The following is a 71,724-nucleotide window of genomic DNA, read 5'->3' on the forward strand; positions in this document are numbered from 1 at the left end:
GTGCATCGATGCATGGATATTTCGAAGCTATTTTGTGTACCGATGTACCCATAGTGCATCGATACACCCCTAAAAGAAAAATGGAATTTTTGTTTATTAAATTAGCCTAAGTTATTAATACCAAGTTATAAGGTTTAGGCTTTTGATAATTGTCTCAAAAATTATGTTTATATAGGTATTGAGCCTAAACAAGTTCCGGAACAATCAAAGAATTAGGATCGAATCAAAGCAAGGCTAAGGTGAGTGCAATTTAATTTGTGCTTATAGAACAAACATTGGCTTGCGATGAGCCAGTGACGAAGTTACTATGATAAGAAGTAACTTCTAAAATGTTATGTGATTATGATTTGTGCATTAGTACATAGAAATAGGTATATGATATTATATGTGATCATAAGAGCAATAAAATGAATATATGCACATGTCTATAGAGTAAGTGCATTTCTGCATGTGAGTTATGTGACATATGTATATGCAATACATGATGCATGTGATATGATATGAAATATATGGTTACATATACATGTGGTATGTGACAGAAAAGAAAGAACAAGTGATATGAAATGTATAAATGATAATGCCCATGTTATATGATATGAGAGCTAGTGGTATAGTTGGCATGCCAAGAGTTGAGGGTTCTACGTGGTCATGTATCCTTTGGAACATTTACAGGGTCTATTGAGACAGATTTGATCCACTGGAATATGTATATGGTTCTTAAGGAGTGGTTCTTCGGGACAAATACAATACATAGATCCTTCGGGATAAAATTTCATAGCCCCTAGTGGGACCCCATACAAGTTGTGGTTACAACAATAGTGCACAACCTTAATGTACTTGAATACCTTGAGTTCTCAGTAATGTAATGGGCTTACAAAAAGGTATAAAAGTGTTTGCATTATTACATGTTATCATGCTATTAATATTTGCATGGAATCATATATGACATGATTGAATGAGTAGATGATATGTTCAAATGGATATGAAATGTATTATTTTTATTATATGATTTATATGCCTCACCAAGTCATAGACTTAGCGTGTGATTGTTTCACGCATAGGTTTCGAGAAAAGAAAGATTGGTAAAAGTTATGTAAGACATGTCAGTTTCTCCTTTCCAAGGATCAGATCAGAAAAGAAATGTATAGTATGTATTTTGTAATAAGGATAATGGTTGGCATGTAAATAAAGATTTGGATACGATATGCCCTAATTGGTTTTGTAAAATAATATGATTGAGTTTTGTAATGTTTTAAATGTGTATATGTAAATGGTAATTTTATACGGATGAAAGTTTAAGTTTTATGAATTTATACGTATTTTTACGAAAGTTACTGTTGCAGTGCATCGATGCACTGTAGCAGTGCATCGATACACAATTTATATTCAAAATATTTCACTGTTCATGGTATTGTTCATTACTGTTCACAATACTTTTAATACCGTATATTACTATTCATAAATACGTATGTTTGCCCAAAATTTGTTATAAAGAGCATAATTCAACAGTATATTATTATATTTTATTAAAATAAGTCCAAATGTTATGTATTTTGTTAAGAATTTTGTTTTAAAAGGTCAATGTGACATCTCGAACTCGTATCTGGGTCGAGTACGGGTTGGGGTGTTATAGGGTTTGTAACCAGAAACCAAACTTTAAACATTTCAACATATTCTCTGTCGACACAAAATGGGTAAATTCGGGTTCAAGTCCCTGAATTTTCCTGCACTTCCTAAAATGATCTGTCAACTTTGCGATTTTCACTTTAATCCTCAATTTCTTCCAAAATACTTCTTTAATTCAATACTTTAAATTTTCTAAAATTTAGCCGCTAAATTGGGGTGTGACATTTTCCTAGTGAATATATTCTCATTTCTACTTTTAATCTCAATCATCTATTTTCAAGATGATTCTTCCACATTCGACGAGCGGCAATGAGCACCACTAATGATGAACAATGATAAATTAATTTATAAAACGTTAAAATTCTAAAAGACTCAACGTATAATTATAAATTAGTTGAAAATTTAAAGGTAAATTATTTAAAATAAATGGTAAACTATATCAGTGACCACCTAACTATTTGCCCCTTTTTATTTTGTCCATCAAATTTTAAAATTTTGTCAATCAAGTCACTCAAGTACTATTTAAATGCAATCAATAAAACCATTTATCATTAATATTTAACAAAGAAGTTGACGTGACAGTTAAAATATTTGGTATAATTACACATTTAATCACTATTACTTATATATTCTATAAAATTGGTCCTAATTTTAATAAATTAAAATAAATTTAACTCTTAAATATGCCAAAGTAGTTAATTAGAGAGGAATCCAATTTAATGTCAGATAGTACAAATTTTCTTTTCTCTTTATCGACTTTTATTATTTCTAATAATAAATTAAAATAAGTATGTCAATGTTCTTTGATGGGACATGCCAACATTTCTTCATGTTATTCTTTTCTAGCTTAAAATACTATATTTTACATTGATACACGCAAAACAGTTAGTGTGACAAATTCATATTTAAATTATATCTTTCATGATTTTAGGAGTTTAAATTAGATGTTTTATTTTATTTTGTAATTACTTTGAGACCATTTGTTTAAAAATATTTTTTATTACTCAACTATCCAAGTATTATAAATTTATTTTTACCTAATTCTTCGCATTATAAGTAAAATCTAATTGTTTTGTATTAATTTTTAAGAGTTTGAAATTTTATTTTACTTAATATAGATGCATTTTTGAAATCAAAGCATTTGATATTTTTTTAATTTCTCAAAAATGAAATCAGTTTTTTGTAAGTTTTCTTTTATTTTCTTTCTTATTTGTTTTCCTACAAATTGAAAGAATAAGATGAATAAAGACTGCTTTGGCATCATTTGATTTGAGGATTAAATTTATTTTAATTTATTAAATTAGGACCAAATTGATAGAATATATAAGTAACATGGACCAAATGTGTAATAATATCAAATATTTTAACGGTCACATCAGTTTTTCTGTTAAATATTAACGACAAGTGACTTAATTGAATGAATTTAAATAGTTGAGTGACCTAATTGACAATATTTCAAAAACGGTGGTTAAAATAAAAAGTGGGCAATAGTTAGATGGTCATTGGTATAGTTTGCCTTTTATTTTAAATAATTTACCTTTAAATTTTCAACTAATTTATAATTATATGTTGAGTCCTTTAGAATTTTAAATTTTTATAAATTAAATTAATGATACTCATCTTTAGTAGTCCTCATTGATATTCATCGAGCGTTGTAGATTTTTCCATATTTTCATTCTTCAAACGATCATAAATTAATGTATTTTTTTTATTTTATATTGTGTAACCATATCATATCTATATATGAGCTAGGATTTGATTACACAATGTAAAATTAAAAAGTTTTACATTAATTTAAGATCGTTAGGTGAATAAAAATAAATAATTGAGACTAATAATAAAATAAGAATATATTCACTGACAAAATATATATAAAAAAATTAATCTCAATTATTTATTTTTTATCCAACAAACATAAATCAATGTAATTTTTTTTGGCGTTATGTAAGTATATATATATATATATAGGGTAAACTATACCATAGACCACCCAATTATAGTCCCTTTTCATTTCGACCACCATTTTTGAATTCTTGTCAATCAGATCACACAATATTTAAATGCATTCAATCAGGAAACAAGTCAGTTAACGGAAGTACTGACATGACAGTTAAAAATTAGTACAATTTACATTTAGTCCTCATTACTTACACAACCTATCAAAGTGGTCAAAGTTTTAAATTAATTCAATATATTTAATCATTTAATTATATGATGACACATGTCACAATAACATTGGAGAGCTTTTATTTATTTAATTTACATTTAATTTAAATATTTTTCTCTCCAATCTGTTGTGCTACGTGGCACCATATGATGGAAAGAAAGAAAATTAAAAAACCAATATTTGTTCGTTCTGGGGGGAAGAATCGAAGCATTATCCCTTTAGATGATAAGGAACCACCTCAACCACTATCCCAATACTATTTTCTAATATAATGTTTAAGTCAACTAATATTTATCTTATAATATAATGAAGGTTAGAACAATAAAAATAGAAGTAAAACTAAAACGACTCTAGTGAGGGCGGGTCGAATATAAATAATATATTTTAAAATATTATTTTTAGGTGGTTCAAATATAATAAATATATTACTTTAACCATTTAAATTATAATAAAATAGAAACACACTAAAATAATTTGATTCGAATAAATTAATTTATTCGAATCAAGTCGAGACGAATCTAATATATATATATATATATATACACGTGCGCGAATGTTGCGTGTAGCTTATCTTCTTCGATATTGGTTATTTGATCAAAACTTGTACAATAATACAATAATCAATACAAACTTTTACACTTAATTTAGATTTTTCAATTTCATTGATTTATCTTTTATAAATTATAAATAGGGTAAAGTATAGTAATGGTCACTGAACTTTTTTAAAGATTTCATTCAGGTCCCCCAACATTTAGTCCATTTGCAATATGGTCCCCAACAGTTACGGCAGTGACCATATTGCAAACGGACTAAATGTTGAGGGACCATATTGAAATAGACTAAATTTTGAGGGATTATATTGCAAGTTTTAAAAGTTAGGACCTAAATGAAAGCTTTAGAAAAATTCAATGACCATTACTATACTTTACCCTTTAATTTATATCTATTGATTTAATATAAGAATGGGATAGTAGTGTATTAAAATATGAATAAAATAGCACTCTCACCGAACTAACAATAAAGATTTTCATCAAGCTAAAAATGCAACCTCAAGTCAGATTTCTTTTAATAAATTTTGTTCATATCACATCCAAAATTGCAATATCAATATCATCACAATTATACATAAAGATGAAGGGACAATTTTAACCATGGGACCCAAATGTCCTAACAAACTACTACTTAAATGATGCATTTAAGCAACCTCTCCACTCTTCATATATTCACACTTCGAATCCAAGTCCGAACAGTGGTAGAGGAAAACCTACTATCGGCAACCCAATCAAATCAAAGTTCCATTCGAAGGTATATCTGCAAGCAAGTTTAAAGATAAGTCAAAGTGAAGCTCGAAATAAATATATAATACTGGTCAATCATTTCAGAGAGGGAACAAGGTGTAGCTTCCTACCATTGCTGGTTCTTCTTGAATTCTGTGAGGACTGGATATATATTCTCAAAGGTCGTGTATGTCTCATCTCTCACCTAATTCACTAGAACAAAGAGAATTAGTAATTTAGTCGGACATAGAATACAGAATGGATGAACGGAGGCCCAAATGCAATCACCTTAGCTCCAGTGATCACAATCTTCACTGACACAAAAATGAGTAGCACAATCTTTGTTGTTTCATTCGATAGATCAGACCTGGAAAGAGTTGTGGTTCATACTGTATTAAAACAACAACAAAGATGAGTCATAATCCTTGTACCAAACAAAAGGAATCAGAAATTGAATAAGCAAACAAACATAAGTAACTATCTAGAACTCATCCAGACCAGAAACCAAATCTATGTTTTAAAATCTTTGTACCGAGAATTTTTAACCTCCATCCCTTCGGCTTAACACCCATAAGGGCCCTCATGTGAAACTCAAGGAGCTCACAAAGAAAAGGCAAACTTTGTATGGGCATAATACACACGCAAAAAAGAGCACATACAACCAGGCAGTCATACCTGGAAAGGAAACATGCATATCCATATTATTATATAACATGTAAACAAATATCGAATGCCACTTGAAAATGCACCGTGAGAGTATGCAAGACCTTCAAGTCTGATAGGAAATTTGACATCACATACCAGACAATGTTCTGAATTTTGAAGTCATGCCGATCACAGCAAAAAAGGTTAAAAAGGAGCAGGCAAAACACCATCAAAGGAAGAGATGTTAGTCTGTAGTCTATACATGCAATTTGAGGAGCACCGTTTGCACAAGAGAAAAGGAATTGTCTAAGAACCTTAAACTTAGCAGGAAACCCAAGCTTTTGGATGATTTGGCGTACTGAAAGCACAAAAATAATGTCACTATAGGACTTCATTTTGCGTCCTTCTATCCTAATGATAAGCATGTGTGTGTGTAAATATTATATCAAACAGCTAACTTCACATTTAACATAGTTCACAAACACAATAAAAGGCATAAGAATCTCAAAGAAGAATACCTTCCTTGCTGCCAGTTTAGATTGTTGTTCACTTTTAGCACCAGTGCAGACCTGAAGAAGCAAGGGAAACTGTTTTTTTTTATAAGGACAAGGGAAACTGTTTTAGTAATTCAATAAGTGAACAATGATAACACGCCTACGTTCAAGCAACTGATGCAAACACTAGTTGTTTACTAAAGGATTTTGATACTGAAAACAACAACCAAATGAATGTATATGATGTTAATTTCCAATGGAAGTACCATCTTTCCAGAGGCAAAAATCAAAGCCATGGTTTTTGGCTCCCTGATTCTCATAATGACAGCAGCAAAACGCTTGTAGGGTTATTTTACAAACAAAAGGGTTAGTAACCAAATATTAGCAGTGGAAAGAGAAACTGCACGAATTAACAAAAACAAAACTAGAATTTAACCATCCCATGCATACCTTGGGATTATACTCAGCATTTCATGCTTGCAAAGCAACTTGCTTAAGATCCAACTTGCAATCTAAGTTCACAGTTGATACAATGTTCCTTGAAACACAGTAAAACTAGTTCTAAGATTTCCATATATAACTGGTCAATCCCAAAACCATATAGGATTCAGGCACAGTCCAATCGAAGAGACTTGATAAAGGACTTCCCATCTTTTGGTGTTTTTCATCAGATCAATACAGATGCAGACTTTGTTACTGGTTGAATCGTTAAAAACCTTAAAAGCATAGAAAAGATACAAGATCGGATGCAGAATTTCAGTCAATCACTTAATCTGAATTGTTAATAAAGAGATTTTACTGAATGCAACAATTTTCAACTTCAGTTATACGGATAACTGGTTCCACTAAGAACAGACTCAAGCGTAATATATGGTTAAACTAGAGGAGCTTAATTACACTGGCAGGCCAGTAGGCTAAGCTAGTTTAATCATATTTAATTCAATTTATTTATCATCCATAACAAAACTAATCCAAAGATATCCAAGAAACTATATTTTTTTATCATATCAAGCACATCAATCGATACATAAAACGATATTACTCCAAAGATATCAAATTAAAGCTTTTCCACTATTACATTACAAAATCAAAATTCATTATCATTAAAATTTTCAAGAGAAACCTACTTTGAGACAGATTCAAAAAGAAACCACTTTAGATTCTTTTTAACATATAAAGAAACAAGAAACTCACACACCATACCCCATAAACTCCCCATCTTGGCACAATAGAATCAAAACCCAGCTCAAAATTGCCTTACACAAGCCTACTCAAGAAATGCCTATCTACAAACTTCTCATCATTTCAAAGCATATTTTCTATGAGTTAAATGACTACACGTCTCCATAATAAGATATTTTCACAAGCTCTGGTCAACCAAATAACATCCCATTCACCAAAATCTCAAACACACATATCCCAAAGTTCTTCCAATCGAAAAACTCTGTTCAACCAAATCTTAAGCATTTGTATAACTTCATTGCAAAAACAAGAGTAAATTAAAAGGAGACTTACTGAAGAGTGGGAACAATGCCAGATGGGTGCTTGGAGAGATCCACTGGTTGGCTCCCATCCAAGACACCTTGTTCTGCCATAGTCTTTTCTGTTCCTCACCCAAAAAAAATCTCCGAAAGCACCAGAAAAGAAAACAGATCGAGTTTCACAAAAATCTAACAAAACTCAACCCGTTTACAAAGAATTAAGAGTTTTCAGAGGGTAAACACAAAACAAAAAACAGATCAGTGCTCCATACGAATCTAACAGATTCAAAACATTTTTCAAAAAATTATGAATTTATAAACGACGGAGAGACAAAATGGAGGGTAAAGGGGGGGACATTTTTTGAAACAAGGGTTTTTATATAGGTATTTGTTCGAATTTATTTATGGGTAAAGTATAGTAATAGTCACTAAACTTTTGTTAAACTTTATTTAGGTCCCTTAACTTTTAATACTTACAATATAATCCCCAAATATTTAGTCTTTTACAATATGTCCCTCAACATTTAGTTCATTTGCAATATGGTCCCCAACAACTATTGGGGGACCATATTGCAAATGGACTAAATGTTGGGGGACTGTATTGCAAGTTTTAAAAGTTGGGGGACCTAAATGAAAGCTTTAGAAAAGTTTAGTGACCATTACTATACTTTACCCTTATAAATATTATACGTTTAAACGATTTAAAATATTTTTTAATTTGTATTTTGTAAATATTAATAATTAAATTAAGGCTGAATCGATAATTATCTAAAAAAATAAAACGTTAATATTAAAAATGAAAAAAAAAACTATAAACATGTGCCATCACACACCCTACCAAACCATATGTCCACGTGTTGCTTTGTAATCGACTACTTTATTTTTTTTAAAAATAAAGTAATTACATTTAAAGTTGTTGATTTTTGTTTGTTTTATGTGGGAGCTTTTATTATTGTGGGGTCCAATGTAAATTAAATAGCGGCCCACCTCCGTTTCGGCCGCTTCTGCGTTAGGTCAACAGAACTAGGAGGATATTCAATTCCCTCCATATAATTCATTTATTTTTATTCATTAATAATTATTATTTAGAGTAGATAAATTAAAATATATTAAAAGTATTAATAATGTATAATTTGGTGTATCATTGTTATATTTTTAGAGAGAACGTCAAGTACTGTCCCTAAAGATTTTATGATAATTTCATCTATTTATCTAAGTTTTCAAAGAAATTATATTCTTCAATATAAATATATTACAACTTCCGAGTTTATTATAATACATAACAAAATTCTGACACACCCACCTCTTTTAAAGTTAAATTTTGCAATTTGATTATAAGATATATTTCATTTATTAGTCTATAAATAATAATAGTTATATTATTCTAACACAATCAACCATAGTTACTATAAATATATCTCAATTATGATTAGAGAAAGGTCATGATATCTATAGTCTCCGCATAATATCTTATTCTTTTACGATAAATTCTTTCTCACAAAAAAAAAAAAAGATCAACAATCGTTCTATTATCGATTTAAAAGGATGAACTATCAAAGATCAGTTAAACCAATTTATTTTAATCGAAAAATATAATAAATATATTGTAATTTTTTAATTTATTATTATTTAATTCATTAATAAATAATACATAAAACTATTCGCCAAATGCTCATTCACTGAAGGGCAGCCTCAACGCTGTCAAACATTGAAATTATCTAAAAGCTTCACCAAAAATTATTACGATATGTTTATTAAAAAGTAATAAATAGCATGTGCTCGCATGACCAGTGCCACTTATTCTGCAATCAAAACCAACTCATCTTTCTTCACATTTTAACCCCCTCCCTTTTCTATATCACAATTAAAATAATATAATTGTTTTTTGACTGATTTTAATTATTATTTTATAATAATTTAAAAATTATGATTTTTAAAACGGTTTCAATATTTTTTTTCCATTTTAATTAATTAGAAATTTAGAAATCCAAGATACATGTTTTTTTTATAAATAATTAACGAATAATAATATATGTGCTTTGCAAGGGCAAAATGGATAGTGTTGGAGCTTTGCAAGCATAGAAAATAAAGAAATGAACGGTGTTTGGAAAAGTAGAGAAGTAGAGTTGGAGGTTGGCAGGTTGCGTACCAAACTTGATATACTTGAAAATATGTTTAAAGCATTTTGATGATGATAATGTATAAAATATTGTAGGTTGAAACATTTATAAACCATGATTAAAATATCTCTAAAAAAGTGCATTACCTAACACTCTCGATGTGTATTTATTTACGTGTCGGCTTATGGTTCTCTTCTTCAGTGTTCATCACCTTTGACCAAAGTTTTTATTTTATTTAATCGGATAAATGAAGGGCTAATTTTAAATCAAGTTGATTGGTGGTTAGGATGTAATATACCCACTGATTTAGTGTTATATTAGAATTTACTTAGAAGTGGGTTGAAAGAATTCAGTATGTGGAACGCTGATATGTGTGAAAAGACAACTTGTTTTGGTAAGCAGCGGTGGGTGTCCAGTAGAGGGTTTAATGGTTTCATAAAGTCAAATAAATAAAAAGCATGTGTGTTTTGATTAAAAAAACTGATTTTTTCAATTCCACTCAAATTGAATTCGAGTTGTAATTTTATAAATTCGAGTTAAAAATTTTTTAAATTTAAATCGAGTTATAAAATACAACTCGAATAATTCAATTTTTTTAGTAATTAGTGGGTTGATTTTCAAGTTTGAGTTGAGTCCCTCGACTTTACATGGTATATGTAAATTATATATGAAAAAAATAGGAATATATATATATTGTATACGGTTATAAAATATCATTTAAATTGAAATTAAATAATGTCATAATATTATAAATATTTATAATTAAATTAAATAGAAACTCGAAAATTTGACTCGACTCGAAAAAAATTTCAAATTAACTCCGAATTATAAAATATGACTCATCAACTTAAATAACTCGAAATTTTTTGACTTGACTAGCCTATGAACGCTCACCCCAAGTTTTGATTGCCTATCGGCTCATGTAATTCTGAAATTAGATGATAAGAGCGAATCTATTGGTATTTCTTTTCCTTTTTCCATCTACAAACAACATATTAGGGCAAAATTACTTTAATACTATATTGAGAGAAAAGTTGTTCACGTAGGATGTAAGAAAATTATTTTTTTCAAGTTGGTTATTTGTTGAAAGCCATATGGAACCGACTTTCAAAATACGTCTAAATCATTCGACGATTTCTGAAGCATCATTAACTATTTCTCTTATCGTGTATGTATGAAATTTGAAGATATCTGAATCATTCGACAACTTCTGGAGCGTCATCAACTATTTTTGTTATCGTGCATGCATAATGTTTGAAGAAGACGGCCTGTATTCCAAACAACTTGCAGTTGTATTCTAGGCGACTTCTAATAGGAACTATAGTAAACACCATACTTCTACAACTTGCAGGTGTGTCCTGTATACCAACCCTTTGACGAAACTAATAAAACTATATGCATGTATCTTACAATCACCGTTCAAAACTAGTGCTTCTACACTTGCAGGTTGTCATCGTTGTCGTCATCGTCTTCTTCTACATGTTCTACTGCCAACATGAATATTAATGCATAATGTATGGAAGTGGTTCAACTTCTTGAAATTCAATTTAGCAAAGAATCAATCTTTGCTCAGAAACACGAAAGCTGTGGATGCGGATCATGGCTTTCGTAGATTACGGTTATTATCAAGTTCTGACTTCATTCATATATATGCAAGGGAGTTCCGATCCACCTCAGGTTGAGGTCGACCTCTAGTTGGTGTTGGTGGTCTTTGAATATTCAACTCCTGTAGTGCAATATAATCATATTAAATGTATTAATGTACATTCTGTTCGAAGGCACAGTATAAGCGCCTAAGTTCATAAAGATTACCTGCATCCATGCATCGTCTCCAACAGGTTCTGGCGATGCCTCTGGGGAGTGAATGGGAGGGGGCAAAGGATGGATTAACTTGGGGACTACAACCAATTCTCTACCAACTACTAATATGGCTCCAGCATTGTTTGCAGTACCTGAATGCATAAACCAGATTAGGAAACCGAAAATACCCATCAAGATATGGCTTGATGTGGTTTACTCACCGCAATAGTTTGTTGCAGAAAAAAGAGTAATCAATTGACCATGAGCAAATCGCTCGAACCCATCCATTACGCATTCATGGGCCCTTATAATAAGCTGCAGCTTGTTTTTCTTACAGAAGTCCATCACACGATCAGGCTGCATATGCCAACTGAGATCATTGAAGGTTCATGTGCATGTATAATAACAGTTCAACCATACATGTTTAGAGGGTTACAAGCATTGTGTGAAAATAAGATATTGAAACACAACAAATTTCAAACAAGGACAAGCAAACTATAAAAGCAAACGAACTCGAAATAGGTGGTCCAGTATTCCATAGTTTTGTTGCAACTTGAACAAAACGGTTCATGGAATAGGTTTCTCTGAATCCCTTGAATAGTTTTGGTCTTCAATAAAAGATTCATAACATGATACAAAATGACATGATAGATCTAATAGAATGTGTACCCCGAAAGTGACGAGACCGGGGCCTCGGGCATTAGGTCTCAAACCTTCTATGCTATCATTCTCTGTTGGATCTGACCTGAATAGGCAAAGAGAACGGAAATTAGTCTCCAGAAATATTTATATTTGACCTGATAAATTCAGAAAATGAATACCATAGCAGGTCCATCAAAACAATGGATCCGACATCCATTGTTATTGGCCTCTCGAGTTTCTCTATCTGTTCAACTGAATGTATTGATCTTCCTATACCACCATGCATGCAGATAATTTTCTTTTCAATAAGAGCAGCAAGTGGAAGACAATTGAATAGTTGATTGAACCGTGTCCAAGCCCATATACCATCATTCTCCCCCTAAATGTAGACAAATCAGCACATTTTCTATGAAAAAGAAACTAAGCCACATATGAACACTTATTCAGACCATTCTCTCAATGCATTCAATACGGAAACCGAAGAGTGCATTTATGTCAGAAGCCTCATGGTTTCCACGAATCAAGTGAACATTGTCAGGATTTTCAATCTGCATAATGTAAGAAACAAGAAACTCGAATCGATTAAGAAATATCATAAGATTTACATCTATAGTCAAACTAAGGCTCATTGATCCAGAAGCTTACCTTAAGAGCAAGAAGCAATGTAATTGTCTCCATGCTGTGTTGTCCTCTATCAACATAGTCTCCTAAAAACAGATAATCAATGTACCTAAAATATAAAACAGAAGGATTAAGCAATTATTGGGAAAAAACTGCAGAAGCAGTGATAACATTGCAAGTAATAGTTATAGGCCTAAAGTTTCAGATACGACGAGGAGTTATCTAACTTTAATAAGCAGGAAAAATTATAAAAATTACGTAATATCTCCTCCAGTTGAAGGGAATCCATATTCATCAAATAGCCGCATCAAATCACCAAATTGTCCGTGAAGGTCACCGAAGACCTTTATAGGAGCTTTCAACTGAAGAACTGAGGGTTCTTGCATAAAAATCTGTTCAGCAGCATAACAAAGCTCACCCACTTCATAAGAATCCAAGAAGAACCTCCTATTAGCTGGAGCTCTCCAATTACGAGGCCTAAGCAGTGTATAAATAACCTGAAAGAGAAATATAAAATTAATCTACGTTTAAGAAAGCTAAAATGAAAAGAAAATAAATTCGGATGTACTTGCCTTTTTATGCAAGCCTTGAGGAGATTTCTGTCTACAAAACTTTTTCCCAGAATAGGAAAGATCATTAGGAATTATCCGTCTACTCTCATTTTCAAATTGATCCAAAGATAGCTGTCGAATCATCCCACCCAGGTTCCCCACAGCCTCTTTAGCAACCACGACCTGTGGAAGAAAACCATTAGAATACTGTGGTTGGACACCTACAGAACCATTCAAGACATATGACTTGCAATATACATACAGCTCTATAATGAAGGCGAACATCAGCTTCATTATCACTATCTGTTTCAGCAGAAGGTGAGTTTTCATCAGATAGAGATGTTTCCTCTGCAGGAAAAGAAGATGCAATCTGTGAAGCCCGCCAGACAGCATTTGCTACCTCAGCTTCAGCAGCAGAAGCCTCCTTCAACTTCTCCATCGAATATTCGTCCATACTATAAGAGAAAGATTGTCTTTATTAGCATGCACACATACACGAGAGAAACTGAAAGATATATTAAATCATACATCATGCCCCCAGCTGAAGGGAAATCTGGAACATCATCTGAAGTTGTTTCAAATGAACTTAAATTAGGTTGGTTGTATCTGGGGTTGGAAAAGCTTAAGGGTCTGTCGGGGTTAACATAGGATTAATGTCGGGCTGGAATGGTGAATTTTCAGCAACTAGGAAATCATCTAACAGCACATCTGCAGAAAACTAAAATGTTAATTACATAATCATCCAAAAAAAAAGGAAATTAATAGAGTTATCACTCCACAACCCCTTCCCCACAAAAAAGAAGGAAAAAGAAATGAACACATAAGATTGGATAAAAAAATTCAGTTTAATAACTGTCAGTCTGCTTATGATATCAAAAGCAAGGTAGGGTATTGTCACTCACTAAAAAGAGTTGAAATGTCATATAGCTGTGAGACAAATGTGTGGATTCAAATATTTCTTTTAAGTATTCGGACAAGCATACATATCCCTGGTCCAAGAATCAATCTACAATGAAGTTCTCAAAACCCATGAGCCAAAGGAAGACAGACCAATGTCTTCCTGTGTTCCATTTCCCATACTGCCCATAGCAGTCCCCTCTGCAGCAAACCAACAAAAGCTAATTGCTCCAGTAATGGAACTGAGAAAACACAAGGAAACTATTCTTTAAGGATTCCAAGCAAAAACATAATTTTTCAAACCCGATTATTGCAACAACCTGATGAAAACAAAGGGCACGAAAAAATAATTAAATTCACAACGATATCACTAACTTACAAAGTGATTCTTTGTATTCATACATGTTAAGGTAATGTATTCCAATCAAAAGCAACAAATATCAGTAGCCTCTTAGGTTCTTTGTTGTATGGCAATCCAAAAATTAACTAGAGGAACAGAGCCTATACATGAAGCCTTCTCCATATGCATTTCTTCTACTTTTTCTAACTACAACAGCATTGATAATTGCAGTAAAACGTCCAAAAATTAAACCTTACTAGCACCTTAATTAGAAAAAACAAAACCAGTTTAATGAGACAAGTCCATGTATAGTACTGTTCAGATAGTTTTTACTATCTTTACCTCCTCTAAGACCACCATGAATGTATATTCGAACACCAATAGATGCAGCTGCATGGCGACAACGACGCATAAGTTCCAAGGAAGTATCATTTTCAGATTGTCCCTTACTGTTCCGTGAATTAGTCACAAGTCCATTCCTGTCCAACCACTCACCAGCAGCAGTATCCAGCACTACAAAGTAGAGTGAATATAAATAAAATAGAGATACATACAACTCAAAATATGGGCAGTAATTTCAAGATGACAAGAAAAGGCTTACCTGCAATAGCTGCCTCACCTTCTACTGCACGTCCTCCCTTAAGAACACCCCCGGTAACATGCAATCGCACACCAACAAAAACCTAGTAGCATGCAAATATGGTGTTGGCTATTTATAATGTAAAAAGAAGGTTGGAAGGTGTAATGGACCTTCGGAGAACCACACCCCAAAAACCAGCTATTGAGGTGAGAGCCTAGGTCCATATAAATCCCACAAGGAACGCCATATTGTTCCTATCTGGGATTCAGGTCCATACCTCACAATTGGCACGTATCACAAGGCCCATAAAACTTGTGTTTTATGTTCATAACCGCTATGTCCAATAGCCGTGGCATCTACTTACCGCAGCATGTTGATACCTTGGTGAAGGACACACTCCAGGTGCAAGAGTCCACTCCCACTGACCATTCCTATGCATAAGCAGTCCATATGCATCTGCCATAGGCTGTAGAGGTACATAAATAGTCTATAAAGTCAAAAACAGCTCCCAGACTGAAAGCCCACTCACCCCGTAGAAAAACTATTTAGTGCCTATCTATAGTTTTGTATAGAAAGATAGTATTAGAGCTCAAAATAGACCATTCAATTAACGGTGACATGGGTATATATAATTCAAAGTAAGAAAACTAAAACATCACAGCTTATGCTAAACATTTAGCACACATTAATGAAGTATGCTCAATTCAGAAATCAGAATAACATTTAACTTCGACAGTTCATGCAAACTGCACGATGAGTAGGCATAAAGCATGATATTACATGAGGGCAAAACGTACCGCCCCAGAAGAGTCTCTTCCACCACAAAGCAAAAACAAACCATCTGAGCGAGCACTAGCGGTTGCATACCTACAAAGAGAGTATAAATAATTGTACAACAGATTGCAGGAATATACGGGCACTAATAACGTGTGTACGTTGTTAACAATAAAGGAACTGACATTCTAGCAGAAGGTCTATCTCCTTCAGGATTAAGCTTCTGCCATACATATGGTTTCTGGCCAGTATCCAAAGCCCAGGCATCGGAAAGAACTCTTTTCCCTGATCAAAGAAACAATGTTGCTCAAATTTCAATGCAACCAAACAAACTAGACCAAGAGAAAATCGCCAGAAAAACATGAAAGTGCACAGAATTGACCATGCTTCAATCACAATTGCCAAATAACTAAACAATCAATATATGTAACTCTTCTTGATACTAAACCGCAATCTTACTGAATACTGATATAACTGAATATATCAAAACAACCATGTGTCATCCAGCATTTGCAAATGGTTTAGGAGATTGAAGATGTTGCCTATAAAACTAAAGAGTGATCAACAAATTGAATAAGTATCAAGACATATAGCTTCATTTCTGTTTCTTCGTACCTAATTTTCCAAGTAAAATACATTCTAGTCTCTTCTACAAAATTGAAATACACAGCATGATAGATGGGATAAAGCTGGAAATGAAATGTTCATACCATCATTTCCGCTTACAGTGACAAGATATCTCTGGGAAACCAAATCCATAACATGACCATAGCGCGGTCCGGGACCCTGCCCTTGCACAACCACTCTAAACAAAGAAAACCATCAAAGGGAAATAAAAAAAAGAAATAGATTATCATGAAACAACAACAAATTACAGTGAGAAATAGACAAAACTCGCTGAACTTAAACTCACCTATGCCACTTAAACTTATTATGAGTCAGATCAAGCACATAAAGATCGTCCGTAGAATGCCCAGCAGGACCTATCCCACCCTACACAACATATACAAATAACAATATAAAGAAGAAGAAAAATAAATAAAAAAGAATATACAGAAGCAGTATTCTTTAGAGTTCAATCTGCATTGTACACACCTGAAACACGACCATGGTGCCAACAACAGCTGCCGCATGTGCAGCCCTAGGCGAAGGCGGATCACCAGCTGGTCTTATTCTGCATGATTCAATTAAAACCGTTGAAAATATCATCTAAAATATCCAGATCAAGTTAAAAAGCTTAAAAAAAAAGAAGGAAAAGAATCAGGGAGATCACTTTGTCCACTTTCTGGTAAGAACATCAAAAGAATGCACTGAATTGGTAACACCAGCCAATCCTAAACACACAAATTAAAAAAAAGAGGAATAATGTATTGAACAAAAAAACTCATATCCAAAGTAAATAACAGGGTTCCAGAGAGAGATGCTAACTGATTCCGGAAGCGCCACCCTCAATGGCGGTGGCACCGCCGAAGAGAATAAGCCTAGGACCCTGGGTCTTAGTGGCAGCGACGGCGGTGAGAGTGTGGCCACATCTGGGACCAGGCGCATCCTCATCGGTGTCCCAACAAGTCTCCAACGTCATATAAGTAGGAGCCGGGGATAGCCATGGTTTGGACCCCATCCCTCGCAAGCAAATATCACACCTCAATCCTTGGCAATAACATTGACGAAAGAATCCATAATCCAGACATGGGAGCTCAATGGTGGGCCCTCATTTCTTGCTGGGGTACCCTCTTTTTTTTTTTTTTGAGGAATTCAATCTAATAAATGGTTGTTTGCGTGGGAAAGAACCAAAGCAAAGGAATTTCCTTTCGTGGTGGTACGATGTTTTCCTTTCTTTTGTTCTGTTTTTTTTTTTCAGGTAAGAAATTAAATTTGAACGTAAATGTTATTATTATAAATTTTCTAATAAGTGGGTGGTGGTTACTGCCTTCATACAAGAATGGTGGTGAGTTCTGAAAATTCAGGTCCTCTGCGGCTCGTTGATATATATAGTATAATACTCTGTTTCGTTTTGTTTAGGATAAATAATAAAAAAGTTATTTTTATAGATAATTATTTCATATATATTTTTTAATTAATCTTTGGTAAATTCAATATAAATATAGTATTTATTTAAGGGTAATAACAATTCATTTCCTACTGATGTCATTCCGTTCATACAATTATATCATATATTGATTGTGGTAATATAACAATCCGTTTTGTAAAAATAGATTTTTATATTGACAATATAGATAATAATAGAGTAAATTATGTCGATAATTCCTTTTGTTATAATATATATATCAGTTTAATTTTATATATTATCGCTTTATTTATTATTTTACTTGTTAGAAATTTAACGTGACCATAAACCATTATGTATAATAAAATATTTAGAAAAAAATCACAAAAAAATATTATAAGAAATTTAAAATATAAAAAAATAAAATTAGAGTTTTGAATTTATATTTTTCATTTATTTTCTAAAAGTTCAAGAACACGAATTAGACTAAATCTGCCAAAAAAAACGTCAACCCCTCCTCCCCTCCCTTCCGCCACAAAAAAAAACCCCACTGTATCCAGAATTAGCTATGACACGTGTCTGTTATCCTTAAACACGTGAATTAATTGATTAGGGACATGGAAACTTGGCATGGACTTGGTTTGGACGGAGTAATGTATCCTCTGTTGTCTCAACTTTCTTTAATAATGTCTTCTTTCAAGTTCATTCATTAAACGAATGTAGATATTTTCTCTTCGGGAGGATGACCAATTTGGGGAGACCTCGTGTTGCATCATCTGTAAGCATAAAAACAAACAACTATTATAATCACACGACCTCGTACGTAAAAGTAGGAGAAAACATCCTAACACGACATCTCTAACAGAGGCCGACATTTGAGGACTATTGTATGCCAATCTAGTTATGATGTCATCATACATAATTGACATACAAGGTTGATCACACGATAGATTAGATGCTAGAAGATCTGAGCTGCATTCTCTAATTTCCACCCATGACTTGGAGATTGGTCTCTTGGCTGAAGATATGAATTAACATGTTTTAAACAACACATAAAATCTATGTTCTTCTCTTTGGCTGAAAAATCATTCTCCCCAGTCATGCATGGAGAGTATAAAATGCATTCCATACCCTCACATATCTGAAGTGGTTAAATTGTCCGTAGCTCCTACAGAAGATCCCATCCGAGTCTTGTTCTACTGTCTTGAGACTCGTAATGACCTCAACTTGGCAGCGGACTTAAGTGTATGTATCAAAGGAGCATTATCCTCTTCCTCGTCTTCCTCGACTTGTGCATCTTCTTGGTCGGATGTATTAATTGAATCCTCTTCTTCACTTGAATTATGCTCATCAAAAAGTCTCCTACCCTCGATATTTTGCCGCTTCCTAGGACGACCCCTCCATCTTGCAGTAGTCCATTCCTTCTCATCTGCAAAACAACAGCATAACTAGCTTCTAACCTAAAATCCAAAGAAAAGACTCATTGCTCAAAAATGCTGATATTTTATTAGAACATCAACGCTTGGAAGTTGGAACCACATGTTAAGTGGATGTTATCCCACGTTTGTTAAGTATTGTTTTGTCTTGTGGCCTTATATTAAAGTTAGATGGCTCCACCTATAGCCAAATTTATACTTCACGTAAAAAAGGCGAGAAAATGATTGAGATGAGACTCATTAGTACCTTGAATCCCGTCATTCTTTGCACACGTCTCCTGTAAAGTATCATAAAATGTATTATAAGGGCGCCACCCGCTTGGATCCTCTTCAGTATTTACATTCTCTGTCCTCCTCTTGATATCTTTCAGACTATAAAACAATAAAGTATTAAGTAATGCACAATGGTTGATCCCTGTTTAAAGAACGAAATAGAATGATTTACATTAAGATAAGAGAAATTCTTACGTGTCTCTGATGTCAGGCGGAGGAAGTCTGAAGCTTCCAGAAAAGACAGTTGTTTCGGGGCATCTTGAAAGGCATGCTCAATGCCTTCCTTAACAATCTTTAAAATCTCGGGTCTATGCTTGTTCCGAGCAGCCACGACGAATATTCCAGCAAGCCGAGAAGCCAGGTGCTTACACTCCTGGAAAGTTTCACTTTTAAAGGATTCATCACCACTTTCTGATAGTTCTAAATGTCGTTGATAAGCCTGATGAAAAAAAAAAAGGCAAACCATTAAAAGGGATACACAAACAGACAGAAAGAGCCACATTTCAATTTTAGGATGGCCAAAGAATATGCTCCTTCCCTTCTATAATCAACATGCCACTCCTACAAATTCTGAAGAATAAATCTTCGATTTAAGTGGACAACACTAAAATCTCCAAATAATAGCTTAACTAGTTTCCTTCCACTTTAATTATTTTCAATATGCATGACAAGCATATTCTTAAAATAGAGCAAATTAGAAAAATTTCAATCATAAATTATTTTTGCACTTTTTTCTATGTATAGTATCAGCCATCAAACAACCTATTTAAAAAGCCCTTCCAGTTTACACACAACAAGTAGCAGGCCTTTTTTTCTCCAAAAAAAAAAAAAATCAAGTAGCAGACCTTTGATTTTTGCCTCGTGCCTATGAACCCAAGAAACAGATTTATCTGTTTTGATGCTGAACCACAGGGCCATTAGGCACATAAAGTAATGCATAACTTGTGATAGAAAATAAACAAAAGCCCAGCGGAAAGTAAATATTTTTCAAACGACATGTTGAATCAGCAAAAAAGAAAGAAATTGTAGGTTAGCAGAAAAGAAGCGGCATCATTGACTAAATTTCACCAAAATATCTGAAGTAGAGAATTCTACCCTCTTCAAAGCTTCGATAAAGGTTACAGAGACATTATCATCTTTTTTCTTCAGAACTGTGATCAGATTCTTTACAATCTCCGCAATGCCAGCTCCATGCATCACAAAATGAGAAATTATCTCAGGAGCCAGATAATCCTGCAGTAAAAGATTCAACACTTCTCTAAATTAAGAAAAGATATGCATTTCTAGCAAAATTTTAAACAGACTTTCAGAAATCATAAGCATAATTTGAAACAACAAAATTTGCCCAGAATGCAAGAAAAATACATCAAATTCTGCATCACACTCTTACCTTTGGGACTGTATCACTAGCAATCAACTTTGCAGCAGCAAGCATCACTTTCTCTCTATTTGCCTCCTCAATACACTCTCTGTTAACATCTTCATCTTCTGTCTCATCTGAACACATATACATGCAAGGTTTGACTAAAATTAGCAAATAAAAAGCAGTGTGAACTGTGAAGTTTGAATGAATTCTCATCAAAGCATGCAACCAACATCTAAACAGTGCAGCAATGATAGGCAGAAAGCAGATAAGAGTTACTTGCTCCAATTGGTTTCACCTAGATGGTAATGGCCCCATTAGCAGCAAGTTAAGTATTTCAAAGATTGAGCTCAGAAAAGGAAATGAAAGAAATTTCCACCTGAAATTTTGAGCAGCTTCTCACAAAGGGTCCAAAACTTCTGAAGAATAGGAGCATCAGGGCAATATCCTAATTTTTCAAGCTTTGTTGACGAAAAAATTGTCTTCCTAAACAGAAGCCAGATATCTGCTAGTATAATACAAACCTGGGTCATTACATAAATTTCATTAGATAAAACAATCTTAGGGATTAATAAAATTCATATATCAAGGCAAAAGGATTACCCAGCAGGCTAGCTGATTTCCTGAATTGCTTCCTTCCCCGACTTCAGGAGGAGTATTAAGAAAATACTCAAGTTCCTCCAACAAGGTATCACGTTTAGACAGGAGAGAGGATAAGGCTCCTTCAGATACAGTTTCACCGTTTATAATAGAGTGAAAAGACCAGGCTACATTGATTGACATATTCGGCAGCAGAAAACTAACAACCTAAACGAGAATGAGAGCAGTTATTAGGAACAAATGCAAGGGACACAAGAAATGCAAAACAATTTTTAATATTTGCTCATCTAACTTACTTCATCGTTCAAGTTTCTGAAGCTGTGAAAGATTGTAATATAATCTCCGTAAAATTCCTCAATTGATACAGACCTTAGCAATTGAAGCTCGTACAACCTTCTTAAATTCACGAGAAGAGAATACTCATCCTCCCCATCCTGTAATTTATAACTTGTCAACCTTATATATTTGGTGATCAATGTCACAATCAAGAACAAAAGCTCAGAAGGAAACGTACAATCACTTCTTTAGTTGCAGATTTAAGCTTATCAAGAAGCTCATCCTCAAGCTCCTTTAGTTTGTTACGGGCAAAATCTTGCAACTCTCCTCGACTCTCAGTGGAACAGAATACAATAGCCTTCACACAAGATCTCAATGCATCTTTCTCACCCTGCTTGAAAAATGCATCTTTGATGAGAAGAAGAGTATTTCTGAAATTATGAAAGGGAAAACACATTACTTGGTGCTTAATTATTAGACACTGACAAGCAACTTTATTGCCTACCTGCTCCTGTCTCTTCAGAGAATAAAGCTCCAGGTTCATATATAAAATAATCTCGACCAATGATGAAATTTTAGCCTTGTCAGCCATGAATTTACGAAGAAGTAATGGATAGCTCTTCATCATGGCTACAATTAAATCCCGCCTATTGTTTTCAAACATTTCCTGAAATTTAAGAAAAGACAATTTGAGCTTTGCTCTTCTTCGTGAGCAGCAATATAGAGCAGAGAAATCACCAACTAGTGATGCAAAATAAAACATAATATTGTTAATAAATCCTTATATGAGCTGAGGACAAATCAGAATAGGAAATTAGTTACTTTCTGAGCTTTATTGAAATATTGCTTCCGATTATCAGAAGCAGGCACAATCCTCTCTCCAACAGCCTTTCTGACAGAAGCAAAAAGAAGCCTAGTCAGGTTTGTTGCATCTTCATCAGTTAGCTCTATTAATGGGTTCTCATCCAATAGCATGGAAATGATACACTTCCAATCCTGCAAGGGAAAAACAAATCACAAAATTAGCATAGATGTATATAATTATGGCATGTCTGTTTCTTTAAATAGTTACTAATACTGAGGTAATTGTTCCTTAGAAGCCAGTGGGCTAGATTTATTCAGGTGGGGGAAAAAGCAAAATCTGCAAGTACACTCCCAAGACATTCAATCTAATTAGTTTTCTCCAGAATGACAATCAAGGGGCCATTGGCATTTTAAAAGATCAAAATAGAATACCTCAAACATTCACATACATCACAAGGATGAAAAATGTCCTTGGAACATATAAATTTGTACAGATGAAACTTTCTAGAACTTAGATTTCTTTGTTTGTTCAATCATAAGTGCTACTTCCATTCTTCTTCCTCACGAACATTGTATGCAACAAATACTCTACCCGACATGCCTTATTTCCTGTCAACCCCAACATTAGGATGGCAATAGTTCCCAATATATGCTTATAGCCCCCACCCTCCAGCCCGGAAACTATCAGATTGAGTAGGTTTGAACCTCTGAATATTCAATTTTCTCAAAGCATCCTTGTTTGATATCCGTGTTAGACACAATCTTGATATGCATATGGGGACATGACCCTACAAGGACACTCCTAATACAAGGAAAACCTTGGAAGAAATTGAACATACCGGTTTCTAACACACACCTAAGTCCAAGTAACATGGTTCCTCCTAATACCTCATTTTCCCTATCCCAGAATTTTAGGAACATTACAATATACCTTCATGGCCTTCATGTACTCCCATACATCATCAATAACATATATACCTAAAATGGGATCTGTTGAAAACTCCCGTAATATCTGCAACATTCTGCCAAGTTGAATCTCACTCTCATTGCCCGGAAAGGACAAACATTTAGGAAGTAATTGATTCAATCATTTGTTAACAATGGAAAATTAAGTCTGCAGAAGAAGAGGGGAAATAACCTTTTGAGCCAGATTGGGAACTGTTAAATTTTTGTGCAATTAAGTGGTCATATACTAATTCTCCTATGGCATACCTGATTTATGGTGGATCATCAATAAGTAGATCATACAAATAACCCAAGTCGTCATCAGGTATAATCTGATGCCTGCAAAACACAGAAAGATGAAATTTCAGTGGGCAGACGCCTCCATAAGAAATTAGCAATAAAACAAAGGAAATACACACACACACATATATATAAGATGGGCTACCTAAGTAATTGTTTTACAAGATGTCAGGATTTATGAAATTCAAATTGGCAACCGAAATAAATTTGCCAAGAGGGAGTGAATTGACTTTTTGATAATTTTTGGGAGTAAGGAGATTTAAAGGATAAGAAAAATGATACACAAGGGTTTATAGTGATTCGACTTTCTCAACTAAAATCTACATCCACTACCTAAGCTCCTCGTTTAAGATTTTTCAACAAAACCCTTTTCAAAAGGATAAAAAAAGTAAACAATAAAACCTCTACAAGGTAGTGTTTTACAAATTAAAACTCACAAAAACACAACTATTTACAAGAGAAAGAAAATAAAGAGTGAAAAGCTCTTCTCTTGTGTTTGATTGCTTAAATAGGTGTTCTAACCCTTTTTCAAGTGTCTTGATCTTGTATTTATATGTTGAAATGAAATTGTGGTCGTTTCTATCCGTTGGAAGTGATTTGGAGCCGTTGGGGATGTTTTTCTCTACAAAATAACACTGCCCAGTACAGAGGGTATCAGTACTCCTATAGGGAGTATCGGTACTACATTTGTTATTTTTAAATAAAACTAGTCGTTACTAGCCGTTAGGCATGACAGTATCGATACTAAGCCTATGGTATCGATACTACTATATAAAGTAGTATCGATACCATTTTTGCATTCAGGAATTTGAGCAATACTGGTAGTATCGATACTACCTAGTGAGTATCGATACTTCCCTTACCTTTAGTATGTACCATATCAATACTGTAAGAACAATATCGATACTTCTTGTCCAGAAAAACATTTTGTGCTCAATTCCAAGTTAAATGGACTTTGAATTATTTTTGAAAACTTTAAAAACTTTGAATAAATTCAATTCAAGTTAAAAAAAAAACATTTTACCATAAATTGTTATATCAAAAATGGAGTTCAACAATCTCTCCTTTTTTATATAACAAAATATTTGAAAAATTGATTTTGGCAAAACTCTCCCTCAATAAAATATTTAATGAAAAAGATACCAAGTGTTGGAAAAAGTATGAAATGTTCAGCTCTCATTTTTTAATAAACTGAATTTTTCAAACTCATACTTCTACCCCTTTTTGTTATATAAAAATAATTCAACTTTAAAGTTCAAAAATAACATTGGAGAGTAAGTGTTAAAATTTGATATTAAAAACATTTGAAAAATCAAAGCTCCCCCTCAAAAAGTGCATTCCAAACAAAAAATTTAACTTTAAAAGCTTGACACTTAAACAAAAATTGAATTTCAACAAATAATAACAAAAATGTTAGTAGCACATAAAGTTCAATATATCCAAGTCTAAAATACTTTATGCAATACCAAATGTTGAAATTAAGTGTATATGCATGAAAGCTTTCCAAAAATATTATGTATTTAAAAATTTTGATATCAATTGTTAGAGAGATATTATTTGCATTTTTAAATTACATGCATAAACATTTAAATTTAGGTCAAACACTTAAAATTTTTAAAATCAAAGCATTTGGAAAATTGATATCAATGGTTAGAGAGATACAATTTGCATTTAAAACCAATTTTGACCAAAATTTATTATGATGATCAAACATTTATGAAAGAGTCATTAAAGCTTTAAAGTGTTCATCATAACACCAGTTTAACATATATGAGATAGAAAAAATGCATAATCATTTAAGATCAAAACTCATGCATGCTTAAAAATCAATAGGCAACCAATTTATAAAGTCAAAAAGCTTTAAAGTTAGAGGTTACCCATTCCATATCAAGTGTGGCTAGAGCATTTGAGTATCTTCACTTTAATCACCATTGCTCCCACACACCTACAAGAGATATTTAATTGGATTTTGGTATCCAAATTGCTTTAGACCCTTGTACGTTAGTTTTAATGCCCCTTGTTCCTTTAGAAATCCATACTTTTCTAATTTTAAAACGTTTTTCTTTCTTTAAAGGATAAATATATTCTTTGTGACCATGATAATGACAATGTGAGCATTTTGTCGTTATGAAACTAGATGAATTATTTAAAATGATTTTCTTTTCTTTTGTTAAACATTCAAGCTTAAATTTTAAATCAAAACATTATTTTTCAAAATTTTCAATTTTTACTTTTGAAAGCTCTAAATCTTTTTTCAAAATTTCATTTTGATTTTCAAAATTCATTTTTGCTTTTAAAAGAAAATCGTTTTAATTTTTAAATTTTGAAATTATTTTCTTATATTTGGAGTTCATGGTCTCAAACTCCAAAAATAATTCATCGTATGTATCTTGTAACTCATTAAATGAATATGAGTTAGATTCACTAGAGTTAGAAGATACCCTCGGGCTCTTAAAGAGACATTAAGCACACCACCTTTGTTGGTTCTTCTTTCTTGTTTCCATGAAGTTCTTCTAGCTTATTCCAAAGCTTCTTGGCATTTGAACATGAAGAAACCCCTTCATAGATATCAGGACCAAATGCACAAAACAACACGTGCATAGCCTTAGCATTTTGTTGAATTTTCTTTCGCTCTTGGTCACTTCAATTCTTTGTCTTCTTCGTTGGAGAAGAGTTGTCGTTCTCGATCATCTCCCACGCATAAAGGTCATTGGATTGGATGAATAGCTTTATTAGCTTCTTCCAATGACGATACTTGGCTCCATTGATGTATAGATGTTTTTTAATCGGTTGGGAGTCTTCCATGTAGAACAAGTCAGAGGTTGAAGCCATAATCTCGATTGTGTCGAAAATGGATAAAGTTACTTCAAGGATCGTCTCAAGGTTGTTAGACCTTCTAATGAGTTAAGCTCTGATATCAATTGTTAGGATTTATGAAGCTCAAATTGACAACCAAAATAAATTTGCCAAGAGGGGGTGAATTGACTTTTTGATAATTCTAGGGAGTAAGAAGATTTAAAGGATAAAAAATGATGCACAAGGATTTATAGTGATTCGAGTTTCTTAACCAAAGTCTACATCCACTACCTAAGCTCCTCACTTAGAATTTTTAACAAATCCACTAATTTATTCTTTCTTTTTCAAGGACAAAGAGATAACCTTTACAAACTCCCTAGCTTTTCAAAGGCTTAGCTAGAACCAAAACCCCTTTTCAAAGGATAAAAGAAGTAAACAATAAAACCTCTACAAGGTAGGATGTTTACAAATTAAAACTCACAAAAACACAGCTATTTAAAAGAGAAAGGAAATAAAGAGTAAAAAATTCTTCTTTTGTGTTTGATTGCTTGGATAGGTGTTCTAACCCTTCTTCAAGTGTTTTGAACTTGTATTTATATGTTGGAATGAAGTTGTGACCGTTTCTAGCTGTTGGGAGTGATTTGGAGCCGTTGGGGATGTTTTTCTCTGCAAAATAGCACTACCCAATACAGAAGGTATCAGTACTTCTATAGGGAGTATCGATATTACCTTTGTTATTTTCAAATAAAACTAGCTGTTATTGGCCGTTAGGCATGACGGTATCGATACTAAGCCTATGGTATCGATATTACTATGTAAAGTAATATCGGTAACCCTTTAGATATTGATACTATTTTTGCATTCTGGAATTTGAGCAATACTAGTAGTATCGATACTACCTAGTGAGTATTGATACTTCTCTTACCTTTGGTATCGGTACTATGAACAATATCGATATTATTCATGAGGTATCGATACTGTAAGAACAATATCGATACTTCTTGTCCAGAAAAATATTTTTTATCAATTCCAAGTTAAATGAAATTTGAATTATTTTTGAAAACTTTAAAAACTTTGAATAAATTCAATTTAAATCCAAAAACATTTTGTCATAAATTGTTATATCAAAATATAGTTCAACACAAGCCCTATAGTGCATACAACCACAAAAACATCTACGTCATCAACAAGCTCAATCATCCGGTTAGAAAACCTTTCAGTAAAGAGACTAAGAGTGGGCACATTATCCTCCACCTCATAGAGGTTTTGCAAAGCAAGGAAAACAACTTTTCTTATGCCAACACTCTTCAAAAAGAATAACATGAGAGCAAAATAAGAGTATATTGGATTATGGAGCATTTAGAAAGGCTAGAAATCAAATATCAACCCAACTCGAGTAAAAATTTTACTTTGTCATTTAGAGTCCATCCAAGGTACTTCAAGTGTAGATTCTGCAAGAACAATGTAGGATATGACAAAATCCAAACACCTAGTGACTGTATGCATGACATTCAAATATTAGGATCAACATCTCTATATCGATACACAAACAACCTTCAAAAAGCATAATGTGGAACATGTCAGATACAAACTAAACTAGTTATCAAACATGAATTTATCAAAAGATACTTGAATTGATTATAAATAAATAAATAACCTACCCAGTGAAGATTTTGTGTATCATCTCATCTATTTCAAGTTTCTGCTCATGAGTTGCTGACAACCTGTTATTTAGTGACTCCACAGGAGGTCCATCAGCTCTTTTCTTCCTTTCAGCGTTTACCTGTCTTTGAGTAGTATCGCGGTGTACAACAAGCCATTTTGCAACAGAAATGAAAGATGTGACTAGCTGGAGACCCATCATGGAAGCAGCTTGACGGTTAACTCTTGGAGGTGTGCTGCTTGGTGTCAATATCAGGAAAAAATAAATCATAATAAGCCACCTCATAAATGCAGCACTAAAAATAATACTCATAATGGTACTGTACTAACCATGACAATTCAATTATATAGTCCATGCACTTGTCAAACAATTGCTTATCAAATAATGCCCCATTCTGGCACTCTATAACCAAATTGTGCCAAAATGAAACAAAATTCTCCTTGATATTCTTGAATTCCTTCTTTTTTGAACCCTGATAATTTTCAACTTCCCCCTGAAGTTCCATAGTTAAGCCAACACATTACATTGAAAGATCACATGCTTAAAATGAGTTATTAAGCCTTTTAGAAAAAAGATGCATAGATTATTAAGTAGTATTAATTAATGCAGAGTTAAAGAAACAAGGAAAATAAGGATATGCTTTTAAAACTGAAAATGATTTATATAAGGTATTATCTAAACCTAGAGAAAAATATTAAAGCCATAAAAGTTTCAGGGTGCAGAGCACTTAATACACTTAACACATGCATTTTTAAGCAGATTACAGTTACATAAAATATATCGCTACTATCACTCTTGTTATCAGTGAAACTCCACAAAAAGCCAACCTCAACCTTCCAAAGAGAAAAAAAATGGGAAACATTAAATAAAACAAAGAAAACATGAAAATGACACTCTTCTAGGAATGTTGACAAGAGCAACCACAACATCATCAACATCAGTCTCATCCAGAAACTCTTACTTGATGTAATACTTTGCTCCACATGCCTGTGGAATCATACATATTTAGTTCAGTCGCAAACCACAAACTAAGAAAAAAGCAGGAAGTCAAAAAAATCCAAAGGATGAGGCTTAGTGTTTCAGATAATTAAGAAAGTATCAGGGATAGGTGGGAAGTTTCCACTAAGGTTATAGATTAATATTGTGAGTAGAGGCTACTCTGTCAGAACTTCAGTATTTTACTGTTCTCTCTCTCCAATGAGTAGAACTACTTGTAATTTCACACAAAAAATACCTCAAAAAGCATCATTAAGAGTTCAACCATAGCAGGTTTTGGATTCCTCTCATACCGCTCGACCCAGCGCTTAACAACTTGAGAAATATGTTTGCCATCACCTTTGACAACCTCTGATGACAATAACATCCAAACAAAAAGATTACTAAGAAAGATTCCAAAATCAACTATATTAGTAACATCCTTACATGAAATAAGCACAAGGAAACTACTCTTCATAAGAGAACACTAGTCACTATTTTATGACATAGTATATAACAGGAGTAATTTATGAAAAGAGTACAATGTGCAAAACATCAGAAGAAATTTTTAGTCCAATTACTGATTAATCTCTCTACAGATCTGTTCGGGACATCAGAAGTCCCCTCATCAGCTCGACCTCGCTTAGTTTTGGGACGGATTTCTTTAAAATCATCTGGAGAGCCCTCTCTCCGCTGGGGAGGGACGCCCATCACTTCCATCGCTGCTCACATCTTCATTCTCCCCGTTGTCACCGTTTGCCTTGCTTGGCTCGTCTCCGGCGACTCCAGTATCAGCCCTAGCCCGTTTCTACGCACACAAATTTCACCAAAATCAGGTTAGTTGATATACTACACAAATGGAATTGCATGGCGGAGAGAGAGAGAGACTGAAATGGAGATTTGAGAAATAACTGGGGGGAGTAGTGATTTCGGAAGCTAGAGGCGCATCGTCATCCATTGCCTATGATTTTGAATAACTAATGAGAGAATTTGACCGGGAAATTTGAATGCATAAAGAGAGAATATGATAGGCGCCAATTGGAAATAATAAACAATTTCCATATGAGTAATATTGGTTCAGAAGAGAAGAAGATTCGAATAAGTGTGAAAGAGAGGAGCGAGAAGAAATTTCGAGAGGGAAATTCGGCAAAACTCTCGAGATAATGTTATCAAACTATTTATTTACGAGATAATGTTTTTGTCATATTATTTGCTGAGATAGGGTGAAATTCATAGTATCGCCGTAGGTCGCATGCATTCTGGGCAAAATATTGAAGGTCGCCATGGCATCTGTGCGAGGTAGGTCGCCATGGTATCTGTGCGAGGTATGCGAGGGAATTCGAGCGAGCTATGTAATGCATGAGCCAAGAACTGAACGAGCTATGTAATGCATGAGCCATGAACGTGAGGTAGGTCGCCATGCATGCTGGGCAACATGGTAGGTCGTCATGCACGCCCGGCGACCAAGCTTTAACGCCTGCTCCTGCTCGCCTGCTCCGCTGCTCTGCATGCGTTGCATGCCATAATTGAGAGATTCCTACTGCCTGCATTATTGCAACGTTAATTTAGCTGCTAAATGAAGCAAATATTGTTGTTGAATTGTAGTCTTTCAACGCTCAATAATTACACGATTCAATGCTCAATATTATTTACTTCAACGATCAAATTTAATTACGCTCTCCACGCTCATTTGCTTTATATAAAGGATATGCGGGTATAGGGTAGAAGCAGAAACAGAAGCACATATAAAAACTTTGCCGAGAGAAAGGAAATAAAGAAGAAGAAAAGAAGATAAAGGCTCAAACATCGTTCGAGAAGTATTTTTTTATTGTTTAATTTAGTTTATTATATGAAATTATTAGTTTGTTAGTTTAGGGTTTAGGGTAAAACTAAAACTTAGTTAATTAGTTTGTTAGTATAAATTATTAGTTTGTTAGTTTAAGTTATATTATATTAGTTTGTTAGTTTAAGTTATATATATTATATTATATAAAAAATTAGTTAATTAGTTGCTTAGTTTAAGTTATTAAATATAAAAAAATATTTAATTAATTTGTTAGTGTCTTTAAACGTATATTAGTTTGTTAGCCTGTTAGTTTGTTAGTTTAACTAAGTTATATTATAATAAAGAAATAGTTTATTAGTTTAAGTTATATTATAATATATTAGATTATATAAAATTAATTTGTTTAATTTATTGTTGTTTAAAGAAATATTTTGTTTACACGTACATGGCATTATTCCACAACATTCACATACAGATTGATTCGAAGAAAGAAACAAGAAAGGAAAGAAAGAAGGCATAAATACGCGAGTAATTTATTATTTTTTGTTGTCCATTTTATTGTTATTGTGTATGTGTAAATTAATTAGTTAGTTTATATTAGATTATATAAATTAATTTGTGCGAGATAATTATCGTTTAAGAAAATATTGTGTTTAAAAATATTTAGTGTTTTTTAAAAAATATTTTGTTTAATTTATATTATATGTTTAAATTAGTAAGAAGTAAAAATTAATTGAATGAAATATAATCTAAAAATTTATAACAATTAATTAACAAATTTGATTGATATTTTAAAAAATAAAAAATATTATCAAACTAATCATTATTATTAGTAATCATTACTAAATTATTAATATCAAATCTAAATCATTAAATATTTATAATAAATAATTATTAGTAATCATGAAAAAATCATATTATTATTAAATCATAAATATCAAATCATTAGATTAATAATAATTATTAAATTATTATTAATAATATTAGTAACAATCAATCAAGTTAAATAACAAATTTTATTTTATCATTAATATAATAGTATATAATATTATATTTATTGATTTAATGATTTATGAAATTATCTTATCTAATTTTTTAATCTAAATTTATATTTTTTTATTCGTAGAGAAAATGAGCAACAACTTTTTCACGATTGTCCATTATAATGGACGAATTATGGAAAATGAGGCCGGAGTTGTTTTTCAATCTGAAAAACCAATAAATATGATGTTCAAAAGAGACATCACATTTGTAGAAATGAAGCAGAAGATAGAAAGAAAAAATCGAGTTGCAGTTGATGGTTTTAGGTACAGGTTTATGATATGTCCCAACTCAATCAGATATGATACAATACCATTTGAAGAAGATGATGATATTGGAACCATGATTGGATTACATGAGTCAACCAATATAGCAGTTATTGAGTTATTTGTTGATGTGCGTAACATATGTGATGTTCCTGGGTCATCAAGAGGTGTGGCTCGAAATCCATCTTAAATGGATTTCGATAGTGAGTTTGAGTACCCGTCATACAGGTTCCAGAACAATTTTATGGAACTATTAGAAAGTGGAAATGAAGTCGGAAGGACATCTGCAGCAACAGAGTATGAGACGAGAAACATACCGGAATTAGTTGTTGATATTGATGTTGAAAATCGATGGGGAGAAATTCATGATGATTTAAGCGAAGATGAAGAAATCGAAGAACCCGTTTTGGGTGACGATGAATTTTTTTCCGATGGAGGTGCAACTGATGAAGTTCCGACACCGTATGAAGCTACTCCTCACATGTACGAGATAGACTATGATGCAATGAGGGCACATGAATTCCCAGACATGCCACATTTACCTCCGTACCAAATGGCTGAATCATTCGATAATTCTAGTGAATTTTCAATTGGGGTGCAATTCAGAGGAAAAAACGAAGCTACGCTGGCGATTAAAGAGTATTGTATCAAATGCCATGTTGATGTCCATGTTATAGAGTCAAACCAGAAAACCCTATACACGAAGTGTGTAAAATATGGCCCAGAGTGCAAGTGAAAGATCGGAGTGTTGAAAATTCAAAGGCACGATGCTTGGGTCATCACGAGGTACAATGGTCTGCACACATGTTTGTGAAACTCCATCGAACAAGACCATCGACTATTGGACTCTGATGTAATATGTGAATACGTGAAGGCGATGGTTGAAAAGGATCCAAGGATATCTTGTTCAATGTTAGTTGCATTTATTCGAAGCCAATTTGGATATCAAGTAAAATATGGCAAGGTGTGGAATGCGAAGATGAAGGCAATGAAGCTGACGTATGGAGATTGGGATACATCGTACAATGAGCTACCACATTTGCTACAAGCAATGAAGCGATTTATCCCAGGAACCATAGTGAAGTCTCAAACAATGCCCGCATATGACGAAGAAGATCAACTTGTGCCAGGGAAGAAAATATTCTATAGACTATTTTGGGCATTTAAGGCATGTATTAAAGAATTTCCATTTTGCAAACGTATGATCCAAGTAGATGGCACGTGGTTGTATGGTCAATATATGCATTTACTCTTGATGGTAGTTGTGCAAGATGGTGAGCGAAATATCTTCCCAATTGCATTTGCCATTGTTGAGGGAGAGACAATAGAGGCTTGGGATTTCTTTCTGACCAATCTACGCCAATATGTCGTTCGTGAAGATGGAGTTTGCTTGATATCTGATAGAGGAACGGGTATTTTGGCGACAATTGAACAACCAGGAAGTCGTTGGATACCTCCGTATGCATATTCGACATTTTGTATTTGTCATATTGGTAAGAATTATATCGACCAGTTTCATAACGCACACATTCGTAGCGAGATAGTCAACATGGGTAAGTTTTAATTTCAATATTTGTGCATTTTTACGTGGTTTTTTTTTAATTGCGGTTTAACACAATATATTTCTGCACTAGGATACAAACTACGCCGACCAAATTTTGACAAGATATTGGAGAATTTGAAGGTATCTTACGATGATCAACGTGTTTGGAAGTAGGCTTTAAAAATACCGTGGGAAAAATAGATGCAAGCATACGATGAAGGTCGGTGATACGGACATATGACCACAAACCTTGCTAAGGCCATTAATTCAGTACTAAAAGGTACACGCCATCTCCCAATAGCGAGTGTGGTGAAAGAGACGTACTTTAGGTTGGCTAAGGTATGGTCCGATAAAGGTAAGGAAATTGAGAGTATCATAAATAGAGGTAAAACTTGGGCTCCTACAGTGGTGGAATCAATGGAAGCAAATGATCGATTGGCAATATCAATGGTTGTTCATAATTTCGACTGAGTTGGTCATACTTTTGTTGTGTCGTGCATACGCCGTAACGTCAGAGGAGAAGACCAAACATTTAGAGTTGATTTACGACATAAATGGTGTGATTGTGGTCATTTTCAGGCATGAAAATATCCATGTGCTCATGCAGTCGTTGTATGTATGTATGTATGCTGGTGTAAGCGCATACACTTATGTTGATGAATGCTTTCACCTACATAGAATATTAAATGTTTACAGCTATGCATTCAGACAGATCCCGAATGAATCATACTGGCCCAAAAAGGATCATGGCGAATGACTGTCAAATCCAATGCTTCGCAGAAGTCCAAAGGGTCGACCTGAGTCCACTCATATTCATACCAGTATGGATTTCCATGCTAGAGAGAGAGGTCAAGCAAAGAGATGCAGATTATGTAGGGGTGAAGGCCATTCAAAAAATAATTGTCCTAATTTACCAAGATATAGGCCTCATCATTAGTAATCATATTTGTATTTCTATGTTTTTATATATTTGATTTTGTAATAATGAACCTATTAGATTTGAATGGACGTGTGGTTCAATTAACCATATTTTCGTTACATAACTAATACTCATCAATGGAACACTGGTTTGGTTTATAATAATGATGTGATTTGATTTAGTAATGATTTGATAATCATTATTTAATAATGATTTTATATTTAAATTTAATAATTTATTATTAATATTTTATAATTTGATATTAATGATTAAGTAATGATTAGTAATAATGAAATTGTAATAATGATTTAATCATTAATAATGATTTAATTTGTAACAAATAACAAATGAGTTTACAAGTGTAGACTACTCGAATTTAAATTTATAAATAGTCGAATTTATTAATGATTTCTAAATATTTAATGATTTGATACTAATGATTTAGTAATGATTCGAACGTTAACCATTTAATTTTTAGCAAATAACAAATCTGTTCATATTTAAATCATTACAAATAATTATTTTCTAATAATTATATGATTTAGTAATGATTTGATAATAATAATTTAATAATAATTTTAATATTTGATGATTTAGTAATGATTTGATAATAATGATTTAACAATGATTTAGTAATGATTTGATAATAATAATTATAATAATGATTTAGTAATAATCATTATAATAATGATTTGATAAAAATGATTTACTAACGATTTAGTAATGATTATTAATAATTATTTATTATTAATATTTAATGATTTGATATTAATGATTAAATAGTGATTAGTAATAATGAAATTGTAATAATAATTTAATCATTAATAATGATTTAATTTGTAACAAATGAGTTTACAAGTATGGACTACTCGAATTTAAATTTATACATAGTCGAATTTATTAATGATTTCTAAATATTTAATGATTTGATATTAATGATTTAGTAATCAAGTTTTTAAAGAGATTTGAACGATAACCATTTAAGTTTTAGCAAATAACAAATATGTTCATATTTAAATCAAAACACATATGATTTTTTAATAATTATATGATTTAGTAATAATGATTTAATAATATTTAATAATGATTTAATAATGTTTTAAATATTTAATGATTTAATGATTTAGTAAAGATTTGATAATAATAATGATTTAGTAATAACCATTATAATAATGATTTGATAATAATGATTTAATAATGATTTAGTAATGATTTGATAATAATAATTTATTATTAATATTTAATTATTTGATACTAATGATTACTAATAATGAAATTATAATAATATTTGATACTAATAATCATTATAAATATGTCGAATTTGTTAAGGTTAAAAAAAAACTATTATAATTTCAATATTTAATTTGTAACAAATAACAAATGAGTTTACAATTGTTGCCGATGCCGGGATGTTGTTGAATGATAATGTTGGGGCGGACATCTGATGCGTTGTGGCCGTTGCGGTTGCTCAGGAGGATGGGGTACCCATCCTCCTCATGCATTGGGGGCATTTGAACTGTCATTCCACCAGTTTGTGATTCTATCCCACTTGCAAACGTTGACTGACAAATACTGGTATTTGACATCATAGATGTCATTTGGTCAAAGTCATACGTCGACTCAAACATGGGAGAGTAGATGGGTACCTCAGGCTGCACAAACTCTGGTATGTATGTCGGGACAGTAGAATCATCAAATGTGTAATTCAACGATCCCGCATCGCTGAACGGTTGTGGTGTGCTATTATTCACATCGGTTATTTTCCCTTCTGGTTGTTAAGATGAACTCCCACTCCCACTCCTACTCCTACTCGGTAGAGAGTATTCAGCTTTACCAAATCTTTTCTTAAACCTCAAAAATTGTCGCCTCTTTACCATTGTTGTCAAGAACAGCTTTCCATTATCCTAAAAATAAGCAAGATAAGTCAAAGTCTCAAAATTAAAGTCATCGTCTTGAATGAGGTCAAGAGTTGGCATGAATGAAGCCCTATTGTTCCAAGCATTAATATAGGTTGCATGCTTCTCAACCCAATTCACCTTTTCTTTACGGCGACCATCAAATCTGTGCAGGTGGTCATGCGTCTCAACCAATTCACCTGACGACGACCATCTAAGTTTTGGAGGAGGTCATGATCCCATGGACTCTGCGGAATAGGTTGGTGGAAATGGAATTACCTCAGCACTCTATCCGTAAATTAGATCTCAACAAAAGCAAAATTGATCAATGGTGTAACAGCACACCAAGATTGAAACCCATCTAAAACATCGTGCGGCACCAACACCAAAATTTCTTCATTTATGTATGGTCTCCAATTAAACTGTAAAATTAAAATAACAATAAAATTGATTTAAATCAAATAATATAGTTAATTTAAATAATAATTAATAATAACAGATTATACATACCTCATTTTTGGCCTTAATGTCGATCTTCAGCACGAACTCTTTAATGTTGTTGTACACCAACCCCGTGCCTTCAATTTTATGCCTCCATCTGTATATCAATCAAAACAAAAATATGGTCATTTTGTTCAATAATTTTAATCAAAATAAATAATTTATAATTAATATTTTATATTAAAATATAAAATTCATATTACCTTCCGGCAAGTGGAAAGTCAACCATAGTCCGACTAATCGGTGTAAAAAACGGAAGTCTATGCCAAGCCCATGATTATAGCAGCAGCAGACATCCACTAATTTATGCTGTATTATTATCATTCACGACTAATGACGCCTTGCACATCTCACGATACAATAACGCCAATATCACCGATCCCCAACTATATTGCCTACTTTTCTCAAAATTTCTTAAAAAAGAAGATACTAAGCGTGAACATAACTACTGGATTTATCCGGCATCAAAATTACCCTAATCATCTGCAATATATATGCTCGTGTTGCATATATAATTTTGTGCTCCGTATTATTTGGTTGAAGCTGAAATTCATTCTTCAACCATGACAACCTCACACGCTATCTTTTACACTCTCCTGGTACGAGCGTTTTCCCAAGAAACAAACTGCAAAGTTGTGCCACATTATTAAACTCATGTTCATTACCACCGGCATCCTATTTATTTGGACCCCGAGTTGCATTACCACATCCTCCAGAGTTATCGTACATTCGTCACACGGTAAATGAAACATGTTCGTTTCTGGTCTCCAACGTTCAATCAACGCACTGATCAAACCTGGGACCAACTTGTAATCTCGCACAAATGTTACATACCAAAATCCAGCCTCTTGCAAGTTTTCTTCTATCAATCGGTGTGGCTTGGGGACTTTATGTAGCCGATGACGAAGGACTCGCTGCTCGTCCTCATGCAATTAAATATTTCAAAAAATTTATCACAATCATAAAATAATATTCAAATATTTATTAATCATAATTCATTAAACAAATATTTTATTCACCATTATTCCCAAATGACTTGAAATATGTTCATTGTCAAGTCTCAGCAGTGAAATTTGGTCAGCCATTGGAATGAATCTGTAAAAACAAATTAAACAACAATATTTAAAAAATAATTTAATATAATCTAATATAAACTAACTAACTAATTTACAACACAACAACAAAAATTTAATATAATAACTTATAATATAATAAACTAACAAACTAAACTTTCTAAAATATAACTTAAACTTGAATTTTCCCTTAAACAACTAATAAACTATTCTTTAATATAACTTCAACTAATACACTATTCTTTAATATAACTTAAACTAATAAACGATTTTTAATTATAATTTACTACTAAAAAACTAATTAACTAAATTTTTTATATAATATAAATTCAACAAACAAATATAACTTAACTATTTAACTAACACAAACTAATTACATATTTTTTTATATATAACTAACGACTAACAAACTAACTAATTATTTTTATTAATATATAACTATCAAACATACTAATTAAATAATTTTTTATTTCTATGTAATATAACTTAAACTAACAATAATATAACTTAAACTAAGAAACTAATTAACTAATTTTTTGTTTACCCTAAACCCTAAACTAACAAACTAATAATTTATAATAATAAACTAATTTAAATAATTATTCTTTTATATAACTTAAACTAATAAACTATTTTTTATTATAATAAAACTTAAACTAATTAACTAAATTTTTTATATAATATAAATTCAACAAACAAATATAACTTAATTTTTTAACTAACTACAAACTAATTAACTATTTTTTATATATAACTAATGACTAACAAACAAACTAATTAATTATTTTTTAATATATAACTATCAAACAAACTAATTAAATAATTTTTTATTTGTGTATGATAGAACTTAAACTAACAATAATATAACTTAAACTAACAAACTAATTAACTAAATTTTTGTTTTACCTTAAACCCTAAACTAACAAACTAATAATTTAAAATAATAAACTAATTTAAATAAAATGAAAATTTACCTCGATGTTTGCCGGACTCCCTTTCTTCTTCTGCCTCTTCTTCCTTTCCTTTCTCTCGGCACTCTTCTCCCTTTCTTTCTTATGCTTCCCTAACCCCATATCATACCCTATATATTAAAGGGTCAGCTGCTTCAATTCATGCACCAATAATTGAAGACATCACGAGCCGTTGGATTCTCGTGGATTGCAGCAATAATTGCTGCATGAAGCAGTAAATGATGCTACATGAAGCAGCGAAAATGATGCTGCAATAATGCAGCGAATAAAGCTGCATGGAGCAGCGGGGAGCAGGCGAGCATGCAGGAATCTCGCCGGGATCACATGGCGACCTACCCCACGTTCATGGCTCATTCATTACATAGCTCGCTCGGTTCATGGCTCATGCATTACATAGCTCGCTCAGATGCCCTCGGATGCCCTGGCGACCTACCTCGCATGGATGCCATTGCGACCTTCAACAGCTCACCCAAAATGCATGGCGACCTACGGCGACACTGTGGATTTCACCCTATCTCAGAAAATAATATGGCCAAAGCATTATCTCATGAAATAAATAGTTTGAGAACATTATCTCTAGAGTTTTACCAGGAAATTTAGTGTATTTTTTTCTAAATTAGGAACGGAAGGGTTTCCTGAAGGTTTGCACCGTTCACGTATCCATTTAGATTAATTTAATTACATGTTAAATATACAAATGATCATTAAATTATTCTGAAATGGTATTCTTATTCATTAAAATTTTGAAATTTATAAAATAATCAATAATTTTTTCAAAGTATTATAAAATAATAATTAATTTATAAATTTTTTACAAAACAATCTTTAAATTTATTAAAAATATCATTATTTTATAATATATAATGATTATTTTATAATAATTTGATAAATTTAATAAATATTTTATAATTTTAAAACTTCAATAACTAAAAATATATTTTAATAAAAATTAATAATTATTTGGATATTTTACCTATTAGTTGGTACACCAATGACGCTGAGGTGTATTGAAGAAGGAATGGCAAATGATTAGAAAAGAAAAAAGGAAAGGAAAAGGAACAAATATGCATATCCTCAAATGAAAAGTCAAATGAGTAGGCTAAGGGGAGTTTTATTCTATTTAGAATTTTCGCGATCAAACAATTGTGTTTATATGTATATACATTATTAATAATTAAGAAATTTTAAATAAATACTATCTTATAATTACTTAAGACTATTAAAAAATTAGATAAATAATTAAAATATAATAAGATTATATTTATTCCAAATTATAGTTATTAATACAAATTAGAACAAATAATATCAAATAAAATGAGAATTATCTGTTAAATATTATTTTAGTTAATTAGTATTGATTTATTTTTATAGAAATAAGGTATCATTAAAAAACCTTTATATCAAAGGGATGTTTTGATAGCGGAGAAGGAAAAGAGTGTCAAAAATAACCTACCGAACATGAGTCAATTTACATCGAACCAGAACCCAAGAAAAAATAACAAGTCAATAGCCAGGCAAACAAAGCCATAACGTACCAGAATACAGACAGCAGTCAACCTACTCTCTTTGCAAGAGAATCCGCAGCAATGTTCCCTGCTCTGGGAATTTGGTTGATATAGATATTCCAGGACCTTATAATGCCTACAATAGAATTGACCAGCGAAGAGAAGCAAGCTGGACAGGAAACATCGTTAGAAATCCAGTCAATTACCAATTTACAATTTCTAAGATGAGCCTTTGAGTGATCACCGAATATGAATTAACAAACATTTCTAAACAGTGCTTTACATCTAACACTTCTGCTAACGTAGGAGGACCATGACCGATCTGATATGAAAACGACCCTAGGATCTCCCCTTTGCTATTTCTGAAAATCCCCCTGATTCCACCGGTGGAACCATTTTTTGGCATAGCTCCGTCAACAACTAACTTGATAAATCCCTCTGGGGGAGCTGACCAGGTCACTATCTTAAAGGGTTTTGAACCAGGGGAGGGTTCCAACTAAATCTTCTAGAGACAAACATATGCTAGGATGGTTAATTTTGAACTAAGAAGCCAGACGGTATTTCACAAGAAATAAGAGCTGAAGAAAATCCACACGGCAATTTTTGAATACCCTCTCATTTTCGGAAAAGCCAAACAAACCACGAAATGGTAAATGGAATCAAGTGCTAGATGGAGCTCGACTTTAAAGAAGCGCTTACGTCGTGCCAGACCAAGATGAAGGATTTGGAATCTTCTTGGAGGACTAGAGAGAGATCCCAAAATCTTGCAAACGACATCTAGATTACCTAAGATACCTTACATGAAAATGGGAGATGAGCTATCGATTCGGGGTGAGGATCACACAAATGGCAAGATACATCTGAACATGCCACAATTCCTCTCTTTGCTAATTCGATGCGCACTGGAAACCGATTCTGGATCACTATCCACAGGAACACTTCCACCTTAGGTGGAACAGCTCCACTTTAAACTAACCTCTTCCAATCAAAGTCGACCTCCGTGCACTATGGAGGAGACTGACTGTAAATTTTTCATCACCGGAACCTGACCAGCAGATCCAATCCTTACTGCAATCCATAGGTCTGAAACCACGAAGCAAAATCAAAAATTCCGCCCATTGCTCATATTCTCAATCAAAAAGTTGTCTTAACCTAATATTCCATGACCACCCCGCTTCGTTATTATGCCCTAAATCTGCGATGAATCCATCTTTAACACAAACAAGAGAATAAATCCGAGGGAATTAACCTTTTAAGGGGGACTTAATCAGCCATGGGTCATCCCAAAATAAGATGGCTCTCCCATCCCCAACTATAAAGGAAAAGTTTTCGTTCAAACATCTACCCATATGATCATTATCGAAGAAGGACTTCACCTTTCCTTTCCAAATCCATGAGACTCAGTTGTTTAGAGGACTAACCGGAAGCAGTCGAGCATTCTCAAGATTGTACTTGCATTTTGTTACCTTCTGTCACAAACCGTTTTTTTCGTTTGCATATTTCCACATCCACTTCACTTGGAGGGCTCTGTTTTGCTTTGCTAAATCCGCTATTCCAAGACTCCCAGATTTCTTGGCCTGCAAACTGTTGACCATTTCACCCAATGTACCTTTTTCTTTTCAATAGATCCTCCCCACCAAAAAAATTGACATAAGGTCGTCAATTTTCGATAAATCGCTTCCTGCATATTGAACATGGGTAGAATATAGGGAGTGAGGATAAAACGGATTTCACAAGGACTAGCCAACCTCCAAAAGACAGTTCGTTCACTTTCCAGCTAGCTAACCGAAGTACTAGCCGACCTCCAAAAGACAGTTCCTTCACTTTCCAGCTAGCTAACCGGTTTATAAATTTTTAAACCACCGGTTCCCACAAGGCGATAGAAATAATGATAAATATTTATTAGGTTGTATAAATATAAATTTCTTAAATATAATAAGTTTGTTATGATTATAGTTCTAATTACAATAAAACGTTAAAACATAAAACCAATCTCACTGTTATCGCATTTTTTTTCATTGGACCATAAAACTCCGGTTGAAATGTAGAGGAGCAGTGTGCTAAAATGACTCCTCAAAACTCCACCCAAAAGGATTATTAAACACTAGCACTAGCCATATCTCTAAACCAACCGAGATTGCAAGTTTATGCAACTAAACTACAATGACTTATTATACCTTCCACAGAATAGAGACCCTCTTCCGCGGGAGGAATTTGAAATCACATGAGATTTTGTGAAGAGCCTAGTAAACAATCACATAAAGTAATTGTTACAGTCATAAATATACAGAAATCATAGAAGTTTATGCTAAGTGCCATCAAGATGTGTCGGCCATGGATTCAATTAGGAGCTGATAACCTTCTGGCACAGCCGTCTGTGTCCCCACACACTCTGCCAGTGCTGGAACATCAGAACCAAGGTCATGGGACTTGGCTAGAAATAGCAGCAAATGAAAATCTGAAATTCTCTTCACAAATGGAAGACTCTTTGCTCTCTCTAGATGGCTCTTTAGGGCCTTCATCGTCACAAGATTGTTTCGGTTCTCAATGGGAAAGCTTGAAGAAAGAGGTCCCTACAATTATGTGTGTTGAGTTATAAAGCAAGTTCTGATAAATTTATAAAGAAGAAACAGGGGAACATGAATCTCCATATAATAGAAAAGTATGCATGCATAATCTAAACTACCCTAACCTTTTTATATCTTGAAAGAAAAAGATAGAAAAACTAGCAAATAGATGATGAGAATTGATCTGAAGATATTCCCGGCACTGTCCTGGCTCAGAATAAAAATATTTGAACCACTATTGTATCCTATGTTAGGCTAGAAGCAAATGCAGGTGGAGTCTTTAAAGGCACATCGCATCTCCAATGGCAGAAATTAACACGTGATGATGTTTTCTAAAGCCTTAGACTCCAATAGGTATATTGCGCACAATAGTTGGCCACACATCTAACATTGCCAGGTATAGTTCAAGGAATCTAAATTTCGAATGCCCTTTGTACATTGTAGTAACAACAATACTTCAAAACTTAATGGTAGTTTTACGACGTCAACAAATGGAAGATTGTATCTTGTATCAGTTAATTACAAAGAAACAATCTTTGTGATCGATCTTTACACGGGAAACTGGGGTGAGGATAACTTGGGAGAGGTTACAGTCAGACAAGGCTTCTTCACAGCATGCAGTGTGAAATTCTCTAATTCAGAAACCTTGTATGCCATGGTTGTTCCTCAGGTACCATATCCAGGGGGGGGGGAACTCCATGCAATCCATAGAGATAATGAACCATGTAATCAATGGGTATCAGACCATGTTAAAATTTCAAACAACAAATGCATCGCTCGAAGGAGTTGAATTATTGGCCGTTAAGCTCTAGTAATATAGAGGCCATCTATAGTATATATCACAAAGGAAACTAGAAGATACTACCCCATGTTCCCAAAAAGCCAATTCTACTTCAAATTTTACAGCGACCTTAGAATGACAGCCTGAATTTTTAACCTTGACCAGGCTTTAAGAGCAAAAATGTTTTTGTGACACTTGATGAATTTTTAACCTAAATATACCAAGGTTTACTAGGAGCAACAAACAACTCCGTTCTGCACCGATACCCTCCCTAATAAACACAACTTTGCATCTCCACCCTTCCATGGGAAGGCCTAACAACAATCTCTATTGCTGGCACTTATTAACTTGCATGTTATTTCACATATATGCAAACTTAATATGCAACATTCCAACATTTGTGAAGCGATAGAAACAATAACCAAATAATAAACACAAACACAACAATGAATCATATAATCAACAATTTACACAACATGAAATGATTAAATCAGATCATGGATTAAAAATACGCACCCGATGATCGAAAATCTTAACAACGACCAAGAAGAAATCATTATCAACCTCCTTAACATCCTTCCCACCAACGACAACATCTTTCTCCATCTTCGAAAGCTTTGGATCATCATTTTCTCCAAACTCTGTAACAAACCACCCATCTTTAAATAACTTAACACACATATCACTCATTTGAAAAGCCTCAAAGTGCACATCCGCAATCCCATCTTCACTGGCTTCCAGCTTCACCACAACAGTCACCCACTCTTTCTGCTCACTCTCCGCGTGAAGCTCAGCCGACTGTAGAATCTCCTTGTTCGAAAAAGTGTAGTCCATTTTGCTTTGCATTATTGTCTGGGTAAAAATAAACCCCACTCTCTTCCTCCCTAACCCTGCCGCAATAGCATCAACCAGTTTTTCTTCTTCGGGATCCCTTAAAAGAACCAAATCATCTTCCAATCCTTGTTGAGGCGGCTCGTAAATGAAATCAACTTCCACTTTACCTTCTTCCGAGACTGTACCGTACATGAACCCTCCGCGTTTGATAGCAAACGCTAGTGTTTCGTTGACGTACCGCTGGAAAGCGTTAGCCGAATCGCGGTCAAAAGAAACAGAGTCACAGTGAGGGGATTCCTGGCGGGTGATCCTGGTCTGTTTAGCGATCAGGTCATCAATTGTCATTTTACGGCCGAATGAACCGGCGGGAATCACGGCGGTACGGCCGGGAACGGTGCGTTCTCCGTGGTAGTACAAGAATACAATGGAACCGTGAGAAAGCTTCAGGGCGGAGAGCGGGGTGGAAGGGTCGGCCATGTCGGAGAATCGAAGGAGATCGGCGGGAGTTTTAGCTAAAAGCAGATTTTGATCGATGGAAAGTGTTTGGTTTTGGATAGGGATTTGGAGTTGGGATTCCATAAGGGTTTTTAACTGGGAGATCGACAAATGAGGGCCGTCAATTTGGATCCGTTCGAGGCCGTCGCGGCTGCGGATTCTGAGCATCATCGTGGAATAGAAACTATGGAGACTCGAGAGTTAATTGAGTTTTAGGTGAGATATGGTAAAGTCGGAATTTAGGGTTCGAATCTCCGTCTCTGTTATTTAAAGGGAACGAACAGATATATGATTGAGTAAGGGGTTTGCATTCGGACGAGAGTTTAAAGCTTCTTTTATGTGGATCGCTTTCTTGCAGAAGAAGATGAATAGAAGTAGGACAGACCGTGTTAAAACGTCGTCGTTATGGACTTGTAAAAGCTCTAGAATTTTCTCAAGTTGAAACGATGTCGGTTGATCCGCAGTAACATAAACTAATACCTAGCCCGTTTCGAATTTCCTTTTTTTTTTGGCTTAAATGATAATTTGTCCTAAATTACATTTTTTTCCTATTTCAATACTTAAATTTTAAAAAAATAACATTTAAACTTTATTTTTTATTTGTATGTCTTCATAAATCAATAATTAATTAAAACAAATCAATAAAAAAATACTCAAATGATATGTAACATACGCAATAATGTAAACTTGAAATTTAAAAGATAATTTATTTATAAAGTTTAACAAATTATTTTATAGATACTCTTACAAATTAAAAAGAATTGCTAAGTCAAATATACAAGTTATGAATGCTCGCTTAATCAAAAAAAAAAAAGTTATGAATGCTCTGATAGAAAATAATGTTCTTAAATGATAAATTTTAATTGCTCGAGAGTCTATAGAACGACTAAAATATAGTAGACATATTAATTTTAAAAAATAAGAATCCTAAAATATGGATGATATAGAAGCCTCTTAAGATATTAAACCAAGCTAAACTAAGGTACGAGATAATTTTAATGAAAATCGATTTTGTCAACTATTTCATTCAATTAAAAATATTATGTCTTTATTTATAATGTTAATTACAAAATTTGCATCGAATATTTAGAGATATACGATATTTGTTATATTAGGTTAGGGATTTGTCACTTGGACAAGAATAGTTTCATAAAATATATTTTTTATTGGAACTCATCACATAAGTATGATTGTTATTCATTGATATTAGAATATGATTCATGTAACACTAAACCAGTACGATATACAGTCGACTAATTAAAATGTCACCCGGAACCACCGTAGGGGCTAACCAAAAATTTTCTTACTCAATTAAAACAATTATTTATAACTACTCACAATACAACAATTCAACCATAATTTAATTAAAAAAATGTTTACATCAGGAGCTCAAAAAAATAATAAACCAAAATATACATACCATAGTTTAAAATAAGTTACGATTCGAATATGTAAAATAATGGGGTTTACAAATATACATGCCCTCTACAGAATAACTTGAGACGTACTTATCTCCAAATCTTGGTCTAGATCTAGGATGAACAAAAGGCTCCCCAACTGCTCCACCTACTAACCTGAGTAAGGAAACAAATTTCAAACACCGAGCTAACTCGCCCAGTGCCACACTAACAACTAAACGATACTATAAATATTCATTAAAAGTTCAAGCTAAATGGTAAAATATAATAGTGAGTATACTTGTATACTGCACTCTACTATGGTAGACATCATGGTGCGACTGAGGGTTCTACATCTCGAAGCTCACGCAGCCCTCTAGTCTACCGAGGATGAGGCTCGAAATCTCTACATTAGACACAACACCCTCAACCAACCTAACCTTTGCGAGTGTCATACCTTGCATCTTAGTTTGTCCGTTTAAAGTGCCTCGCGCACTACATAAGGATATTCAGACTGATTCTATACTTTGACACCCTTATCTTTACTAAAGGATCTCAGGTATCTTGATCGTTTCCCGAACATCAATCAAGGCTAGTTTTATGTCACCCTAATTGATCTCGTTTCTAATGTGATTAAGCATTTTTATGGTTTTCACTTGTAGTCTTATTTGAAGGTAATTAAAGCTTTTTGGGAACCTTAATTGCCTTTTAAAATCTCTTGGTTATTAGAGCCTAAAACAATACTCTGGTATCGATATTGATCTTCCAGTATCGATATTGCCTTTTAAGTATCGATACCCTAGTTCTAATTCTTCTTGAAAGAAAAGGGAAGTATCGATATTTAGACCTAGGGAGTACTGATACCAAAATGGTATTCTGAAAAACTGGTTTCGTTACCAAGTACCCCAGTCTAGATACCAAACCCTCAGTATCAATACTCCTTCAAGGGGTATCGATACTGCCCTCATGAACTCTATAATATTTATTCTTGAAACACGAATGATATCAGTACTGTTCCTCCATTACATATACCCACACTAAAAAATTCCTTATTTAGGCACTCAATTCACCCATATTTCTATTTTGAGGTTCCCTATTATTATTAGTGTCTTATGTGATCATAAAGGATCATAATAAGGCTTTAAAACATGTTAAACACCTAAAACATAGAATCTACCATGGATATGCTTATCAAGCTTTGATCTCAACTTTTATGTTATCTTGCATTTCAATGACCACTAAAGATATGAAAGAGTTGTGAATGTGTTACCTTGGAATCCTTGGTTGCTAGCAAAGCTCTCAAATCACTCAAGAGGCAATTTCTCTTTTCTCCTTACTCTTGAGCTTTCTCTCACTTTTTTCACTAGTCAAAAGTAAAAAAGAAGTTACTAAATTAACTAGGTGGTTGGATTAAAGATAGGAACACTTCCTAGAACTTGAATCTATCCACAAACTACCTAGAATCCATAGATTCTCTTAAACCTTCCAAAAACCAATTTTTGGTTTCTATAGCTAAAACTTATGATACAGAGCTTAAATGGAAGCTTGAAAGGTGGGGATTTATATTCTTACCTTAGTTTAACCAAACTAAACTTGAAATGCTTGAAATCTTCAATTTGGGAAAGAAGAGGAAGAGAAGATATTAAGAGATAAGTGTTTGGTGAGCTAATGGGGGAGTAGGTTCACGTAAACAAGCATAAAATAGAGGGGGTTTCAAATTTTAATTTAAACCATGGGTAAATTACACTTTTGGTCCCTCTACTTTCTATTTCATAAAATACTCATCACCCTTCATTAATTATATTGGGTCCAACCCAAGCCCACTAACACTAAACTTGGTCCAACTATTTTTTACAGGCCAAATGGCTTAATTAATGGGTCTCGGGTTGACCCGAACTATTAACCTGAGATTTGGGTCGTTACAATTCATGCATGTTTTTGTCGTACTCGAACAATAAACTTGAAGTTGCAGCTTATATTAATGAAATTTATGTGATTGTTGTGGTTTATGTTTGTTTATCATTTCAACGAATGAACATGAACGAACACACTACATTCTTTAAGGAACGAACATAAACAAAAAATCTTATTTTTTTAATTGTTTGTGTTTATTTGTTCGGTTAACTTTAAACGAACGAACATGAATATACTTAATTAATTCGTATTTGATCAAATATCGATAAAAAGAATGAATATACACTTTATTATTGATGAAAAATGATTAAATATATCATCAACCAGTTAGTCTAGTATGATAAAAGACTATATTTTTTTCAATAAGGTCAATGATTTGAATCTTGACATTTACGTATGGACCAAATTGGGTTGGGAGGGTCGCCCCCATAATAAGCCTCTGTAAAACTTGATCTGGATTAGCCGTTCAATAGATAAGATATCAATGATTAATTAAAAAAGAATTAAGCCAACAAGGGTTGGTTCAAGTGGTAACCAACTTGATATCGCTTAAGCAAGGTCTCGAGTTCGAGTCTTTATGTATGCAGAAAATCATTGTTAAGAGACTCAACCACCAAATATAACACTCATCTCCCGTATATCATTCCGTATACGAGATACATATGTCACATCACTTTTAAAACTGTTATTCTTTTAAAAACCTATAAATTTTTGTTTTGTTTATAAAACATTTTAATTTACATAGAATAAAACATACATTTATTAAAATAGACGAACAAAAAGAGATGTTCAAAAACCTACCGTTTTACAACATATTAATTCAAAATACTATTCAGAGTGTTTTTACTAAACTTATTACATGTCAACTAAAATACATCATAAGTAGACAGGTATGTCATACTATTACTGATGAGGCAACTCTGGCTTTGATGTCCGATGATCTCCTTACTCAGTGTTGAGTTAATCGATTGATGGAAATGGCCAAGAGGGGGGTGAATTGGCAATTAAAATTTTGGTGGAAGCTTTTGCAGAAAATTGAAAATATTTGCACAAGGATCCAAAGCAATTTGGATACCAAAATTGAAATGAATGTCTCTTGTAGATGTGTGGAATCAATTGTGATGAAAATGATTATATTCAAGATGCTCTAGCCACACATGAAAAGGAATGGGTAACCTCTAAGTTTAATGTTTTTAATTTTAGTTATTTGGTTGCTCATTTGATTTTAAGCATGCATGAGTTTTGTTTTTAAATAATTATACATTATTGTTTTAATCTCATGTATGTTAAAAAGGTTTTATAATGAACATTTTAAAGTTTTAATGATTTTTTTAGAATTTTTAGTTCATCATAAGGAATTTTGGTCAAAATTGGTTTTAATGCAAATGATATCTCTCTAACAATTGATATCAACTTTTCAAATGTTTTGATTTTATAAATTTTAAAATTTTTGACCTAAATTTAAATGTTTTTGCATGTGGTTTAAATGAAAATGATATCTCTCTAACAATTGATATCAAAATTTTCAAATGCATAACATTTTTGGAAAACTTTATGCATATGCACTTAATTTCAATAATTGATATTGCATAAAGTATTTTAGACTTGGAAGTATTGAATTTCATGTGCTACTAATATGTTTGTTATTCTTTGTTGAAATTCAATTTTGTTTAAGTGTCAAGATCCTAAAAGCATAATTTTATTTGGAATGCATTTATTGAGGGGGAGCTTTGATTTTTTCAAATGATTTTTAAAATGTCAAATTTACTACTTACTCTCCAAAGTTATTTTAAACTTCAAAGATTAGAGTCTTTTTGATTTAACAAAAAGGGGGAGAAGTGTTAAGGTGTTAAAGGGGAGAAGTGTTAAAGTAAGGGTGTAACATCCTCCATGCCGGGTTAGTGATTAATTTGCAAAGTTTCAACATTTGGTGATTAAAGTAGAATAATTATATAGTTTAAAAATAATGGTTAGTAAATATGAAATGAATGTAAGGACAAAATGGTCATTTGTAAGGAAAAATTATAATTAAAAAAAATGTTATGGGATTATATTAGAACCCACGTGGGGCATTAGGTTTCCAGAATCCTCTCATTTCTTCTTCCTTCCTTCTTATCTTCTTCTCTTCCTTCTCCAAACGTGAAGCTTGCAAGTAAAGGTAAGAATCTGAACCTTGGTAGTTTCTCTGATTTTTAAGATTGGAAATGGAAGTTTGGATGTTATATAAGTTAAAGGAAAGCTTATATGGCATTAAGACAACAAGATAAGTGTTTTAGAGATAGATTTGAAAAATGAGTTTTTAGATGAAATTTTGATATGGATGAGTTTTTGATGTTTGAATAAGATTTTTGACTTGTCAATAAGTTAATTAAGAAGTATGAAGTAATAGAATTGAAATTAGAACAAGTTGGAATTGGAGTAAGATTCTTCAATTCTATATGGATGAGTAGTTTTCTTAGTTTTAGAGGTATTGAATGGATAATAATTAGTTTAAGTAAGTGTATGAAAGCTAAGAGTATTAAAGGGAGTGAAATATGTATATTTGAGCTGAAAGGAAAGGATTTTCGAGCTCAAAATAGGATTTTCGGGCTAGGGGAATCGGTACCCATTCAAGGGGAACCGATACCCCCTCAACGAATATGAATTTCCAGAATGCTAGAGGGGAATCGATACCCCAGGGGGGGAACCGATTCCCCCATGAGAAAAAAAAAAGAAGAAAAGAAAGAAAGACTAAGCTATTAATTTCTTAAATTAGTAAGCTATTAAAGCTTAATTTCAAGACATAGACATCTGATGATCATCTTGAAAATTATGTTTATGTAGATACCGAGCCTACACAGAGTTCGGGAACAATCTACAAGTAGGATCGATCGAGGAAAAGGCAAAGAAGTATAAGTGAGTGCATATGCATAGTATGATTATAGAAATATACTTCATTCTAGACTTGTGATAAGTCTAGATTTTATATCTTGGTACATGAGCATATTCTGTATTATGAGACATGACATGAGTTCATATAAAATGCATTATATGACATGAATATGTGGGAAAAGTTATGAGCTATGTGAAAAGGTAAGAAATTACATGTCTACGCGATATAGACTACGTGAAATGTAAAAGCCCATGTTATGTAGATGAGAACTATAGGTATAGTTGGCATGCCAAGGGTAGAGGGTCTACGCGGTCCTTCGGGACATATGTATATTCTTTGGAACATGTGTGAAGTCTTGAAAGACACATGCTTGATCCTTAGTATTATATGATTCTTAAGGAATTCATGTGGTCCTTATGGACATCATTATATGGCACTACGGTGCAATTCTACGCGTCCTTCGGGATATATATATTCTGTGAACATGTGTGAAGTCTTGGAAAGACACATACTTGATCCCTAGTATATGTATATGATTCTTAAGGAATTATATGTGGTCCTTATGGACATCATTATGGCACTACGGTGCAATTCTACGGCACTTCGGTGCATTTATACGAGCTGTGGTGACAGCATAGTGCACAACCTCACATTACTCAGATACCTTAGGTTCTCAATATGCTATCATGGGCCAATAAACTTTAATACAGATTCATGAATGTTACAGTCATACGCTTACAGGTATGGATATTGATGATGTACTACGTTGATTAAGTACATGTTTGCATCTCATCTCATATGATCATGGCATTTTCATTACATTGCCTTGTTATTATTACTACCTCACTAAGTCGATGACTTAGCGTGCGAGTGTTTCACACGTAGGATCTGAGAAAATAGACGAGACAGGTGAAGCAGCTTGACAGCATTACTCCTGCAACCACCAGATCAGAAGCAACTTAATCAGTAGGTCATTTTGTTATGTAAATGGCAGTTGGCATGTAATTAAAGGGTTAAGTTGTGTATGCTCTGAATATTTTGATAAACTTATATTACAATATGTATATTATTGTATTTTCTTAATATAAGTTCAAATATTTTGCTATTATTGGTTAAGAGTCGTGTTTTAAAGTCAATGTAGTATCCCTGACTCATATCCGGGTCGGGTACAGGTTGGGGGTGTTACATTTAATGGTATCAGAGCTATGGTTTAGCCGATTCTAGGCATAAACCAGAGTCTATAGAGTCTTTAAATGGAATACATGCCAACAAATAGTGAGAACTTCTGATCTGGTATAGTATGAGTATGCTATTTTGCTAATAGAACAATGTGTTTATTCTTATTAGATGTCCGGACATAATAGCTCCCGAAGTGAAGCGAGAGAAGATAGGCATGCTGAAAGCAGTAATTCACCTGCCCTGGCCAAGCAAGGTGAAGAACAGGCATCTCAAGGAGTGCCTGTGCAAGATCAAGATACGTTCTTCAGAACGTTAGACGCTATTCTGACGCGTCTTCAACCTTCTACTCCACTAACTCAAAGAATTAATGTAGCAAAAGAGTTGAGAGGTTTAGGAGCTCCCGAATTTAAGAGAGAAGCTGAGGAAGGTCCAGTGTCAGCGGATCTTTGGTTGAATGATTTGAAAATCATGTTAGATGGTCTCCACTGTTCCGAAGTGGAGAAATTAGATGGAGCTGTGTCTTTATTGAGGGTCAGGCGAGGATATGGTGGACGAACGTCACCATGAGGATGTCACCGACCAGTGACTTGGTCTTTGTTTTTAGAAGAATTTAAAAACAAGTATATTGGAGATCAGTTTATCCGACAAATGAAGCAGGAGTTTATGAATTTGAAGCAGATGAGCCGCTCTGTATATGAGTACGAATATGAGTTTAATAAGCTGAGCAGGTTTGCAGCTGAGCTGTGCCTACTGAAAAGATGCTTGCGAATGGTTCGTGGAGGGCTTGCGCCCTAGACTTAAAGAAATGTTGATAGTATTAACTTGTCCTCGTTCCAGGAGGTGATCAATCGTGCAAAAGCTCTTGAAAGGGCTCAGAATGAACGATTTGGGGACTCAAGAGTTCAGGCATCAAAGAGGACGACTACTTCTTCTAGCTTAGTACCAACAAAAAGGGGAAGAGACTCGGGATTTCGATCGCAAACTAGATCAGAATCAGTTGCATCGTCTGCTAGGGGAGCAAGTCAGGTAAGACCTAGACAGACGCAGTCAGTGGAATCTGGTGCTGGGAGATCTACTCCGAGTCAAGGGAGACAGTGTCAGCACTGTGGTAAAAACCATTATGGGGCTTGTCGTATGGCTGATGGGACTTGTTTTCGATGCGGAGATGTCGGACATTTTATTCGGGATTGCCCTTGATTGTTGGTGAGCCTGCCCATCTGGAAGAGTTGGTTCTTCCTCACAAAGAGGACGAGGAAGAGGCAGAGGAAGGAGCCCGTCTGAATTCTCTGCTCAACCTGAAGTTCGATCCACTGCTCGGGTATACAATCTAAAGACAAGTGAAGAGCGTGATGACCCTGATATTATAGCAGGTACTTTTCAGTTGTATAATAAATTAGTATTGGTGATGATTGATCCGGGTTCTAATTATTCTTATATTGCAAGTAAGTTAGTAAAGGAGTTGAGGATTCCTATAGAAGCTACGAGTAATGTGATGATAGTAACTAATCCGTTAGGCATAGTACTCAGGTGGACAAAGTCTGTAAGGGGTGCCCCATAAAGGTTCAGGGAATTGAATTCCCTGCTAATCTGATGGAATTACCCTTTAATTATTCTTATATTGCAAGTAAGTTAGTAAAGGAGTTGAGGATTCCTATAGAAGCTACGAGTAATGTGATGATAGTAACTAATCCGTTAGGGCATAGTACTCAGGTGGACAAAGTCTGTAAGGGGTGCCCCATAAAGGTTCAGGAATTGAATTCCCTGCTAATCTGATGGAATTACCCTTTGACGAGTTTAAAGTGATTCTGGGAATGGATTGGTTGTTTCATTATTATGGGAAAGTCGACTGTAGATTGAAAAAGGTAACCCTGAAGAGTCCAGAAGGAATAGAAGTTAATGTGATCAGTGAAATGTGTAATCCTTTAGCAAATGTAATATAGTGATGTCTGCCAAGAAATTGCTACAAGGATGTCAGGGTTTTCTTGCAAATGATTGATTCAAGCTCAAGAGAAAAGGTTAGAGGAAATTCCAATAGTTCGAGAATTCCCTGATGTTTTTCCTGCTGAACTGCCAGGATTACCTCCGGATAGAGAGGTAGAATTTCAAATCGAAGTAATGCCAGGAACCGCTCCAATTGCAATGGCACCTTATCGGATGGCTCCGAAAGAATTGCAAGAGTTAAGAATCAATTGCGAGATTTGTTAGAAAAGGATTTATTCGACCAAGTGTGTCACCTTGGGGAGCTCCGGTGTTATTTGTTAAGAAGAAGGATGGATCAATGCGTCTCTGTATGATTATCGACAGCTTAATAAGGTGACCATTAAGAACAAGTATCCCCTTCCGCGCATTGATGACTTGTTTGATCAACTAAAAGGAGCTTCGGTATTTTCGAAGATCGATCTACGTTTGGGTTATCATCAATTGAAGATCCAGGAGAAAGATATTCCGAAGACAGCTTTCAGAACGAGATATGGTCATTATGAATTCATCGTAATGCCATTCGGAGTAACGAATGCCCTGCTGCTTTCATGGATCTCATGAACAGGATTTTCAGCCCTATCTGGACCAGTTTGTTGTTGTCTTTATTGATGACATACTGGTTTACTCGAAGTCCATTGAAGAGCACAGCACACATTTGAGGCTAGTTTTGCAAATTCCAGGGATAAAAATCTCTATGCGAAATTGTCTAAATGTGAATTTGGCTAGACGAAGTAATTTTCTTAGGGCATGTGATCTCGGCAGTTGGATTAGAGTAGACCCTCAGAAGGTTAAAGCTATAATGGATTGGGAAGTTCCTAAGAATGTGGAAGTTCGGAGTTTTTTGGACTTGCCGGTTACTATCGAGATTCGTTAAGAATTTTTCGATGATTGTGCTGCTCTAACAAAGTTAATGAGAAAGAACATACCATTTGTTTGGACTTCGGAAATCAAGAAAGTTTCGAAGCTTTAAAGAGAATTTTGACGGAAACTCCGATATGGTTCAACCGGAATCTAGCAAGAATTTTGTAGTACAGTGACGCATCCCATAACGGGTTGGGGTGTGTATTAATGCAAGAAGGAAAGGTGGTAGCGTACGCATCGAGAAGTTGAAACCACATGAAAGGAATTACCCCACTAATGATTTAGAAATGGCTGCTGTAGTATCGCTCTCAGGATTTGGCGTCTTATCTTTATGGGGAGCGTTGTTACTTATATACGGATCATAAGACCTGAAGTATCTGATGACTCAAAAGAATTGAATTTGAGGCAACGTAGATGGGTAGAGTTCTTAAAGGATTATGATGTGATAATTGACTATCATCCCAGAAAGGCTAATGTGGTAGCAGATGCTCTGAGTAGAAAGACGTTTGCAGCTTTACGAGCTATGGATGCAAGATTATCTTTAATGGGAGACGGTGGTCTTTGTGCAGAATAACCCTTAAAACCAGCATGGTTGGAACGAATAGGAGAATTGCAAGGTAAAGATGAATGTGTTTGAAAAGAATTGAACAAGTAAAGAACAAAGAGATTAAAGACTTTGAGATTAAGTCAGATGGAAATCTATATTGTAAAGGAAGAATTGTAATACCCGACAATGACGACTTGAAGAAAGAAATTTTATCAGAGGCTCATTGCAGTCCGTTAACGATGCACCCGGGTGGAACCAAGATGTATATGGATTTGAAGGACGATTTTGGTGGTCAGGATGAAGCGAAGCATCACGAATTTGTGTCTAAGTGTTTGATATGTCAACAAGTCAAAGCGAGCATCAAGTTCCATCAGGATTATTGCAACCGCTTTTCATTCCATGGAAATGGGAAAAGTTACGATGGATTTGTTTTGGGGTTACCTTTGACCCCGAACAAAAGAATCAATCTGGGTAATTGTGGATCGATTAACTAAGCGCATTTCCTTCCGGTTAGAACGAATTTCTCTATGGAAAAGTATGCAGAGCTGTATATTAGAGAAGTTATTAGATTGCATGGAGTACCTGTTTCCATAGTCTCTGATCGAGACCCTCGATTCACTTCTAGATTCTGGAAATCTTTGCATGGAGCGTTGGGAACTCGTTTAAACTTTAGTACGGCTTTTCATCCTCAGACTGATGGGCAATCAGAGAGAACTATTCAGATATTGGAAGATATGTTGAGAGCATGCGTAATGGAATTTAAAGGATCATGGGAAAAGTATTTACCGCTGGCAGAGTTCGCTTACAACAATAGTTATCAGTCGAGTATTAAAATGGCTCCCTATGAAGCTCTTTATGGAAGGAAATGTCGTACGCCTTTGAACTGGCATGAGCTCAAAGATAAAGAAGTGCTTGGTCCTGAGTTGATTCAGGAAGTAGAAGAAAAGGTCCAGATAATTCAGAGTAATCTCAAAGCTGCAGCAGACAGACAAAAATCATATGCATATCTAAAAAGGAAAGAAATTGAATTTCAAGTTGGAGATAAAGTGTTTTTAAAAGTGTCTCCATGGAAGAAGGTGTTGAGATTTGGTCGAAAAGGAAAATTGAGTCCTCGGTTTATTGGATCATATGAGATTGTAAAGAGAGTAGGACCTGTAGCATATCAGCTAACTTTACCACCTGAGATGGAAAAGATACATGATGTCTTTCACGTTTCAATGCTTCGAAGATATAGATCTGATCCTTCCCATATCGTAAATCCAGAAGAGATCGAGGTACAACCGGATATGACTTATGAGGAAGAACCGATTCAAATTTTAGCTCATGAGGTTAAGCAATTGAGGAACAAGACTATTCCTTTGGTCAAAGTGTTGTGGAGAAACCACAAAGTAAAAGAAGCAACGTGGGAGCGTGAGGAGGATATGAGGAATCAGTATCCCCATCTCTTTTCTTATTGAAAATTCGAGGATGAATTTTCTTAAGGGAGGGAGATTTGTAACATCCTCCATGCCGGGTTAGTGATTAATTTGCAAAGTTTCAACATTTGGTGATTAAAGTAGAATAATTATATAGTTTAAAAATAATGGTTAGTAAATATGAAATGAATGTAAGGACAAAATGGTCATTTGTAAGGAAAAATTATAATTAAAAAAATGTTATGGGATTATATTAGAACCCACGTGGGGCATTAGGTTTCCAGAATCCTCTCATTTCTTCTTCCTTCCTTCTTATCTTCTTCTCTTCCTTCTCCAAACGTGAAGCTTGCAAGTAAAGGTAAGAATCTGAACCTTGGTAGTTTCTCTGATTTTTAAGATTGGAAATGGAAGTTTGGATGTTATATAAGTTAAGGAAAGCTTATATGGCATTAAGACAACAAGATAAGTGTTTTAGAGATAGATTTGAAAAATGAGTTTTTAGATGAAATTTTGATATGGATGAGTTTTTGATGTTTGAATAAAATTTTTGACTTGTCAATAAGTTAATTAAGAAGTATGAAGTAATAGAATTGAAATTAGAACAAGTTGGAATTGGAGTAAGATTCTTCAATTATATATGGATGAGTAGTTTTCTTAGTTTTAGAGGTATTGAATGGATAATAATTAGTTTAAGTAAGTGTGAAAGCTAAGAGTATTAAAGGAGTGAAATATGTATATTTGAGCTGAAAGGAAAGGATTTTCGAGCTCAAAATAGGATTTTCGGGCTAGGGGAATCGGTACCCATTCAAGGGGAACCGATACCCCTCAAATATGAATTTCCAGAATGCTAGAGGGGAATCGATACCCAGGGGGGGGAACCGATTCCCCCATGAAAAAAAAAGAAGAAAAGAAAGAAAGACTAAGCTATTAATTTCTTAAATTAGTAAGCTATTAAAGCTTAATTTCAAGACATAGACATCTGATGATCATCTTGAAAATTATGTTTATGTAGATACCGAGCCTACACGAGTTCGGGAACAATCTACAAGTAGGATCGATCGAGGAAAAGGCAAAGAAGTATAAGTGAGTGCATATGCATAGTATGATTATAGAAATATACTTCATTCTAGACTTGTGATAAGTCTAGATTTTATATCTTGGTACATGAGCATATTTGTATTATGAGACACATTTCATATAAAATGCATTATATGACATGAATATGTGGGAAAAGTTATGAGCTATGTGAAGGTAAGAAATTATATGTCTACATATAGACTACGTGAAATGTAAAAGCCCATGTTATGTAGATGAGAACTATAGGTATAGTTGGCATGCCAAGGGTAGAGGGTCTACGCGGTCCTTCGGGACATATGTATATTCTTTGGAACATGTGTGAAGTCTTGAAAGACACATGCTTGATCCTTAGTATATGTATATGATTCTTAAGGAATTCTATGTGGTCCTTATGGACATCATTATATGGCACTACGGTGCAATTCTACGCGGTCCTTCGGGATATATATATATTCTGTGGAACATGTGTGAAGTCTTGGAAAGACACATACTTGATCCCTAGTATATGTATATGATTCTTAAGGAATTATATGTGGTCCTTATGGACATCATTATATGGCACTACGGTGCAATTCTACGCGGCACTTCGGTGCATTTATACGAGCTGTGGTGACATCATAGTGCACAACCTCACATTACTCAGATACCTTAGGTTCTCAATATGCTATCATGGGCCAATAAACTTATTAATACAGATTCATGAATGTTACAGTCATACGCTTACAGGTATGGATATTGATGATGTATACTACGTTGATTAAGTACATGTTTGCATCTCATATGATCATGACATTTTCATTACATTGCCTTGTTATTATTACTGCCTCACTAAGTCGATGACTTAGCGTGCGAGTGTTTCACACGTAGGATCCGAGAAAATAGACGAGACAGGTGAAGCAGCTTGACAGCATTACTCCTGCAACCACCAGATCAGAAGCAACTTAATCAGTAGGTCATTTTGTTATGTAAATGGCAGTTGGCATGTAATTAAAGGGTTAAGTTGTGTATGCTCTGAACATTTTGATAAACTTATATTACAATATGTATATTATTGTATTTTCTTAATATAAGTTCAAATATTTTGCTATTATTGGTTAAGAGTCGTGTTTTAAAGTCAATGTAGTATCCCTGACTCATATCCGGGTCGAGTACGGGTTGGGGGTGTTACAAAGGGGGAGTAATTTCAAACTTGATTTCAAAATCTTAAAATTACTCAAATGTTTTGTTATATCAAAAAGGGGAGATTGTTGAAAACATTTTGATGTTTCGATATAACAAATTAAGTTAAATGAATTTTAAGATTTTACAAAAGATTTTCTAAGTATATTCGATGTAATTATTCGAATATCAAAATATTACTCCAAGTCTTTCAAAGTTCATTTTAATCCTTACTAAAGTGTAAAATTGTGTTTTATACTTAACTATTTTTAAAACAATTTTATAAAGTATTTCGAACCGTTTCAAAGCCAAGAAAAATCATATTGCCCAGGGGGAACATATTCCCCCCCAGGGGTTACAGATTCCCCCCCTGTCTAACGGTCAAAAACATATTGCACTTAGGGAACCGATTCCCCATGAGGGGGTACCAATTCCCCCCATGCTCCAAGCTGTTTTATTAATTGTTTCTCATCTTCAAACGGCTCCAAAACATCCCCAACGACTATATACGACTTCAAACACATTCCAAGCTATAAATACAAGCTAAGGACACTCGAAGAAGTAAGAGAACAACTATCCAAGCAATCAAACACAAGAGAAGAGTTTTTCAATCTTATTTCATCTTTCTCTTGTAAATATTTTGTTCTTGTGAGCTTAATTCTTGTAAACACCTACCTTAGAGAGGTTTTCTTGTTTACATTTTTTATCCTTTTGTAAAGGGGAAAGGTTCTAGCTAATCCCGTGTAAAAGCTAGGGAAAGGTTCTAGTTTAGCCAGGAAAAACTAGGGAGTTTGTAAGGTTACTCTTTATCCTAAAAAAAGAACAAATTAGTGAATTTGTTGGAAAATCCTTGGTGAGGAGCTAAGGTAGTGGACGTAGACTTTGTTTGAGAAAGTCGAACTACTATAAATTGATGTGCAATTCTCTATCTTTCAATCTCCTTACTCCCTAAACACAAAACCGTTCCGACCCCTCTTTGCAAACCGTTCCGGTTGTCGATTCGAGCTTCCGAAAATCCTAACACTCAGCTTGTACTCAACTTACGCATGAAATAAACATACGTTAAATATTACTTAGTGAGGCAAAACTAATCATACAAAGAACTCATTATATCATTATTTCTTATATGTGAAATACCCATTCATTGTTTTTCAGTCATTATCATTTCTCTATAATACACCGTAGTGCCCATTCAATTATTCATAAACATATTATGAATTATGGGGAAATGCACACTTAGTGCCGAAACGGTTATTCATCCACATAGGATGAATTTTGTGAAATGCACACTTAGTGCCGAAACAGTTATTCATCCCCATAGGATGAATTCCGTGATATGAACACTTAGTGCCGAAATGATTATTCATCCACATATGATGAATTCCGTAAAATGCACACTTAGTACCGAAACGGTTATTCATCCACATAGCATGAATTTCGTGAAATGCACACTTAGTGCCAAAACGGTTATTCATCCACATATGGTGAATTGCACAATTAGTGGTGAAACGGATATTCATCCACATATGATGAATTCCGTGAAATGCACACTTAGTGCTGAAACGGTTATTCATCCACCTAGGATGAATTCCGTACTTTGCACACTTAGTGCCTATTTGGTAATCATCACACACGTATTAATCAATCATACATATTTGAATAGTATAACATATATTTACACAATTAAATGCACTCACCTTGCTATCTTCGCCACTATATCCAAAATGCAAAACTGCTTACTCAGGTACTTTGCCTTTGCCCTTCGTTTTACTTGTCTCGGGAGCTTGATTTCGATCTACTCAATCATCCATTAAATACATGTACAATATCAATTGTTAGTATATTTCCTAACAATTACACGTAAACATTACTCAATATATCTTATTATTAACTTTTCTACAAAAATATCAGTCTATCATACAATTTATGTCTTCTTAGTATCGATACACATACCATGGTATTGATACTACCACACTATGGTACCGATACTATGCTATGGTATCGATACCATTTTTGCATTCTGTTTTGGAATGATATCGATACCTTCCCTTCGGTATCGATACCGATTGAATCAGTACTGATACTACTTAGCATATTCATCCAAATAGGGAACCTTAATAGGGTCAAATTTCGTTATATTTACACCCTAGAATGCTATTAAACTCTTATTTAACTATCCATACTAACATTTCTTCATTTAGCTACTCAAAACATCTATTATCCCTCAAGATCATTTGATTCTAAGAATCACACCATAATTTCTAACTTGTTTTTAAACTCATCCAATGCTTCTAATATCTTATTTACTACTTTGACAAGTCAAAACTACTCATAATCATCAATAAACACCAATCTACTAACATATTATTTCAAAACTCATTTTCTAAAATCTCAATTATTTCCTCTATTTCATAGTTTTAATCTCATTTAATCATTCTTTAAGCTGCTATCATACTCAAGGCTTCAATAACCAACCAAAAACGAAAGGATAAACTAGCCATATGAAATATCACCTTTGAGCTATGGAGGAGATCTTTTCTACGGGAAAGGAAGAAGAAAAGAAAGAAGACTTTTGTAGTAGCCTAATTCCCTTTTTCTCTCATTTTTCAATACCTTACTAATAATAATTTTAAATTCACTTTCATTTAAAGGACCAAAATGCCCTTTTAATATTTCATTGTCATAATTTAGTCTAAACCATAAATCCTAATCATTCTCATCTTTTAGCATTTAATCGGAAAAATTCTCTTATTTTTAAATCATTTCAATAAAGTCCCTAATTTAATATTTGGGTATTACAAATCTCCCCCTTAAGAAAATTCATCCTCGAATTTAAAGAAGTACATGAAACGAAGAGATAGGGAAACTACTTTTTCATATCCTCCTCTCTTTCCCAGGCATCCTCTTCTACCTTATGATTCTGCCAAAGTACTTTAACCAACGAAATCATTTTGTTACACAATTTCTTTGTTTCCTTAGCCAAGATTCGTACTGGTTCTTCCTCATAGGTTAAATCTGGTTGTATCTCTATTTCTTCAGGATTAATAACATGAGGTGGATCTGATATGTACCTTCTAAGCAACGATATATGGAAAACATTACGGATCTTGTCCATATCCGGATACAAAGCTAACTGATAAGCTATGGGTCTGTCCCTTTTTAAAATCTCATACGGTCCAATGAATCTCGTACTCAACTTTCATTTTTTCCCAAAACGTAATACCTTCTTCCCAGGCGATACCTTCAGAAATACTTTATCCCCGTTTAAAATTCAATTTCTTTTATTTTCAAATCAGCATAAGACTTCTGGTGATCTGAGGCTATCTTTAGATTGTTCTAGATTATTTTCACTTTTCCTCCATATCCTTCATTAAATCCATGCCAACCAGGTCTCGATCTTTTAGTTCAAACAAATTTAATGGTGTTATGAAATTCCTCCATACAGAGCTTCATACGGAGCCATCTTATTACTTGATTGATAAATATTGTTATACGTAAATTCCGCTAAAGGCAAATACATTTCCCATGATCCCTTAAATTCAATCACACATGCCCTTAGCATATCCTTTTGTATCTGAATAGCTCGCTCTGACTGTCCATCTTTCTGCGGATGAAAAGTTTTACTAAAGTTCAATCGAGTACCCAATGCCTCATGCAAAGACTTCCAAAATCTTGAAGTAAACCATGGGTCTCTATCAAACACTATCGAATTGGCACTCCGTGTAGTCTAACTATTTTTTATATACAACTCTGCGTACTTATCTATTGAATGGTCTACCCAAACTGGAATAAAATGAGTCGTCTTAGTTAATCTGTCTACTATTACCCAAATCGAGTCTTTTTTACCTAGTGACAACGGTAGCCCTGAAACAAAATTCATTATGACTCGCTCTCACTTCCACTCAGGAATGAATATTGGTTGTAGTAACCCGGATGACACTTGATGCTTAGCTTTCACTTGTTGACATGTCAAACAGTTGGCAATAAACTCTGTGACCGCTTTTTTCATGCCAGGCCACCAGTAACGACTTTTTAAATCCTGATACATCTTATTTCCACCTGGGTGGATCATCAAAGTGCTATAATATGCCTCACCAATAATATATTTACTTAATTTAATATCATCAAGAATGCAAAGTTTTCCACGGTAATAAAAACATTCATTATCCCTGATTTCAAAATCTATGGCTTCTTTTTTTTTTACTTGCACCAATTTTATCAAATATTTCTTATATCGACCTTGCAGCTCTTTAACCCGATCTAAAAACATCAACCATAACTTTAATTCAAAAATCAAAGCAACATCTTCCTTTAAAGACATATGTGTATCTAAAGCCCTTAAAGCTGCAAAAGTCTTCGACTGAGCGCATCGACTACTACATTAGCTTTTCCCGGATGATAGTCAATAACCAAATCATAATCTTTTAAGAGCTTAATCCATCTTCTATGTCTCAAATTCAGCTCTTTCTGAGTCATCAAACATTTTAAACTATTGTGATCAATGTAAACATGGCAACGCTCCCCGTACAGATAATGGCGCCAGATTTTTAAAGCAAACACCATTGCGGATAATTCTAAATCATGCGTCGGGTAATTTCTCTCATGATTCTTTAGCTACCTTGAGGCATAAGCCATAACCTTCCCCTCTTGCATCAGCACACATCCTAACCCATTATGGGATGCATCACTATAAATGACATATTCTTTAATCGACTCAGGTTGCACGAGCACTGGAGCCTCAGTTACTATTTTCTTTAGAATTTCAAAACTTTTATAGCATCTATCCGTCTAAACGAAAGGCACATCCTTCCGTAATAACTTAGTTAGCGGCAGAGTTAGCATCGAAAAATTCTTCACAAATCGCCTATAATAACTAGCGAGCCCCAAGAAACTCTGAACTTCAGAAATATTCCTTGGGGGTTGCCAATCCACTATGGCTTAAATCTTTTTGGGATCGACTCTTATACCTTCTGTCGAGACTATATGACCAAGGAAAGCAATCTCAGCTAACCAAAATTCATATTTGGACAATTTCACATACAACTTCTTATCACGCAGTGTCTGAAGAACCACTCGAAGATGAGCATCATGTTCCTCCCTTGACTTGGAATTTACTAAGATATCATCTATAAACACTACCACGAACTGATCCAAGTACGATTGGAATACTTTATTCATTAAATCCATAAAAACTACAGGAGCATTTGTTAATCCAAATGGCATTACCACAAATTCATAGTGTTCGTACTGAGTTCGAAAAGCCGTCTTGGAAATATCTTCCTTTTCAATTTTTAATTGATGGTACCCCGACCTCAAATATATCTTAGAGAACACTGTTGCGTCTTTCAACTGATCAAACATTTCATTAATCCTCGGAAGAGGATACTTGTTCTTTATCATTACCTTATTCAACTGACGATAGTCAATACATAATCGCATATATATGTCATTCTTTTTCACAAATAACACAGGTGTTCCCCAAGGAGAAACGTTGGGTCTGATGAATCCTTTATCAAGTAGCTCTTGCAACTGTGCTTTTAATTGCCTTAACTCTATTGGAGCCATTCTATATGGAGCTATAGAAACAGGTTCGATACCCTGGTAAACTTTAATTCTGAATTCAACCTCACGATCAGGAGGGAAACCCGATAACTCTTCCAGAAAAACCTCTGGAAACCCATAACTATTAGAATATCTTTCAATCTCACTTCTGATACTCGAGTGTCTATCACATTAGCTAAAAAAGCTACACATCATTTTGACATCATTTTCTTTGTTATCATGGTTGATATCACATTGGAGGGTGATTTCGTTTTTTCGCCATTCACTATTATTTCGGAGCCTTTTGCATCCTTCAAAACAACCACTTTTGTGACAATCCACCCATCCATGATGTGAAGACTACCAATCCATGCCCAAAATGATCTCAAACTCGTCAAAAGGAAACTCCATTAAGTTGGCCGAAAATACTATCCCTTAAATATTAATCGGACATTTCTTACACACCCGTTTACCCTTGTACTATGCCCTGTAGGGTTTACCGTTACCATTTCACTATAAATTGGTTCTAAAGGAATTTCTCTAGTTCTAATCAATTTTGTGCTAATATATGAGTGCATAGAACCAGTGTCAACTAGAACAAAAACAGGCTCATCAAAAAGGTGAAATGTACCTATTATGATCTCCGGATCATCCCGGTCATCACTGGTCTTTATATTATAGACTAGGGTCACTCCCCGAGTCTCTTGTCTTTGGCTAGCCTCAGATTTACCGCATGATCTTTCTCTTCCTTTACTTTTATTAGGTGATGCTCCTGATATCTCAGATTATACTGATCTATTCCCGGATCTCTGTGGACAGCTCCTAGCATAATGTGTCGTTCCTCCACAAATAAAGCAACCACCAGAGAGCACTCTACATACTCCCCGATGAAATTTGCCACATGTCTAACATGAGCTCTACCCGAGCTTGCAGCAAAAGAATGGGACTGTTTAGACTTTTGTGCAACAACAGCATCCGCTCTCAATATATCGAAACCTGAGCTCTTGCATCTCTTAGCATAAGATGTAGATGAAGACATCCCCATCCTTTTTCCCATCTGCATACTCTGCTATGGTGTTAGAGTCTCATCTCGAGCTCTTTCAATCGTCTTCTCTTTATTTATCACTTCTTGTAGACTAGGAAAATTTAATGCCAACATCATCTCTTTTAACTTGGGCCTCAGACCCTCAATGAACCAATCTCGTCGAGCTTTATCATTAGGAACCACCTATGTAGCCTAACAATTGAGCTTATTATATTCGGACTCATACTCATACACCGCTCGATCTCCTTGTTTCAAGCTAAGAAACTTCAACAACATTAATCTCATAAACTGCTCCCCGATATACTTGTTCTTGAACTCCTCTTAGAAAAAATTCTAGTTCACTTGCTCGGGCGATGCATACATCGTCGTGTTTATCCACCATACCCGAGATGATCCTCAGAGTAACGATATAGCTCTGTCCAATTTTTCATAATCGGAGCACTGCAGACTTTCCAACATCATCATCACATCGTTTAACCATAAATCCGTGTCTATCAGACCTTCACATTCTTCTCCCCTGAACTTAGGAACTCTTAAACTTCTTAACTCCTTAGGAATTAGTATTTATGGTACTGGAGAAGCAGGGGGAGGCGGAGGAGGTTGAAACCTTGACAAAATAGCGTCGAGAGCTTGCATAAAAGCTCTAAATTCCAGAACAGGCATACCCTGAGGTGCCGGTGCGCTGGCGTTCTCTGATGGAATCGGATGTTCGCTATTCTCCTCATAGCTTTCACTACCTGATCCATCTTTACTCTCTCGACCAGCTGCTCTTCTCGAATTTATATAATCCGACATCTATCATAACATTTAATAATATAGTAATTAAGTTAGTAAGGAGAGACATCTTTCATTTTCATTCTATACCCTATCAGTAACCTTGACATCTTAGTGGCATGTAAACTCTTTTTACATCAAAATTACACTTGATTCGGTCGAGAATCGGCTAAACATGTAGCTCTGATACCAATAAATGTAACACACATCTCCCGTATACTTTTCTGTATACGAGATACAGATGTTACATCACTTTTAAAACTGTTATTCTTTCAAAAACCTATAATTTTTTGTTTCGTTTATAAAACATTTTAATTTACTTAGAATAAAACATACATTTACTAAAAATAGACGAATAAAAGGATATGTTCAAACACCTCACCGTTTTACAACATATTAATTCAAAAATACTATTTAGAGTGCTTTTACTAAACCTATTACATGCCAACTAAAATACATCATAAGTATACAGGTATGTCATACTATTACTGATGAGGCAACTCTGGCTTTGATGTTCGATGATCTCTTACTCAGCTTGTACTCAACTTACGCGTGAAATAAACACACATTAAGTATTACTTAGTGAGGCAAAACTAATCATACAAAGAACTCATTATATCATTATTTCTTATCTATGAAATATCATTCATTATTTTCCAGTCATTATCATTTCTCTATAATGCACCGTAGTGCCCATTCAATTATTCATAAACATATTATGAATTCTGGGGAAATGCACACTTAGTGCCGAAACGGTTATTCATCCACATAGGATGAATTCCGTGAAATGCACACTAAGTGCCGAAACAGTTATTCATCCACATAGGATGAATTCCGTGAAATGCACACTTAGTGCCTAAACGGTTATTCATCCACATAGGATGAATTCCGTGAAATGTACACTTAGTGTCGAAACAATTATTTATCCACATAGGATGAATTCCATGAAATGCACACTTAATTTCGAAACGGTTATTCATCCACATATGATGAATTCCGTGAAATGCACTTAATTTCGAAACGGTTATTCATCCACATATGATGAATTCCGTGAAATGCACACTTAGTGCAGAAACGGTTATTCATCCACCTAGGATGAATTCCGTATTTTGCACACATATTAATCAATCATACATATTTGAGTAGTATAACATATAGTTACACAATTAAATGCACTCACTTGGCTATCTTCACTACTGTATCCAAAATGAAAAGTTGCTTACTCATGTACTTTGCCTTTGCCCTTCGTTTTAATTGTCTCGGGAGCTTGATTTCGATCTACTCAATCATCCATTAAATACATGTACAATATCAATCGTTAGTATATTTCCTAACAATTACACTTAAACATTACTCAATATATCCTATTATTAACTTTTCTACAACAATATCAATATATCTTACAATTTCTGGCTTCTCAGTATCGATACCCATACCATGGTATTGATATTATGCTATGGTATCGATACCATTTTTTCATTCTGTTTTGGAATGGTATCGAAACCTTTCCTTCGGTATCGATACTCCCCCTTCGGTATCGATACCGATTGAATCAGTACCGATATTACTTAGCAGATTCATCCCATTTTAGCCAAAAGTATCGGTATTGTTCTATCAGTACCGATACTTGTGCCCGAAATTTCTAATTTTTAATCCAAGTATCACCCAGATAGGGTCAAATTTTGTTATATTTACACCCTACAATACTATTAAACTCTTTTTTAACTATCTATACTAACATTTCTTCTTTTAGCTACTCAAAACATCTAGTATCCCTCAAGATCATTTGATTATAAGAATCACACCACAATTTCTAACTTGTTTTTAAACTCATCCAATGCGTCTAATCTCTTATTTACTACTTTGACAAGTTAAAACTACTAATAATCATCAATAAACACCAATCTACTAACATATCATTTCAAAACTCATTTTCTAAAATCTCCATTATTTCCTCTATTCCATAGTTTTAATCTCATTTAATCATTCTTTAAGCTTCTATCATACTCAAGGCTTCAATAACCAACCAAAAACGAAAGGATAAACTAGCCATATGAAATCTCACATTTGAGCTATGGAGGAGAGCTTTTCTACGGGGAAGGAAGAAGAAAAGAAAGAAGACTTTTGTGGTAGCTTAATTCCTTTTTTCCTTTTTTTCAATACCTTACTAATAATAATTTTAAATTCACTTTCATTTAAAGGACCAAAATGCCCTCTTAATATTTCATTATCACAATTTAGTCTAAACCATAAATCCTAATCATTCTCATCTTTTAGCATTTAATCAAATAAATCCTCTTATTTTTAAATCATTTCAATAAAGTCCCTAATTCGGTATTTGGGGTATTACAAATCTCCCCCTTAACCATATCTTTTGCTGTCATATCTTGAAATTTTCTCCACAAAATTTCGATGGCCTCTCACTGTGGTTAACTGCTACAGTTGATTGATTCGTATTCGGATTCTAAACTAGAATCATCATTCTAGTATCCAAGCTGAGAAACCCATTGGAATTTGTTGCTTCCTTCGTTCTGTAAAAGAAACAGAAACCGAATTAGTAACCAATGTTACTACACCTACAATTTCTGTCAAAACATATTTGTCCACTCTAAGCAAACCCGTTAAAACGGTAGGATAATTCCTGAAAATGAATTAATTTGCTTCGATTTTCACATGTTTTTCAACTTAGTCTCGGATTTTTTTAGAAATGTAGAATAAGAATATGTCTTAAGATTGTTATACAATCTGAGACGAAAATAAAATAAAAAAATTGAATTTTATTAATAAAGTAGAAGAAACATGTTAGCGTAAAGAAACTAAATAACAATAGGATATCGAACTTAAATCAGGTTGAGGCTTGCAACAACATAGTTTCCTTAAGGCAGATTTTCAGTCACTCCTTGGTGCTCAAGATATCTTGCTCGTCTATCTCCCATGACACAACAACGATATGATCAGCGTACAGTAGCATAACTTGCAAGATCACGAACCAAATCTTGCTAGAGACTATCACCGAAAACAAGAGAGGAAGAAGAGAGTTTTTGAATCGTGTTTAACCTAGTAAGTTAGCACGGTATTTATAGTGTTTCACAAGGGAGACGAATTGGAAATAATATATATTTTGGCTATTAATTAGTATCCGAATAAAATCGGAAACAATTAATTAATATTGCCTTAAATAAAATTCGACTGTTAATTAGCATCCGAATAAAATCAGAAATAATCAATTAATACCGTTTTATATCGAATATATTCGTGAATTACAAGTCATACTATATTTAATATTTAAATTAAAAGGAAATCACATAATATCTTTTTTAATTAAGAATATCTAAAAAATACAGGTTTTACTTAAGGAAAATATTCGTAGGATACCCAACCAATCACATCATGCGTAAAAGATAGGTTTCACCCCAATGTGTTCAACGAACTTGGATTTACACCCCTACACCTATAAGCAATGCACAATTTTAACTCAAATCATTCAATAACTAGTAAGTGAGTTTGTGTATATAAACCATTTCATTGCTTAATATCCCACCAATGTGGGATATGGGTTTTCCTATTTTCCTTAATACAAAACAATTCCTATATACCCTATTTGAGCAACAATTTCTCATGCATCTTTACACTTAGAAAATATGAAAATGAATCGGTAAATTCATTATTCGATTATTCATCTTTACACTTAAAAAATATGCCTCAAAGTTTCCAATTTTCCAATTTATCACATTTTTTCCCAACAAAAGTATATATATACAAAGCAAATCAGCTTACTAAAGCAGAAATCAACTAACCAATTTACAACCACCTAAACTGTTACACTACTGCCAAGAGAAGGAAGTTGTCGCTGCTACGGGCAGGCTAGATGGAAGTCACAAGAATCCAGCTCAATGATCCATACCCAGGTCCAACCACCTTATTGCCCCCACACAGGTTATAAGCAGCGTTGCCCCACTCGGCAGATGTCTTTTACCTACTTAAATACCTTGTATTTCAATGCATCTGTGATGTGGGATTATTTTTCTTTCTAGGTTCTGGTTTCGATCATAGATAGCTGCACCGGCATTGAACACTTGACTTTCCACTAAATCCTCAACGTGGCTTCCCTTTTTGCTTGCACTTTTTATCTTAACTTATGTGGCTTCAAACCACATCATACATATAACACAGCACCCAAATTTAAGGTTACTAAAAATCATAGTTTTTAAACGTTGAATCGAGTGATAAACAAGAACATTGAAGTTTCCTTTTATCATCCAACGTCCCACATTTCTTCGGGTAAAAATTCAATGCAAATCAACAGCTCACATCACCCAATTTTAAGAGATTT

The 71,724-nt window shown here is 34.0% G+C and overlaps 1 protein-coding gene and 3 pseudogenes across 1 annotated transcript; all 4 read right to left on the reverse strand.

Moving 5' to 3' along the window:
* Positions 1 to 5,079: 5,079 nt before the first annotated feature.
* LOC120158329 lies at positions 5,080 to 7,833 on the reverse strand (annotated as a pseudogene).
* A 3,337-nt stretch (positions 7,834 to 11,170) lies between these two features.
* Positions 11,171 to 17,636, reverse strand: LOC120158455 (annotated as a pseudogene).
* A 1,292-nt stretch (positions 17,637 to 18,928) lies between these two features.
* LOC120158408 lies at positions 18,929 to 42,549 on the reverse strand (annotated as a pseudogene).
* A 499-nt stretch (positions 42,550 to 43,048) lies between these two features.
* On the reverse strand, positions 43,049 to 45,963 carry LOC120158323 (NPL4-like protein 1). Its single transcript, XM_039169194.1, has 2 exons — positions 44,819 to 45,963; positions 43,049 to 43,527 (listed from the first exon to the last, which is right to left on the reverse strand). Exons 1-2 carry the CDS (start codon positions 45,800 to 45,802, stop codon positions 43,273 to 43,275), a joined length of 1,239 nt encoding a protein of 412 aa, XP_039025125.1. The 5' UTR covers positions 45,803 to 45,963; the 3' UTR covers positions 43,049 to 43,272.
* Between the last annotated feature and the right edge of the window lie 25,761 nt (positions 45,964 to 71,724).

Source organism: Hibiscus syriacus, unplaced genomic scaffold (assembly GCF_006381635.1).
Source record: "Hibiscus syriacus cultivar Baekdansim isolate YM2019G1 unplaced genomic scaffold, ASM638163v2 tig00111311_pilon, whole genome shotgun sequence".
Lineage (NCBI taxonomy): Eukaryota > Viridiplantae > Streptophyta > Magnoliopsida > Malvales > Malvaceae > Hibiscus > Hibiscus syriacus.

Excerpts from the sequence above, each read along its gene's own strand:
- LOC120158323 (XM_039169194.1), bottom strand. The coding sequence starts at position 45,802 with ATGATGCTCAGAATCCGCAGCCGCGACGGCCTCGAACGGATCCAAATT. Across the intron at positions 43,528-44,818 it reads TTAAGATTTTCGATCATCGG|GGACCTCTTTCTTCAAGCTT; the intron begins GTGCGTATTTTT and ends ACATAATTGTAG.